Genomic DNA, 72,089 nt, shown 5'->3' with positions numbered 1-72,089 from the left:
GCAGAGCACCTCACTGGCCCTCTTCAAGAGAAATCTTGATGAGTGAATGGAAAATGAAAATTCACCACAGGGATCACTCCAGTGGCTTTACTCGACAGAGCCAATCTCATGGGCTTGGCTTGTTAAGGCTCCAGGGCCATTAGCCTAGTACACACCTATGAACCTATATATTTCCATAGGACAGGTTATGTTCCCTATTGAACTGAGCAGGCTATAGAACATGTCACAGGTGGGGATTGTGTTGACATGTGCTTTTGTTGGGTAATGTTCCAATTGCACAAGTACAATGCATTGTAACAGGGGTGGGTACACTTCATATCCACTGTAGCTATATGGAATTAGCAGTACCTTACCTCTACAACCATCCTCCACCAACAATAGAGTAATCCCTCTTGGTGGGCACCACCAAGACACAAAGCACCTAATAGGCTGCTATAGTGACTGTACAGGGACACATAGGTGCAGACCACAACTTGGGAGCAAGTGCACCTCTATATGAGAAAGCATGTAGGTTCACAGGTGACCTCCTCTGAGGCTGACTAAGACTAGAAATCAGACATATGCAAACCACCAAGGCCAATTGCAACCATCTCTACACATATGTATGCAGTCTCAGAGCCAGTAGCACAAGTCAACCTGTACTGGGGGTAAAGCACTCCTCATACACACATGCCATGGATACAGGCAACCTGCATCAGACAGGATAGGTGGGAACAGTGGCACCCTGTCCACAACAGTATTACAGGGGGATATACACATCATCCACACTCCTGCCCACATCAATGGTGAGCATGGCTTAATGCTGACTGATGGCAACAACAGCAAGTCTTCATGGGGCATGAGAACATCACAGTTTGCCTCCTACATGAACACAGGCATGTACTCACAGTCTCATCACACACTACAGTCAAATACACTCATGCCACCATCCACAAGCCATCCACATGGAAGATAGCCACTGTCATCCCTCTATACAGAAATTAATGGTGTATAGTGGATTATGCCATTAAGTTTCCAACATTGGGGGAACTGGACAGGTCAAAGCCAGGAGTGTAATGCAAGATGCACAAGCCATGATAGCTTACAGTGTTATGGTATAGTCTGGATTATTTGCAAGTAATATCCACTGTTGATGTGCACTTGGACAACTGTATAAGGTTCTCTGTCCTTTTTTTCCTGTTTATGTCTTCTAGGTACAATGTCCCAAGAACCCCTGCCCGCATACACACCCCTGAAAATGATGCTATAATCTAGTTCCTCATTGTCCATCATGTCATCCTCTTTGGGCGCAGGGCCCAGAATCTGCAGGAGAGGACCACCCTGTGGAACGAGCTTGTCCACAGGGTAAACAATGTCAGCCTGCACAACCGTAATTATGAATAGGTGTGACATCGCTGCACAGATCTGATCCGCCATGCCTGTCAGTGTGCCACTGCAGTTAGGTGGGACCAGCTAGCCACAGGTGGGGATCATGCCATCCAGCCCCCACTGACACATGCTGAGGAGCTCCTTGCCAACCTTGCGGCACCCACCTGCCAGCCAAGACAGCAAGCTGAAGACAGCATTGTGGAGGTGGGTGTCTTCCACACAATGGATGAGGAGCATGCAGGTAAGGCCCCAGGGCACATTAGTAGACCACTGTTGCTTATCCATTTTCATCTTTAAAATATCTATATGCATATGTCAGATAAGATAGTCTGTTGCTCTAGTGTAGTAATGAACAGATGTGCATAATCTCTAGTATTGTGGGTTTGTATTGTTGATGTGCTGAAATGCTGCTCCCACCCTGTACTAATGCCACAGGTGTGGCTACTGACATTACATCTCTCACACAACTATTTAGGTCCCCCTGGTATACAACTGGGGCAGCAGCCTGTAGCTGGTGAGTATGGAGTTGGTTTGTTTAGGTTTGCCATTACACCGGCCATGTTATAGACATGCTATTTGCCATGCACACATTTAACACACCTACCCATAATGCATGCTGTACATGTTCACTTATTATTGCTGTTAACTGCACTGCATCAAAGTGGTCACCATGGTGGCATATCTGAAGGGTATGTAAGAGTCCTGCAGTGTACCTAACAATCTGTCACTGCAAGATGTGTGGACAGAGATGAACATAATGGTGCGACAAATGGCCTACAGTAGGGACATGTCTGAAACATTACCCTTATAAAGTGGCTACGACAGTGTATACACCACTATTACAATGGCAACTGTTCCTGATCTAAACAACAGCAAATCATAATACCACATTCCACACCTTTTACAACCTGTAATGTGATCCTAACATGAGCAATGAATGTGTAATATGGAATCCTATGTTAGGACAACAAATATGGGGAATACATACATTAACAAACACTGGAAGCATATGTATGCACACACTCCAAATAACATATTGTGGAAGCAGCTTATGAGGTACTGATAGCATTCACTCTTCTTGAGTGCACACTTTCCATTGAGTACAGGGCCTCAATTTCACTCCAAGTAATGGTCTGCTGTCCAAGAAGTATGTCCATGTCATTTGCCCACTCACCTGCAACAGAGGTAGCCATGGCTTGCACACATCTTACAAACCATGAAATGGATCTCATATCTGAAAGGTAGCACTCAGGAGTGGGAAAAGTAGCCTTACCTCACCATTGCATATACCATGGCAAACAGTGCAGATAGTCATGTATGCATGTATGAAGTATGGGACAGCATTAATGTAGAAAATAAACAGATGCCCATCCAAAACAGATGACAACACATGTTGCAAACTGGTCATGAAGGCTGCCTAGAAACATGCAGTAATACTGAGGGATTTGCAGGAATGTCTAGCAAGTACTGCCTGTGCAGTACCTGTGTTGACAATCGCCTGGAATCTGCATAAGTGTGGCCTATGGGTTAGTGTAATCAGATGGAAGAGTTGATCCACAGGAAACATCATCCAGGGCTCTCTACAGGTAGAATATGCATAACATCAAGTCTCCCAAAGGCATGTGCTGCAATGTGTAATGGTGCCATGAGACCAAGGCTGAAACCGACAGACAGTATTCATAAAGATACATGTGGTGCACAAGCAACACCTCCCTCCATCTCAGGGCCACCATCCCCATTTTTACCTTGCTGGTGCCAGTGTACACCTTTAGATTTGCTGTTCATTAGCAGGAACTAAGCTAGTAGAAATGGCGTTCAGAATTTGGAAGACTGAAAAATGACACTCATGTGTGGGCCATAGTTGTCAAACATCTGCAAAAAGGCTGAGGATGGGGAGGGGTGTCATCCTGAAACATAACAGTGAACTGAAGCATACATCCAAATCTCACTAAGAATGGCTGTATCTGAACACAGTCAGGGTCATGAATTGTGCCAGACATAACCCTGACTCCACAGCGATAGCGAAAGGCACTGTGTGACCTCCAAGGGCTGTGCACATGAGCTGACCTTGCAATCTGGCAGGGATGGGGGACATTTGTAGGGCAGAGTGACCAAATAATGGCAAGTGAAGATGGGCCATGCTAGTATACCCTCTTCCAGGAATAGTGACTGCTGTAGTTCACTTGGGTGCTGCAACAAACCATTGTGTTAAGGGTGTGCACACTTATGCAACCCACATATTGCATGCATCTCATTCAGCATCTGCATGACTAACACATTTGTTTGATACTGCATTGGATTGCACAGGTCATATGTCACATATCAGGTGTGTGTAATGTTAACATATGTAGTATTGTGGCCCCATTGCATATCATGGAAGAGGCTGGCATATCAACAAGGGTGTGTACACTCCTCATACCCACATTAAGTTTTGAAGGCTGTTAGTGTAATCAGATTTTATTGTTCATACATGCACTGGCAATGATGAGATCTGAAAATCACAGATCAGGCATTAACTATTGACATCAGTCCTCATATCATCCCAGGTATGTGCCAGACAAACACATAGAGGCTGTGAGCAACAGAGCAAACATAATTGCCACACATATACACATTCAGAAATGGTGTGTACACTCATGAGGTATGCTGCAGAGTACATGCCAGTGTGCTGGACAGGTACACAGCAATACTGTGTACATGGGTGCAGTGTCTTCCAGGGGAAGGGGCATCACCTACTAATACAACTCATGCATCACAGAGATGTATAATGTTGGTAACAAGGGCTGAATATGGCTGCAGTGCATGCTGTTGAGTGCCATATGTCATGCATATTGACTGTTAGATAATGAGAGGTGTGTAATATCTTTGTGCCACCTCACCTGTGTGTGTGTGTGTGTGTGTGTGTGTGTGTGTGTGTGTGTGTGTGTGTGTGTGTGTGTGTGTGTGTGTGTGTGTGTGTGTGTGTGTGTGTGTGTGAATGTGTTTAGAGGTAAACCATAACATACAGGTCTTAAATTGCATTTTTTGTTTGCCCCTCAAGGGTCAAGGTCCCTCCTGCAGGCAAACTGACATTAGTGTCCATACAGTCTCTGACAATGATGATAGGCATGGTGAGGCACAGGCAGGGTTGTCAGAGACTGAAGCTGTGCCATCGGTTGACATCCCACTTTTATCCACCCCATTCCTGCGCACAGTCTCAATGCCCATATATACCCCATCACCAGTGGCCATAGATGAGGGACAGTTGGCAGGTGGTGGCATGGGACAGGACAGTGTGGGGACTATGGCAAGTGTGTCTGCACACAGCAGCCATAGCTGGATGACTGGCGAGGTATCACACAGGCAGATGTACAGGGGTGCTCGTAGGAGGGCTGGTGGCCATCATGCCCCTGGCAGAAGTGCCACAGCAGGTGTCACCAGACACATGTTTTGGGCAGTCATGGAGGCACAGGTACATATGGAACATTACATCAGACATAGTCTGAGGCTCCAGAGGACTACTCATTCTGCTGAACTTGACAACATCCATGGTCTTGCAGGTGCCCACCGTTATTTTGCAGATGTCCTGGATAGACAGTTGGTTGAAATGGTGGGAATCCTCAACCGTGTGGTGTCTGTGGTAGAGCATGTGGTGGGAGTAGGGTGGTGCCCACATGGACATAGGTCAGCAACACCAACAGGTGGAGGTCTACATGGATGTGCAACAATTCACGGCCACGCCTGCAGTGGCAGTACCAGCACCAGCACTGCAGGGGGGGTGATGTCCACACCTCAGTGCAACAGGCCTTGTGCACATGGTCCTGGCTGGTCCCAACAGGGACACGGATCCAGTGGACAATTGTCATCATCAGGGGAGAGTACCGTATCTGAGCTTCTGCCTGGTAGTGCCCGTGAAACCCCTGGCAGGCACAATTTCTGTGTCCATGGCCAGAGACAGTGATTTGTACACCCTGCCATGTATGATCTGCAGATGTCCAACAAACCCTTGTATAGGGCAACCACATGGCAGACATGTGGCATACATACCCACACACTTCACCAACACAGCTAGGGCACCTCCATACCTACACACATCACATCTGCACAACCCATTTAATAAAGACCCCCCTAACCCACACACATGATGTCAACCAAACGGCTCAGCCTAGGCCTCTGGCAAACCTGCAACACACACTGTGCATATGATGATACCTGTGCCGCATCCCTGTCATCCATACCATCGATGCAGGGACATGCTGATATGGTTCTAATGCACAGGGTGAATGTCCTAAGGTTTAGCAATGTAATGCTGTTTAATGTGTTTTCAGCTGGAATGATTAATGCTTACATATCAGGGTGTGTAGCTGTCCAGCCATGATGCATTATAGCTGTTATAAACACTGACTGATTGTGGTCTCCATAATATATTCTGTTTGTGTTCTAGGTGTCTATGTGTCAGCAGGATGTTGGTCTTCTCTCCTGTCCTACAAGGGGTGTAACTCTGTGGTGACACATTGACTGTGTCATATCCTGGGTCCAGCTGAACACAGATAACAGGTCTGTATAACAGTTACTGCATGTGCCACATGGCTGATAGGTCTGAGGAGTGTATACAGGTGAGTGCATGGTGGCTGATGTCAGCAGCTCTTCTACAGTGGACAATTGTAAGTGTACTGGGTGGCACACACCAAATGTCCGTGAATAACACACACACAGAGAGGCTTTGGTGTTGATGCAATACACTGTTCAGATGGATGTACTTCATTTTGCAGTGAACTCATTTTGGCCTATGTAATTCCACCCAGACCAAATTGCCAAAACATCACATCAGGAAATAATCAGTTTGCCAGTTTAATGTCATTGACGATGCTACTGGCAGGGTATATGTCCTCTTCCCTAATGTAGTGCAATCCTGGAGTTTGTAAACATAGGTGTACTGGTGTGGGTGGCACAGTGCCCCACTTTGGAGGGTGTGGGATGGTGTAGAACCACACATAGTGTGATTAACAACTACTTAACCTGTTAACATAAACTGTACAGTATAACAGCACACTAAGTGGGGGGATACCCACAACAATAAGCCCAATGTGGGTGGATGCGGCCACAACAACCACATCCATGTATATTTATCAACTTCTGTATTGCTGTACAGCTGTACAGTGGTGAAGAGGGCATTTACACATCCAGACTAGTTTTGCTTGAATGTATTTCCACAAGATGATTGCTTTGAAATTTTACCTTTAGCCATTTAGTTCCCAGACAAATGATCTCATGGGACATATATTTTCTGCAAACTGAAGTAGATCCCTTCACATACACATACAATTACTTGGCAACACTGAGAGAAGAACCCCTACCTAGATACTTATTGCTACTAATGTGTTTGGCTTTAATTGCACACACCACAGAGCTTTTAGGGTGAGGTGTGTCCCGAGATTCCTGTTAAATGAAGAACATCATCAGACCTTGTACAGTATGGTAATGGGGGGATGTACTGGGTGTTAATGAACAATACATAGTATGACATATTGTCATATACACTTTGACAAACACATACAGTCACAGACACATTTGATAGACCTGTGTTTAGTAGTGCTAACTACCTTGTCAGTGAGTCCATTCTGTTACTGAGATTTTGCACACAGCACATGCATCATTGGGCTGGATAGTATAATCAGTTACCTGTATGGTTAATGGTGACAGTGGTCCTCATACAGTGGATCTTGGGACATGTACTGGGGGTACCATGGTGTAAAGACAGTATACCCAGCACCCACACCCCACACTGGATATTGTACTCACTGAAAACCATAATAATGCTCTGACATACCCACAATCACACATTGACCAGGACTGCAGTACAACCCCTTGTCTATCTAATCTGTGCTACTACAGGAATATGCATTTATTGCACACTCCACAGGGATAGTAGGGTGAGGGTTTGTCATGGCTCTCCTAATGTCAGCAACATCACTATCCCTTATAATGTATGACAAGATTTACTGTATTTGGAGAATGTGGCCTCAGAATGCTGTCTCCTACAAATAAGCACACTCACACACATATACACACTTGCCAGAACTCAGACTGTAATCCACGTCTATCTACCCATTTGTAGAACAGTGTTATGCTGGTACTGCAAGCTCCAGGTAGCCCATAGGGTGAAGAGTGTAACAAGGTACATTTAACCTCAATTACAACAGCAGACATTTCTAAGTATGGCAATGGGGGGTGTAGAGGGTGAGAAGGCCCTCAGAGTATTGTCAACTGCAAGTTTACCAACACACAGACACTGTTATTCTCAGTAATGCACACTGACACATTTGTCAGTACTGGGGTCCATAGGTGCAGGTATTCCCAGGTGTGTACCAGGCTAATGTCCATGGAGAGATGAGAAGAGTAGGGCATGTGGGTACACTGGCATCATGCCACCTGACATTTGTCAACAGGCCTTCTATCAACCAATGCCACTTGAGAGATTCCCCAGGGTGACAGTTACATTCAACATCCAATTATCTGGGTTTATCTTGCAGAGGGCCAGTGAGGTGCTCCAGTTGAAATGTATGCAACATATATTACATAACATGGCCAGTGTCTGGGTTGGAGACCTGTACACAAGCATGTTCTGTTGACTGTGGTAGTCTGGTTGAGGTATCCATGGCATGTGGTGCATACAGGGTGGGGTTTCCTAGCTGTGGCATTCATAACACAGCTGGTCAGACATGTCAGTTTCAGTCAATCATAGATTGCCTGTAAGCAGCCAAGATGGATACCTGACATCTGCACATCTGTACAGAGGACAGACAGATTTACAGAGACAGAGCTAGCTAACAGGTTATGCATTAGAATGAATGTTTTGACAGATAGATGTTTGACACTGATATGTATGCCATTACTACATGACAGCAGCCCTCAATGACATGTCCTAAACACATAGTAGTCTACAGTTAATATCCGCATTTCAGATCAATATCCAATAGGAGATACTTAATAACATACAGCTCACACACCAAAAAAAATGATAGTCAGCACTCAGAGTCCAGCTTTTCATGCAGGGGTGTATGGTTCCAGTACTACAATCTGCAATATACTCTTACTTGGAAAAGCACTGTTAAAAGTAGTAACATAATGATACAATATATATGCAAGTGTGACTGCATATAACCTGGGATACTACCAATGTATGAAACATATACAAAGAGAAAAGATTGTGGTACTAGCCATGTATACTCAGGTGTCCCATACAGTATACTCACACCCCTTGCTACTATAATGACAGCACATAGAAGCATGTTATGTACATGGAATTAAATACACTTATTAAAGATGTCATTACCCTGCTATTTTATCAGACTGGAATGTGATTACTGATTACCAGGGCTGAGCTATGCTATGCTGGTGCAAGCATTGCTTAAATGTAAATACTAAGCACATTTGCACACTGGCAAGTGAAGCCTGCACGGTGTAAGCGCCTGTTTGTTTACTGTCACGCAAACCCAAGCAAACCTGTTTAAAGCTGCTCAAAACTGCCTTAACCACTCTGTATCCAACAGTCCTTGTTCTGCCTAGCAACAAAATAAACAGCATTGCATGTCTTGAATTCAGGACCCTCTAGACTACAATCACAGCACTTAACCACTAAGCCATCTGAGATGTACAAATGTCTGTTGCTTGTTCAGATATATCATTCAGTACACTTACTAAATATTAGTGAACAACAGCTTTGACTACTACAATTATTTACTACTTGTTAATGAAAATAGTGTTGAATCAGTCATGTTTTATATCTAAATATACACATATCAGATAAATATGGTGGGATACATCTGAAAAGGTATATACAACACTCATGTTTACACAAAACAAGGATATGGATGTGTGTGTGTGTAAATATATATATATATATATATATATATATATATATATATATATATAAAAAACATATCCCCATAACATGTCATACCTCAGCACCATAAGTCACAACCTCTTTGTGCAAGGGAATGCAATGTAAGTATTGCAGTTATAAATGTAGAATGTTGCTACAGTAACAGGGGTTGTGAGAACAGACATGTTGTGTTGGAAGTCACTTCTGATACTGACATCTACACCATCAGTTACTGGCAGACATCATAAAATCATCATAGTGAAGTACCACACAAATCACAGTAATGATCCTGTGGAATACAGCATAAATATTACAAATAAACCTGGACAGTCTGAAACAATCTGGTCAGTTCAGAGGTATACACAGAACTCCTTAGTGCAAGACGTGTGGACCAAGCCTGACAAATGGGATGTTTATGACCATTAAAATGGGGATATCACAGAAATACTGGAATAGAAAAGCCCACATAGTTGATGCATTCACACCCTCCTGTCTGTCCTAACATATATTAACCAGAGGAGCAGAGGTCCCAAGCCCACATACTTCCCATTAGTTAGTGACATACATCTTCACAGCATCCAACTGCTTTTTCAGACATACACAACATGTATGGATGCCAGGCAACAGTACAGCTGACAAATATCTGGACATAACATCACACTAGGTAAATACACTGAGCTGCTTGGCATGTCACAAAGTACTGTGTAAAGTACAGGCAGACTGCCACAACAGTGACCCACGTTTCTTATGGGGGAATACGCATGTACTTGCAAATATAGCAGGCAGTACAGGCATGTAACAGCACAGAGTAACAGACATCAGAGTGAAAGTGCATACTCACAACCAGTCTCAACACAGTCACAGTCATGTTATGGTAAGCCTAATTAATAGTACAGTATATGGATTGTGTGAACAAAACCATTGTCATATTTGACACTCACACACTAACCCTACATATACTGGTCCAATTCACAGTGTAGTCTGATGCCTGACTGTGGTACAGGACATGTCTCAGTCTGGCCCTACAAACATATGCTGATAGGGTACCAGAAACTAGAGCATCATGCAACATCAGATACAACAGGACTAAGAACACTGACCTCTACCACAGACTGTACAAAGGCCAAGTAACATACTCACAATACACTGCTACACAATACTGATACTGTCAACAATCACCATAAGTACACAAACCTCACTACTGTATAGACTACAACAGGATATCCAGGTTTTGTCTTCAAATATAAGGCCTACTATACATAACGTGTCTAGCAGTCTAATATATCACTAGCTTGTTATCAGGAATTATGTCAGTACATAATGATATACTGTACATATGCACCTCTTACTGCATGATATATGGACAAAGGGTGACAGACTTGGGGACAAACGCACAGACACAGGGCCAATATTGACATATTGCTGTGATAAACTGAGAGAATTCCTGGTATAACAGGGTTTGTTGTGACATATCTCTTCTGAGGAATTTGACGTCAGTAACACACATGGATGTCACAATGTACTGACTGCAATCATCAGAGTACACTACTGCATTTCTAAAGATAGGAAATGGTGAGTAACACACCACATCTAAGACTCAAAACTCTGGCCAGTCTGCATATAGCCCTACAGGTGAGAGTTTCCTCAACCACATAACACTGTCATGCCAGACAATAAATCATGTAAACAGCCATATCCACACAAACTATGTTAAACCAACATTACTTCAAATGTATAACAGCAATACTTACATTCTGTCCCCATGTCTGGAACATCCCCCTTCTGTTTGTTGGCCTGTCTCGACACTGTATGTTGTAAGAGGTATTTCCAACTACCCTCTGTGATGCTGTTTGTCTGACACCCACATGAAGTCCTGCTCACAGTGAAGGAAAAGGGCCAACACCCACATGAAGTGCTTATTTATAGGAGTCTGTTTCCATGCAATTGGCTATAGGAATGATAACACAGCTGTGCCACATGCAATTATCAAGTGGGGACTCCAATTCATGCACAGGCCATCAGCTGATCATGAGTATTACCTACAAAAGTCAAGCTGCTGCCTATGCAAAACAGATGTATTTTTCCACATTCATCAGAGAGGGAGAGGGCGAAAGAGACAGAGAGAAAGTAAGACAGGAAGGGAGTAAGAGCCAAGCATGTTTCTGCATGATCTGTGGGTGGAGAGTGGTATCTGATTATTATAATGGTTACCTATATTGTTTACTAATCCATACTGTCACATAGTAATTGCACATGGCAGTACACATTTATGGCTGTGGACTGTATACAACAACCTCTACAGTGTTTGAAAAGTGTTGGCCTTGTAATGTGGACATTGAGACATATAGGTCCTCAATATAATGATGTAGCAAAACCCACACTGCAATGGATTCTGTTATTACACAATCACCCTAACACCCACACTGGATACTGATGACACACACAAACATACACTTACCAGTACTTAGTTTCAAACCCCTACCTGACTGTGTATTGCTATTACAGTGTTACTCAGTTATTGCATGCACCACAGAGCTTACATGTTGGAAAACTGTCCAACGGTATCTTTGAAGGTGAGTGACATCAGCAGCAGTGCTAAAGGAGGGGTAAGGGAAGTGTAGTAAGTGTGAATGTCCACAAAATCAGGTGTCAATAAAGACACATACACACTCTCTCACTGAAACACATACATTATCACAGTTGGCAAGATCAGGATTAGAACTCCCACCTAACTAGTTTGTTACACTACAGTATTACGCAGTTATTGCAAGAGTCACAGAGCTTATAGGGCTGAAACATGGCCAAAGGGTTATTTCAAGGTGACTGACAGCAGGCCTGCTAAAGTAGGGCAATGGGAGGTGTAGTGAGTGTGAATGGCCTCAAAATCATTCATCTCCACACACACACACACACACACACACACACACACACACACACACACACACTTGCCAGTACTCAGATCAATAGGTTCTTTGCTTCACAGGTGTGTAGTAGGTGAAGGGACCTGAAGGCTCTACAATGCTAGGCCAAGGTAATAACTTGGCATTGGGCCACATGACAATAGTTTCCAGTGTGGCTTAGGGGTGTTGTCCCTGGAGTGGTCCCCAGGGGTGGGTATTGTATTCACCATCCACTCATCTGGATTGCTATTGTAGGTGGCCAGTGATGTGCTCTGCTTCCCATGTATGTGATCTGTATTCCATAACATGGACAGTGTTTGGTTTGTGCACATGTCCAACATGCATATTCATTGATGTGTGGAAGTCAGGTCAATGGGGTATGTTGTGTGGACAGATTGTTATCTTCTGATGTAACATTCCTGACTTCATTTGGTGAGACCTGGCTATGTAACTGAGGCTGTGCTTGCAACTACATTGACAGCATGATACGGGTATGCAGTGGAGTTAGTGGCATCTGTCCATACAGGACATGTGTAGAAGGCATGGCATTCCCTTTGTGGGTTACATTTGCAGACTCTACAGTTGTTGCAGGCATCAAGTGGGGAACATAGCAAAAGGGCCAATGTACACATTTATTTCCCTACTGAGGGGATGGAACAGGGTGTCATGTCCTTTTACTTGCTGGATAACACACACTCAGTCAGGAGATGTAACACATCAAAGTACTTTCTGATGTCAGTGGCACTGTTCTGGTCAACAGGCATGTAGTCCACTACAATCACACCATGGTTACTACCTGTGAGTCAATATACAGGGAACTACCAATATAGTGGTTGTTGCCTAGCCAAGTGTGTTTGTGTATGAGACGTGGTTGGAGAGTGTTCTCTGGGTAACAGAAGGGTTGCCTATATTGTTCACCAGTCCATAATGTCATATGTAGGGCTACAGATTGTGTACATCAACCTCTCCTGTTGTCCTTGTAAGGTGGACATTGTGACATATACTAGGTCCTCAACATAATTTATCAAAACCTGCTCCACAATGGATCCTGTTATTACACAATCACAGCAACCTCCACACAGGATACTGACGACACACACACACACACACACACACACACACACACACACACACACACACACACACACACACACACACACACACACACACACACACATGCACACACACACTTACCAGTACTGAGATTCAAGCCCCTACCTAGCTATGTATTTCTACTATAGTGTACCGCATTTATTGCACATGCCATGGAGCTGATAGGATGGATGTTGTCCCAAGGTACTTCTAAGCCCTTGTAAATACTGGCATTGGGTGATGTAGTGGGTGAGAGATCCAAAAATAATTTTACCCTACACACATATTTACATTTTCCAGGGGTGAGGCTCAAACCTCTTTCTAATAATCTTTATGGACCATTATGGTTACACATTTACCACATGCACCACTGACCTTACATGGTTTAGGGTTGGCAACAAGTATTTCTAAGGTGGATGATATCTACTGGACTGCTAAGTCAGGCTCTGTGATGTGTACTGGGTGTAAATGGGGCCAAAATCTTTGAGGTACAGGCATACATATGTAGACATACGTACACACACAAACACTTGCCATGGATGAGATTCAAACCCATACCTATGTAGCTGTTGCTATTACATTGTTCAGCATTTATGGCACACGCCGTGGAGCTTACATGTTGGAGAGCTGTGCCAAAGTATCTTTGAAGGTAACTTAACATCAGCAGCAGTGCTATATGAGGTGTAAGGGGAGAGTAGTAAGTGTCAATGTCCATAAAATCAGGTATCCTCAATGACACACACACACACGCACACCAACACACACAGTTTCATAGTTTTCATGTCTGGAATTAAAACTCCTACCTAACTAATATGCTCCACTATTGTATTACACAGTTATAGCAAGCACCATGGAGCTTATATGTTGGAGTGCTCTCTACAGGTATCTTTGAAGGTGACTAACATCAGCAGCAGTGCTAAAGGAGGGGTAAGGGGAGAGTAGTAAGTGTCAATGTCCATAAAATCAGGTATCATCAAAGACACACACTCTCTCACACAAACACACACAGATTCCAAGTCTGAGATTAGAACTGCTACCTAACTAGTATGTTACACTGTAATATCACGCAGTTATGGCAAGCACCATGGAGCTTATATGCTGGAGAGCTCTACACAGGTAACTTTGAAGTTGGCTGACATCAGCAGCAGTGCTAAAGGAGGGGTAAAGGGAGAGTAGTAAATGTCAATGTCCATAAAATCAGGTATCATCAAAGACACACACACACACACACACACACACACACAAACACACACAGTTGCACAGTTGCCATGTCTGGGATTAGAACTCTTACCTAACTAATATGCTACACTATAGCATTACACAATTATAGCAAGAATCACAGAGCTTATGGGGCTAGCTTTACTCCAAAAGGTTATTTCAATGTGACTGACATCAGCAGGCATGCTAAAGTAGCGTAATGGGAGGTGTAGTGACTGTGATTGGCCTCAAAATCATACATCTCCACACACAAACACACACACAGTTTCACAGTTGCTGTGTCTGGGATTAGAACTCCTACCTAACTAGTTTTTGACACTACAGTGTTACACATGTATTGCAAGTGCCACACAGCTTATAGGGCTGAGCCTTGGCCAGAAGTCATTTCAAGGAGACTGACATCAGCAGGAGTGCTAACATGGGCAAGGAGAAGAGCAGTGTGTGTGAATGGGCCATAAACCATTCCTCTGGAAACACACACACATGCACACACACACACACACACACACACACACACACACACACACACACACACACACACACACACTGAGTCACACACAACTTTACATTTGACAGGACTGGATATACAAATGCTAGATGAATACTGATTTGTACAATCATGTTACATAGTTATCACAAGCACCACAGACACTATAGGGCTGAGGGCTACCAAAAGCAATGTCTACAGTGATTGATGTCAGCACATCATGTGATATCGGCCAATTGGATGTGTGGTGGGTGGGACAGGCCTCATGATGGAAATCTCTTTGTCACTGTTTCTCTCTCTTCCCCACATCTGTGTGTGTGTATGTTTGACATATTATGGTGTGCTGGCCTTGGATATGTGTGAGTATTCCTATCCAATGTGTGTGCAAAACATGAATGGTGTACAATGTGGTGTGTGTTCACAGACATCTGCGACTGACAGATATGTATAGTCCACTGTGTTGTCAGACACGGGCTTCATTTCTCTAAGTGTAGGAGCATGCCCAGTATGACTTTCTGTATTGACTGTGTGAATCCATTCCAGGTAGTTTATACTCCAGTCCTGAGTTTGGTGTTCTACATCTACAGCTAGCAAACTATTTCTGCAGGACATCTGTATTTAGGTTGACAATATGCAGTCACAATGGGTGACAGATAGTGGGATACTGTAACTATTGGGTATGTGCTGCTTGTGTTACATGGTTGGTGTTAGCAGAGATATTCAGAGCTATGCACTGTTTTACACTGTGATGTATTATGTCATCAACTACTGACAGATATACCTATTTGCTCACAGTTATTTCCTGGGAAATACAAGATGAATGAAGCTGTGTCCAGCATTGTGGTCTACAGCTTACATATTCTTGCACACTCATGCCATTCTGGAGGGGTAGCTGCAGACACTTGCTGATGGGTCTGCATAAATGGTCCAGCACATTGGTACTATGGTGGCTGAGGATCCCCTTCTTGTACATATATTGACGTAAAAGAATGGCCATATCCTGCGGTGGCCATACCTCTCAGCTGTACAGATTCACCCAGATTACCCAGAGGCAGGGTTCATATATCTGGTCAGTTCCCCTTCACATTGTGGTTTATGAGCAGGTTTGTAGCCACCCATTACTGGGTTTGCAGGCAGGGGTAGTAAGGGCACACATCAAAGTTTCAGACTTCACACACTCCATGACATCCATGCTTCTACACCCCCCCCACTCTGTTATTCTATTCTCTTCCTAACATTATACGAGTGATATCTGAGAAGTATCTCTATAGTTGCCCCTTCATCCCAGCAGTGTTTAGGAGTTGGTCCACAGTTCATGCAGTAGAACATTGTGGGCATGCTACTGGGATTTGTCAACATGATCTTTCATTTGTATTCTGTTGACTGTGTTATGTTGTTAGTTGGGACCCCATGAGATAATATACCTTGGCACTATGGGTGAGGTACAGGCCTTTGACAGGGGACTGTAGGCCATTTGAGAGTAATGTAAGCCATCTGTAGCAGGCCAGTGCATTCTGTCACTCCTACATCCCCAGGCTGCAAGGCACTGGATTCCCCTGGGGTGACAGGGTAAGTGTGAGAGGTGTTAATGGGAATAGTTCCTGTCCTTATTAATCCATTGGTCTGGATGCTGGCAGGGTGCTGCTTACAGCTAGGGACACACCTGCATGGGACACCTCTTCAGCATTCTGCATTCTGTGGGTATTCACATATAGAAGTGGGGTTCATACTGTACATATTCCCAACAGCAAGGATATGACCTGTTATAAACCTGTAGTTGATGGTGGGGTGAGCTGAGTGCATGTGTGATATGGAGGCTTCTTGCAGCTGACTCACAGATATACCTGGGACATTCCCCTTATGCTGCCTTGTGCGGGGACATATGCATTCTCTCATTACTTCATAACTGTGCCTTTAGTCGTCTGCCACTGACTGGCCAGACTACATCAGTATTCCATACTACACAGACAACTTATGTGCTGCTAACCTGTATGTACAATTCCAAAGGTGTGTTCAGTTGGCAGTTACATTTTATGTACTCTGTCTAGGGTACTTCCACCTGTGTACTGTATGTATGTCTGTGACCACATTCATGGCATGTCCATCTTTCAGATGGGGACAGATATTAACATCTGGACAGTGAGTATGGACAGCTGCTGACATGGGTATTGCTGAGAAGCATTGCGGTTGGCACTGCAGTTGTTGGAACATGGCCCTGTCATCAACAATACTGGCCATAGGCCACCACGACACATCCCTCCATGCCTACATGCTGACCACTTCCAGACAATATTGACCACACAACAACCTAACACATGGACCCCTGCATATGGTACACATGCAACAATCTATCCTGTAGATTGGGCCAGCTTAGGTAATCTGTGCTCTACTGTTATTAAACCCACACGTACATGTTACTGCATTTCTACATAGGATTGTGGAGGAGGGGGCACAAATGATGACTTTAAACATTTGCTATGACTGTACTAGTATTTCAGGTACTCTGTTGGCTTCCATTTCATTTTGCATTCTGACCTATAATGCAGACTGGTGGCATATCAGTGGAGTACAAATCTTAGGTTTTATTGACCTACATTTCAGTTTCAGACTTCTTACCCTTCAGAACTAACATACAACTGCCAGACCTGTTCTAGTCTGTCTGTGTAGGTCTGGAGGGGGACTGTTCACCATTGCCATCAATTGGAGGCCTTAGCCCATCCTTTCTTTATGGTCAGCTACACCTGTCCTGCTGGCTGAGGCTGGTGTTGGGTATGTGAGCCTCAATGACATGCATGTGTGTGTCCTATAGACACACATTTTGGCCACCGCACATACTGCAGTGGGATTTGTCACCTTGTCTAGTACAGTTTAGTATGTTGACACAAGTATTTGTTATGGATTTCATGCTGCCCATATAGGTGCCCACTATCTGCTGCCATCCCATTCAGCCACCCGATTCCCTTGCTTGCTCACGTCCATACTATAGATACAACTATCAGAACATACTACTCCATTCAGCAGTTGATAGGAAGAGTGACTTACCTTGTGGCTGTGCCAGTATTGAGGACGGTGCTGGAGGGCTGACTATGTCGGATGCACATAGTGCTCTCCCTATACATGGTAAAGCACAGGTAGTGTCATATTTGACATCGCTTTTACTGTATGTGTGAGTCAGAGAGAGGTGCCATTCCCTGGGTTCCTACCATATCAGTGTATGTGTTATGTATTGCCTCTTTGCCAAAGCCTGGGAATACTGGGCATGCCTCCTTCTGCCTACATGGACAGGCTCAGGCTGTTCCTCCTCTGAGTCCCTCTGTGCCTGTGATGGCCTTGGCAATGGTGGGGGGGCTGTGTGGCCTTGCCCCATGATGTTTCTGCTGCAGCTGTTTCCACAGGATCATATTGTGTAGCATGGCACATACTATGAACATTTGTGTATATGTAACTGGAGAGTACTGCAAGGTCCACCGAATATGTCCAAGCAGTGGAATCGTGACTTGAGCATTCCAAACACATGCTCTGTTATGATTCTGGTTTGTGTGTGTGCCTCATTATGGAGTTCTTGTTCAGGTGTGTGTGCATTTCTGATGGGTGTCATCAGCCATGGCTCCAGTGCGTAACCAGAATCCCACACTAGGTGGCTATATGGGATGTCCCCACTAGCAAATAAGTGGTACAGCTGTGTCATATGCCAGATGTGGGAGTCGTGATAGCTTCCAGGGCTGCCAGCACACACATTCAAGATAATGCCCTGGGCATCGCACATGACCTGGTAGTTGATTTGAGGGCAAGCCCTTGCAGTTTATGTAAACCCGACCCCGCTCACCGGGTGGCGCTTTGATGTGTATGTGTGTGCAGTCTATAGCACCCACTACCTCAGGGTATTCTGCTATTTGGTGGAAGAGATGCATATTGCTGGTCAACCCCTCATGGGTGCTGAGGAAATATATGTGCTCACCGGCATGTGCTGACATGGTATCCAGGAACTGGTGGAGTAGCCTGGATGCTGATGCCTGTGAGAACCCCATGATATCCCCAGTTGCCCTTTGGAAAGTACCTGTGGCTAGTATTCTTAAGCCTACACATATCTTGGTATCCACTGGGATGGGTTCCCCCTCTGTTGGTTCTGTGTGGGAGGAATGACCGGCACAGCTCAACAATTTGCTGTAGAATGTCACTGTCCACCCTATAGTGCTCCACTATCTCCAGCTCATTTAGCCCCTGGTTGGTTACCCTGGATCTGTACACTCTTCTCCTTCTCCTCACTGTGGGTTGGTCATCAGCATTCACATCCTGACCACCTTCAGCCTCTTGTACATATTGATGTATGAGAGCAAAAGCTGCCTCTAACATTTTGTTAGTTTTGTCAGGTAATATTTCCCCATCTGTGTACACCAGTGGTGTAGCATCTGTGGGAAAAAAAACAGACTGGAAAGTGTTTGCATAGTTTATAGTAGTGTGCTAGACTGTTCCATGTGTAATTGGCAGATTCTGATACATTTCACCTGCCAGCTATGCTAGTTCTCCTTGATTGCCTTCCTACTGCTGTTTTCCCTTCCCATTGCCTTCCCATTTAAGCCCCGAGGCATGGCGTGCATACCCAGTGCTCAGATGTGAACAGAGCTGCTATTTCCTGTTTTTTTGTTTTTGTTTGTTTGTTTAAAACCCAGTGCACGGTGCACACACCTGTTTAGGCAATGTAAACACTGCTAGGCAGCCTCAGACACACACCCTTCCTTAGCTGTGCTTAGCTAAGGGCAAACATGGGCCACAGAGCTCCAATAAGCTTAACAGCATGCATGACACTCCCCCTTATGAGGTTATCTACCTCTTATACTTATACCATGGTGTTGCTGCACCTACATGGTTGGGTGCAAACTAACACTGAGAGAAAATCTGTGATTCAGTATCAGTCCCCTCATTTGCATAAAACAGAATGCTAATTCATAGTTACCACACTCACACTGAGCCTTCCCCCTTAGCAACCACTATTCCTTGGTATTGTTGTCTTATGCATGCCATTGACTAGCATAGCAAAATGCTGATTTAGGTTTTAAAGCTTATTTCCAACTTTTTTTCTTATTTTCAGGCCGTCGCCGTTTGCACACCGCTGCCCTATGCTTAAACGGCTGAAATTGGCCAAACAAAAATAAAAGTTATTTTTTATAATTTTGCAACTATTTCTCATGCCAATGGCCATATATTTGAATACATGCTTTCTTTTGAGCTGTCATGCCTCCGTTTTGTGATTTTCAGAAATGTATTTGGTTAGTAACCGAATACATTTCTGCAGGTTACACTATTCCTGCACAGACACTTGCCTGCTTCCTGGATCACTAATTCACCTCTTTTACATGGTTTTCACCAGCAAATGGGTTAATTAGCATATAGCAGTGGTGTCCATGCAGGAATAGTGTAGGAGCGCTCATGCACATCCTGGGAGCACGTTCCTGGATCACTTGTTGGCCATATTGTATGCAGCAGCTCTTGCACTATTCCTGCACTCCTTGCATAACTTGATGAATCCAGGGGAGAGTGTCTGCCAAATGAATAGCTTGCTAGTCCCAGCAGGAAGACAGGACTGATTTTTATAGTTTTGTGACAGGGCAGGGTAAGTATGCACCTACATTGAGGATTAATGTTTAATTTGTTTCTTTTAGTGTACTTTGTTGTGATCATATTTAGTGCACCTTCCTGGTTAGCAGCAGCAAGCAGTCAGGATTAGTGACACACATTTATCTAAAACAGCTGTTGATGTGCTTCCCTCTTAGCAAAGGGCCTGAATGTGTTTAAGACCATAAGGGCAGAATTAATGGTGTGTGTGTGTGTGTGTGTGTGTGTGTATGTGTGTGTGTGTGTGTGTGTGTGTGTGTGTGTGTGTGTGTGTGTGTGTGTGTGTGTGTGTGTGTGTGTGTGTGTGTGTGTGTGTGTGTGTGTGTGTGTGTGGTGCATGTGTATGTATTTAAAAGAAATAAACTTATATTGATAGTAATAAAACAGTGTTTATATTTTTCTCATTTGTTGTACTCAACATTTTTCCCAGAACAAGAGGTCTGATTGAGTGTAATAACAGTATTTCAGGGGATGTCATTAGCATGAGCACTGCAGTTCCATTTTTTTGACCGTATTGACTGTGAGCAACTATAATTAAAAGAAAATGAAAACATAAGATTAACATTTTTAGTTAGGGTAGAATGCTTGGGCTTACATTAGAATAATCTAAAAATAAATAAGCAGGCAACATACACATACACTGTGTTGTTAAATCAGTTTCTGTGGTACTTCAGAATCAATACATATAAAATGGAATGCCTGGGATATCATTTCTGTTATGTTTATTGGTCCAGGACTGGTACTCTAAGTGAGATTTGCTTAAGCTTTTTGGTTCTGCTCCATATGCATCCTCCTTTTCTGGAAAATTACATAATTGCTTAGAATATATTGTGCATAGAAATAAGGAACTTACTGCACTTGAGAATGTTTGGCTATGACGATGGTTACAGTATGATGCTATTTTGGCCATTTAGGAGTCTTTCTGGAGGTTAGGATATCTGTGGGGCATTTTGTATCATTTGTGTGTCAGAAATAGATCTCTGAAATAGCCTGTAGTTTAGATCCACAGAAATCAATAGCATTAAACACTACACATCTGCACTCTCCCGCCCCCACACACACTGCCACCACCAAATGAAGTAAGATCATGCGCAAGTTCTTGGCTATTGTGAAAGAAATGCAATAATGTAACCATGGAGATTTATTTTACTTCAACATTGTTGGCTGAAAGCAGTTTCTCTGAGTAGGCAGTTGGACTGTAGGCAATGCCTATGTGTGAATAGCTGCATTTCTGTCTTGCTTTGCAATAGTAATGTACATTGCACTGAAGTAAGATCAACCAGAAGCTCTGAAATCTGAGTATGATTTATGTTGGGGGGAAAGTATACTTACCTTCATGCCAGTGTCTTTTTTTTTTGCCTTTAACCTGACAAGATCAAGTTGTATACTGTGGTTGGGGTTGTCAGTGGAGAGTGGGGCTGAGTGTGACTGGAACAAATGGCCCTGATGCTTACTGTTAAGTCTAAGTTTGCAAAACTATAATACTTAAAAGTCTGTACTTTAAGATGAATGTACAATAATTAGCAAGGTTACAAGTAGTTGTTCATATATGTTTCATATCTGTTCTTTGTGTATACTGAATGTTTATTTAAAAATGTTTCTAATATGTTGAGCTTTTCTTCCCATTGTTGACAAGAGATTTTTGTTTTATAAAACCATGTTGCATTGTAGAAACTCAGGTAAATAAAAGTAAAATACATAAAATGAAATGTGTACTTGGCTGGCACACACAAGCTGTGTTAGTGCTTCTGTCAACAAAATGAAAGTATGCAACACAGCTGTTACTATTATTTTTACTTTAATCCTGACAGGTAAAAAGCAGCTTCTTTACTTAGGTAATGGGAAGGGAGGGTGTTTGTGAATTCATTGAGGTGACTGGCCTTGTTTACTGTCTAAATTATGGCTTTGCAAGATAACTGTTTATTTGGGTGAAGTCGGCTGTTGTGCAACCCTGTAACTACCGTTTCTGTGCAACAGACTAAATGAATGCAGCCATTAATATTTTCATTTTAATCCAGGCAGAGTCAGCAGATATTTTAGGTTGGCAATTGATATGATGGCTGTTTGTGGATGAAATGTTTGGTACTGTAGCTTTGGTGTAATTCTGGCTTTGCAGAACTAAGTGGGGGTGCTCTTTGGAAATTAAATGAAATGAGTGGCCCTACTACTTGTTATAAGACTGATGTTCTGTTCATGTGCATGGTGTGAGATGGATTGGGTACAAGTGCTGACCTCTGGATAATCTTTATGTGAAAGATGTAGTTACATTACTGTTTTGCTTTCTGATTTCAGAGTTTCGAGCCAGGTACTTTCGGTAGCCTATTGGGATGGGGGATTATCATGTCAGTGTGAGAATGAAATAACTGGCCATTTACTGCTGTAATTCTGGCTTTTCAAAACTAATATATCTGAGGGAGTAAGCAATATGCATACAGGCTGTGACTGTTGCCTCTGTGCAGCAGATGAATTTTAATGCTGGAAGATCAAAGCAGAAACTGTAGTGGTGGGCAATGAAATGACTGTCCCTGTTCTATTTTTAGTCCTGCAAAGCCAGAATTAAGAGATAATAGCAGTGACAGTGTTTGTACCACAAATGCATTAATATAGTCTTTTTTTTTTTAAGTCTTGGCAGGGCCAAGCCAGATAGTTGGTAGGTCATGGATGTAGGAGACTGTCAATGAAATGAGTTTTGTTCCTGAAGCTGTACTTTAAAATGTACACAACAGTGGCACTTACTCATTTCTGTAATATCTTCATTTCAGAGTTAGAACTATGATAACCAGAATGAGTGAGCAGAGTGTTACAGTGGCCTATCTGAAATCTATTAAATTTAGAGACTTGACTTTGAATGAAAAGTTAAGAATCAAGAGGATTGGAAGATCCACACCTGATCTGAAGATGGAGTCTCAAGGTACAAGTAGGTGAAGAACATACACACGCAGCTTCAGCAGCTTAGTGTATGACAAACACACCTGGATCTGTGGTTGTGAGGAAACAAACAGCTTGTACTACTCCCCAATTTAAATGAATTTTATTGTTCGGTGGAGAGGATGCCTGGACATCAAAAGGTATGAATGATCTGAAGAGAATTGAAGAAAAGTCCAGAAAGCATGAACAGTCTGCTAAACATTTTGACAACCGAATGAGTCTAGCAATGTTGGGAACTGTGGCTATCAGGTCTCAGTTAAATAGTGGATACCGGTTATCAGTGGAAAGACACAACAAGAAAGTGGAAGAAAACCATCATGTTCTATCACTTATAATAGACTGCATCAAGCTGTGTGCTGAAGAAGAAGTTGTTTTAAGAGGCCATGATGAGTCTGAAGAGTCACTGAGTGCAAAAATGTTCCAGAGACTGATAGACTTCACCTGCAGGATTGATCAGAAGTTGTCTGAATACATGAGAACTTCAACTATTTTTAAAGGAACATCAAAAACTGTTCAAAAATGAACTCCTGAACTGCATGCTAACAATATGTAAAGAAGAAATAAAAAAGGAGATTCATACTGCAAAATTTGTAGCAGTAATTGCAGATGAAACCACTGATGTTGCTGGGCTGTGGCAAATTGCCACTATGTTCCGTTATGTTGTCAATGGACAGGTGTTGGAACATTTTTGGGGATACTTTATACCACCTGGAGAGACAGCAGAGCATATTGCTGGTGTGATAAGACAACAGTTGAAGGAAGTAGTGGGAGACCCGGATGAAAAAGTGATTACTCAGAGTTATGATGGTGCATCTGTTATGAGTGGTGTTCAGCATGGGGTCCAGGCCATCGTAAGAGAGGAGTTTAAATATGCCTATTATGTACACTGCTATGCCCACCAACTTAATCTGGTAATGCAAAGAGCCACACTACAGAATACTGAAGCAAGGACATTTTTTTAACACTTGGCGGAATTCCAGCCATTTTCTCTTGTTCAGTTCAAAGACAAGCTGCTCTGGATAGTATAGTATCATAACGCATGCCAAGAGACATTCGTACTGTAAATGCAGTGTACAAAAACTTGGAGTCACTGTCAGAGTGTTTTCATTATCTGTACAAATGTCCTACATCTGCCGCAGCAACTGTACAGGAAGCAAATGGGTGACTGCGAACAGTTGAAGGTGATGAATTTAAATTTTGGCTTGCCATTTTCTATTGTATAATGCCCAATGTTGGCATTCTTTACAGGCAACTACAGTGACGTAGCACAGATGCAATCACTGTTGAAAAGGATGCGCATACATTTATGAATGAAATTGACGGTGTCTGATCAGGTATCAATGGCATTGCAGAACAGTATCTACAGACAGAGAACATCCTGTCAATTACATAGACGAGGACCATCAGCTTCCTGACCACTGCATGAGAAATTGTTAATTGCTGCAAAGGAAGTGTGTAATTTATTTTATTTTTTTATTTTACATTTGTTGACCGGGAGAGTCCGACTGGATACAGATCCATTTTCAGTGGAGGCCTGGGGAGAAAAGCTCCAAAAGCAAATCAAACAACAATTCAAACAAATCAAACAAATCAAATAAAACAAATCAAACAAATCCAACAAGTCAAATCAAACAAAAATTCTTACATTTTGGGCAAGGATTTCAAGTTAATGGTTATAATCAATACATAAACTTACATAAAGGTTACAAAAACACAAACAAATTATAAGCAAGACTTATTAAGTTTCTAAGAGTAACACTTATAATCGTCTCATAGTTATGTAGTATTGTGTTAAATAAGGAGTTGTAGCTATTAAATAAGAATGACATAACTGTCTTTGTGCATGGAATGGACAGCTTTATTTTGATATTTATATTCTATTGTATATTTGTGTTGGGATGTAGATTAATACTATGCAGGGATATGCTATGGAACCTACTGTATAGTATTGTGCTTTGTTGGTAATAGAAACTACCCTGGGGAGAAGCATGGGCATAGCCAGTTATCTATGATGTCATAAAGTTCCAGGTAACATCACAATTTCAACAGACTGGCCATCTTCAAGCTTCTCAACTACTAATGCGTGAAAAATTTTCAACATATATAAGAGAGTTTCCAGAAAATCTATTCACAGCAACAATAGTCAACTATCCATTCCTGCTGAGGGGACAACTTAGAACGGAACTTGGAGTGGTGTATCACAGTGAATACTTTGCAGCAAGTGGCAGTGCAGTCCAGATGCTAAAATTCTTGGTGGACAACTCATTAAGCAGTGTGTTTTCAGAGATTTACAATGTGTTGTTGATTATAGCCACCACACCAATGTCAACTGCTGAGGCAGAAAGATGTTTCTCAACATTGAAAAGAATTAAAACATTTCTTTGTAGTACAATGGGCAAAAGGAATGAATGCATTGGATATGATTTCCATAAGAAAGGAGTTAATGTGGAGTATAACTAACTTCAACCAGAGTTATTGATTTGTTTGCACAAAATAAAGACAGATGAATGGACTTTATCTATAAGTAACAAACCTGAGAAATACCCAGAGGAACACGATAGAGACTCTTATTTGGTACTATATACTACAAGCACTTATTTGGAATCAGGCAGGGTCACGTGAATACTGTTTGTTTGGGAAACTTTAAACTGTCCCTTTTGAGTTTCCATGAAAAAGGGGGGGGGGATCCAGTATGACCTGATGTGTTCCAGACCAGACCGCAGCTTCTCTTCGGGTGCAGAAACCCAGTGTGGCCAGATGTGTTCCAGACCAGACCACAGCTTCTCATCAGGTGCAGAAACAGAGTACGATGTACTGTTTGCAGCATACTGCAGAGGAAAGTTTTCAAACCAACCTGTATATACATGCAACAATGTGCACTGTGTAGAGTATTCAGCATGAGCCATAGTGATTGAGCATTTATTTCATGTAAATTGCTAAACATGGCCAGCATTGATCTCACTGTACCATAGCCCCACCCCTTTCTAGTTGGCCACACCCCTTTCCATTGGCCCACCCATTTCTGCAACCCTCTTTAATTTGAAGTCACCAGCCACCACTGGTCTTAACAGCTCAGTTAACCCAGGTCTCAATTACAGTATTTCCATTAGTAGTGTGATTAAGATGAGAGTTGACACGCTCTGATCATTTTTGAATGCTGAGTTTATGCACTTTTTATACATAAACTTTGATAATTTTAATGTGGTGTATTTATAGATTTTAGATATATGTATTTACTTGTATGCTCATGGTTACCTTGCACGTATACCTCAGTGCTTGATTTATTAGGGAGATGCTCAATTTCTTTACATGTTAGTAGCAAGAATTTTACATGATTTTTAAGATTTTCAAGATATTTATTTCAAATAAGATGTTAATTAACAAATCAAAAGGTGCAATAAAGAGCACACCAAAGAAAATTTAATAAAGAAACCAGTAAGCACTTTTGTCCATAAAAGACTTTTTCAAACTGGCATACATTTCTTTATCCTAGCTTTTTAAAAACACAAAAACACCATATGACCTAGTATGAAAAGCATCACATGACCTGAAAACAAGTCATATGACCAAAAACATTAATGTTTTAACCTTTTCTTTTTTTAGAAAGGCAACAAAATTATCCCTATTATTAAGTCCAGGTGGATGGCAGGCATTCAACTTTACTTGCCAAGAATATTCTCTCCATCCTAGTTTATCTTCAGCATTAAATAGCTTGTCATATTCCTTTATTTCATCTAATGCAAGAATTTTAAAATTAACTTTGCATCTCTCTCTTTTATAATGCTTAGCTAAAGCATTTTTTCATCACCAATAATCACAGCATGTTTATGGGTTATATAGATTTGGAAAATATGATTAATAATATTAATATTAGTAACAAGGGTTGCTATATATGTAAATCAAGATTTGTGGTATACTTAGTGAAGTGCATGTCATGTTCTGCATTTTATGTATGTCGTACATCTAGAAAATTATACAGACGTATGTATGAACATAAACATGCTGTGATTATTGGTGATGAAAAAATGCTTTAGCTAAGCATTATAAAAGAGAGAGATGCAAAGTTAATTTTAAATTTCTTGTATTAGATGAAATAAAGAGATATGACAAGCTAGTTAATGCTGAAGATGAACTAGGATGGAGAGAATATTATTGGCAAGTAAAGTTGAATGCCTGCCATCCACCTGGACTTAATAATAGGGAAGAATTTGTTGTCTTTCTGAAAAAGAAAAGGTTAAAACATCAATGTTTTTAGTCATATGACTTTTTTCAGGTCATGTGATGCTTTTCATACTAGGTCATGTGGTGGTTTTGTGTTTTTAAAAAGCTGGAATAAAGAAATGTATGTCAGTTTGAAAAAGTATTTTATGGACGAAAGCACTTACTGGTTTCTTTATTAAATTTTCTTTGGTGTGCTCTTTATTGCACCTTTTGATTTGTTTCTGTACTGTCTTACAGTGCGATTGTTTACCTTTTGGATTCACTTTTGTGATGTTAATAAATCAGATTATATGACTGGCTAGAGGTTTTGACAAATATTTGTTGATTCGTCATTTTCTCTCTGATGAAGTCTGCATTATACAGACGAAAGTGCTTAGTTGTTGGTTTTATTTTAATAAATCTGTGAAGCTGTTGCACCAAGTTATTCATTTTTTCCCACTAATTAATTTTTTTAGTTTATTTCTTGGTTCCTAGTTGGTTAACTTTATGTAGAATGCCCACAGGAAATGGAGAAGAAAGAATGTGCCCAAGGTTTAGAAGAAAAGGATCTAAAAGAAGAGTTGCTTGATTAAATAGAGCTGGACAGACATATTAAGATCAATAAAAGAAGTAGACTACAGAAATTCAATAAAACCCAAAAAGTTAGAAGTCTGATAAAACAAGTGAACACAGTAATTAGGGCTGTTCATAGAAATTCATGCAATATAATAGCAGTAAATAGTACATATTACTGTACAGCTAAATTAATAACAGATACAGTTTTACCACAAAAACACAGGACAGTAAGGGAAAGGAAGGGGATAAATCAAATGCTATAACCAATTCTATCAGGGTATAAATGTTTTTACTGCAACAGACATTCTAACAAATAAATCAGGTGGAGGTGTTACAATACGAATTAAAGATAGTTATGAAACCTGTGATTATTACATGTTCAATGATAAGACCAATACTACAGACTGTGCAACTGTGACAGTAAAGACAACCCTGTATCATATAACAATTGTTGGAGTGTATAGATAACAAAAGTCAAGTGCTGATGACCTAGAGGAATTCAGACATTTCTTGCATGAAACACAGGACAGAAGAATAATATTAACCAGGTTCTGAAATTTACCAGAAACAGACCAGAATAATATTGATTTAACAACATTAGTAAGGAAATTATTCACAACGTATGTTCAGGAACAAAAATTGCTTCAGATTGTAAACAAAACATACCAGGGAACAGAACATACTAGACATTGTTTGTGTTTCTAAAGAAATTACTGGTATTTCAAGTCAAGTTTTATCACCCTTGATGTGGAGTGCTCATGTGGTTATAAAGGTTGATTTGTTGCTAGATAATTCTGCCAAAATGAAATCTAAACTGATGCACAGAAGTTTAATTACAGATTTATGTAAGCAAAACAGTCACTATGTAAAACTAACTGGAGTGTTGTGTTCAGTGGAAAAACTGCATATGGAATGTGGAAGGATTTGAAAGAGAAATTGTTTGACTGAAAACAATCAAAAACATTTTTAACATCAGGATCTAGGCATACAATGTCAGGGAGATATATTTCCACAAGAACAAGATACCTGATTAAGGTAAGAGACAAAAATTATAAGAAATGGAAAAAGAGGTTGAACTACAACTTGAAAAATGAAATAAGCAAGCTGGACAAACAAATTAAGCATAGTGTGAGACAAGATAAAGAAACATTGAAGAAATGTATATAAAGATATTGAACATAATAGGAAGCCATTTTATAGATACATAAGATGTGGAAGGAGTAAAGATATGCAAACTGATAAACTGTGTATACATTCTAAAATGGATTCTGAGACACACCAGACTATAGGCATATTTATAAAATCTTCTGCAAAACAGTTTGGCTCCACAAAGGGGGTGATAAGTCATTCTAGTGACATATAGATAACCTCAGATACTGGAATCAAATTAGATTATATTTAAAAAGAACTGTGCAAACTGGATGCAAACAAAGCACAGGGAGGAGAGTGAATTAGTAATAATGACATGAAAACACCTTATACAGTACCATTACATCTATTACTAGGTCATATAAATATGGGGAGATTCTTCAAGATTGGAGACATGCACTTATTGAACCCGTCTTTAAGGGAAAGGAGAGTAGCAGAAACCCAGAGTCATATAGTCCCATAAGTCTACTTTCATGTTGTGGAAAAATAATGGAGAAGGTAATATTGGATAAGTTATTGTCAGAATTGGATATGTTGGGACTTGAAACCATATATCAGCATGCATATGTTGAAAATAGATCTATTAACACCTGTAGCATGAAATTCTATAATAATAGCTATGAATGAAAAATTGTGCTGTGATTCATAGGTTCATAGGTTCATAGGTTGGTACTAGGCTATCAGCCTTAGGGCCTATACAAGCATAGCCATAACAATTCCCTGGCTATTTCTAACCACACTATTTACTTCCCTGGACCCCTGTCTAGTAAGGTGACTGACGTGATCCCCGGGGTGAATTTCCTTTCTCCCATCCAATCGTCAAAGTTCCTTTTGAAGAGGGCCAAAGAGGCACTCTGCTTGACATGTATGGGCAATCTATTCCAGAGTCTGGGGAGTCTCTGGGTCAGGAACCAATCCCTCCAGCATAATTTGTTTATTGTGAGGACAAGGTTTGGATCCCTGGCATGTGGCTCTGAGGGATTGGGATTTCTTTAAGTATAGCACATCCAACAGCTTTGGGTTTGACATGGCCTTGTATGTTAAGCAGAGACCGCCTCTGAGTAGACGATATGCGACAGAGTATAGTTGGAGTTTTGTAAGGCGGTCAGCATAGGGCATCTGCTTTAGTCCTGTGACACTGAAGCCAGCTACTTTAAGGCTCTTACCAGGGTACCCAGTTACATTCATTAAAATTAATACTTATACAAATGGTAGTGTTTAACCAAGCAGTAAGACTTTCAGGAATATGGAGCCTCAGTACCACTAAATAAATGCAAGTACTCTCAAAGGTTAATATTTTCTAAAAGACCAGCCACAATGAAAGGTATAAATATATTTAATAATAAATAATAAAAAACATGAAAATACTAAATATCTATTTATAATAAGTACCAGAGTTTCAAACACAGGAAATATTAAAAACAACACAGATGGAAAGACTCAGACAGATACAGAATAAAACAACATTTAGCTAATCTCACTATTACTGTTCCCTATTTACTTATAAAACCAAGGCAAGATGAAAGTGAATGAGTGTCTTGTCAGGTCCAAGGACAGAGTGCACTCCTCACATATATCACTATTATTCATATACGATTTCAGTGATGGCTACAGAATGACATCACATCCAGTCACCTGACTCTATGGTTCCCACACTACCCTCTTGCTAGAAACTGAGCCAGTATTTGCCACTGATGTGTCATAATACATATAGAACTTTAGCTAAGGTTTGTTATAGCATCTGGGAACTGTAAAAAATTCCAATAGTTCCATCCTTCCTGCAGAAAATAACAAGCCATTCTATAGTACCCCAGGGTAGCAATTAGTTCACCACTATGGACATCAGAGCTGGATTCCAGCCCAGTCTATTCACAGACATTACATATTTGGCTGCATTCAGACCTGTGAGATAAAATCATTATGGCCTAAAGTAGGTCATTTAATTTCAGGCTATTTTTCTTATGGTTAGTTCAGGTAGGCTTAACTCCTTCCTTTCCAGCATCCTCTGTTAAAATGCATAGATTTCATCAATTACAACAATACAGTCTGATATGCATGTATACTTCTTCTCTGTCCAGAAGAACCCACTGTTGATACATTGTTAACACAAGCAACTTTACAAATACATTTTTAACGTAAGCATCTGTACAAATTAGTCTGATAGTCAAATGACATATAATTCTTTACAAAACTCCAGCTAGCTATACTGGCATATGTTACACATGCACTACCCTACTCTCTCTGGCACAGCTGGCTCTACCTCATATCATCACAACATCAAAAACTAAGCATATGAGATCTGGGAGACATAAATTAAAAGGTGAATGTTTAATACAGATTGCAGTGTTTGAAACTTTAGACTCTTTTAAGGACCTGGGCATATGGGTAGATCCAGCTTTGAGTTTTTCTACTCATATCAACCATTTGGTTAATGATAGTTATAGAACTGTAGGTTGTATAGAAATATTTATAAAGTATAGAAAATCAGAAATGATGAAGTCATTGTTTGTTAGTTGCATTAGACCCAAACTTGAGTATGGAATAACACTATGGGAACCTTATAAGAAAACAAGCACGAGTAAGCTGGAAAGAGTACAGCAGAACTATACCAAGGGCATCCATGGATGTGAAAATTTAAGTTATTATGAAAGACTAAAATATATGAACTTGTACAGTGTCTCTTACAGATAGCTAAGAGGAGATCTTATTCAGGTATATAGAGCATTTAGCGACAACTATTTGCATGTATGTATGTATGTATCATGGAAGTATTGACTAGAGAAAACTATAATGCAACTAAGACAAGAAGTGTCACTGTTAGAAGACTACAGAAGAGGGAACAAATCAACACAAATACTCAGAAAGATAGATGTGATAAAAGCAATGCATAGTATCAGAACAGATCGGGATCTATTGTGCACTATCACAAATAATAAACTAAAAATATCATCACATGCAGAAAAACTTAAAAGATATACAGATAAATATAAAGGAAAAGTACAAAATAAGCAATTTATTGATGACCCAAAAAAGTTTTATAGAGAACTGGGAAACAAAATAAAAGGAATTGAAACAAACAAAAAAAAGAATTAGAAACATTTTTGAGAAATATCTGTGAAGATCCAAAGATCCTGTGGAACATAACAAAATGCTGAATGGATGGAAGAAGTAAAAGAAATAATAAGAAGTTCAAATGTACAGGATATGAAATGGGATGAAGTAATTTCCAGAGAAATGGAAACAAAGTTAATAAAAAGCTCCTAATTGGAAAAGCCCCAGGCCCAGATGCAGTACCTAACTTTTGGCTAAAAGTATTAGCATCTTTACATGAAGATTTAGCCATGAGCAACAACTATTTATATGCACACCCCAAACAGACACCAACCTGCCAAGAAAAAAACAATACTTCTACTTAAGACTGAAGCTGCAAGCTATCCTAAAAGCTATAGATGAATAATGTGTGTTCGGACAACGTATAAACTTTACACTAGAATTGATACTGACAGAGTTTATAGTCATTTAGAAGAAAACTCAATCATGGCAATAGAACAAAAGGGTAACAAAAGAAAATTGTATGGAACAAAGGATCATTTGTTGTTAAACAAAGCTATAATGGAGAACTGCAAAAATGAGAAGAATCTAAGTGTGGCATAAATAGACTACAAAAAAGCATTTAACAGTATCCCACATTCATAGATAAAAGACTGCTTAAAAATGTATAAGATATACCCTACACTGATTGATTACATTATGGTGACCATGAAACTGTGGCAAACCACTTTGCAGTTAAGCCATGATAAAGGACAAATTATTATTTCAGAGATAAATATTCAAAAGGGCTATTCTGGGGTGACTCTTTGTCACCGCTGCTCTTTTGTCTTGTCCTTAACCCATTAAACTGTCTACTTAACAGATTTGGCCATGGCTAGAATTTGGCTCCCAGAAAACAACAAAGTGTAAAGACTTCTCATCTTCTTTTTGTAGATGATTTAAAACTGTATAGTTCATCAGATGAGGAACTGAAAGCAGAACTGCAAGTGGTGAAAAATGTTTTAAGATGGTATGAGAATGTCATTTGGTCTTAAAAAAAAGTACAAAAGCAACATTTAAAGCAGGAAAGGTGCAGCACCAAGAAAACATCAGCCTGGGACTGGAATGTGATATAAACGAACTAGAGAAAGAGGAAGTGTATAAATATTTGGGAAATGATGAAGGGTCAGCAATAAAACATGAACAAATGTGAATAAAACTTGGTAAGGAATATTTTAGAAGACTAAAATTAATACTGAAAATAGTGCTGTCATCTAAGAACAAACTCCAAGCTATAAACCGATTTGGTCTTCCTGTCCCAACTTACAGTTTTGGAGTGACTGACTTGCCCCAAAAGGTGTTGCATTGTTTGGACAGGAAAACAAGAAGTATCCTTCATGCTTATTAAATGATCAATGTATACCAAGACTACATATTCCCCATTCTGAAGGAGATATGGGCCTCCTCGAAACTGATTACACATATAGCTCTGCAGTACTAGGACTGCATACATGTCTGCTAACCTCACAGGACCCAAACATAGTGAACATTTTAAAACACGAGGAGGAAAAGTATAAGATGACTTCCCTGCTTAGATTAGTAAGAAGCATATCAATGTCAAGCATGAATGGAAATCAAACCAGATGTAAACAAAAATCAGTCAGCAACTGAATGTGCCAAAAAATCAAAAGAAGAAATATAAGGTGTATGATCAGATGAAAAGGTAAAAAATGTGGAAAATGCATAAATATAGTTGCAACTACAGAAAAATCTTAGAACAACCTCATGTCGATCAGGATCAAATGAAGAAATGTTTAAGGAGTGGTACATTTAAGCCAAAAAATGAAAGGTTAATAATGATCTCCCAAGATAGTGGACTGTGTACACATTGGGTTACAAAGTCCATTGAAAATGTGGGAGGAATATTCAAATGTAGGTTTTGTAAAACAGAATTGGAAACAGTCGTACATCTTGTTGCTGTTTGTGATATACTGATGGCAGAGGGACTGTATACTGAAAGATGTAATAATGTGGCAAGACTGTTGCATTGGGGATTGCGCAAACATTATAATATTAATGTAGCTGAAAAACATTGGAAACATGAGATGCAAAGCATTATAGAAAATGATGAAGTTCATATCACGTGAGATCACCCTTTACCAACAGTTCAAAAAATAGATGCGAGAAAAACAGATATACTAGTGCATGAAAAGAAGGCAAAAGTAGCATTGATCATTAAAATTACTACACCCAGTGCCTAAAGTGTCTTATGTATAGAGAGACACAAAGTCATAAAATACCAGGATTTGCAGGCAGAAATGAGGGCAGTGTGGAAGAAAGATACTCAGACAGTTCCAATAGTTGTAGGAGCAACTGGTCTTACAAAAAAGAATGTACAGTCATACTTATCTGTGCAATACATGTAACTTCATTTGAATTGCAGAAGGAGTTAATACTGAGCATATTTATGGTTCTGCGAAGAGCACTTCTGGCTGCCATCAAAGACTGAAACAATACTAATTTCATGAACTTTAATCATACTTTGACTTAGGAATGGGATCCATTCCCTTCATGGTATGAGAAACCCAAAAGACTTGGAGAAATTAAAATGAGTGAAAGAACATTAACCACAGGACTGACCGTGAGATGGGGGTTATATTACCCACAGGGCTGACAGTGAGATGGTATAGCCATACCTCTCAAATGTCCAGAATTTGTTAGGACATCCTTTTCTTTACCTCATATCTTTGGCTGTCCTTCATATTTTATTTTCAGTAAAGATTGCAATACGTGAATGATGCCAAATATTAAAGTTTCATGTTTCTTACTGTTCAGAAAATGCATACTGATGCAAAATGTATTGTTTTATTAACATTGTAAGTGAATTATAGTAATACATACAAACAATCCTTGATTTGGGGTTTTTGTTCCCCCATTACTTTTGTCATTTTCCAGATTTCTTCAGCATAGAAGTTGAGAGATATGGACGAATTTAATGACAGGTCTTATTTGGAAAGCCTTTGTGTTTGTTATTGTGCAGCCATGCATGGACATTGTTTGTTAATAGGTTAGTACCAAGCTTATAGTATGGTAGCCTTTTAGAAGCTCAGGCACAGCCATTCCTTGCTGGAATGTTTTTACTCCCATGTCACATAATTCCATTCTAAAGGAAGAGAGGAAATGACACTATTTTAATAGGAATTTATTCTTAAGGAGAGTGACTGGAAAGTGACAAACCCATCACACTTGCTACTGTTAATGGAGATTTTGAGTTTTTTTGTAATTTGAATGCATGCTAGCCCTGTTATCTATTTCAAACAGTCTCAAATGGAAAGGAATCTTTTTTTGCCTGGAATGTAAGGCATAAGTTAGCTCTCATAAGAAGATGAGATTAAGAGAAAAAAAACAATAATTTTAGTTTTTCTGAAGACTCAAGCCTTAACACCCATTGACCATCTGGTAATGAATCTGTTTCCCCTTCTACAAGGGATTGTTTAGGTTTTCCTTTATTCTGTACAGGAATAATACCAAATATACTTTCTGGTATCTTGGAATTAGAATTTTTATTGTATTTGTGTTCATATAGATGTCTTCCTGTGGTGTCTATAGCACCCTGACATTTGTCTGCATGTTGTGAAGCCTGCACACAAAATGTCTGCAAGTATATTTGATGTATTCTTCAGTTAGGTGATTTCTTCATTGTTAAATTCACACATTTTCCTTTCTAGTTTCCTGCTATAATAAAATAACACTTAATTATAGTTTCCAGGCTTAGAGATTGAGCTGATTTCATAATTAGAGCTGAAGGGTGTCAAAAGATAAGTAAGTACTGTTTGCATTTAATGGAGACTTATCTGTATGTCTATGGAAAAATTGGAAAAGCTTAATAATGAAACATTTCCCATTACATATTTTATTTATTTTGTGATGCCATCAATGTTTTTCTTCCATACTTTATCGGTATATTTACATTTTATCCATGCATAATCATGAATGTAGAAGTTAATAATATTACAGGATTAGGTCAGTTTCCTGAGCAGATTTATTTGAGTTATTAAGGGCAGTATTTACTTTGTTTTCAGAAGTATAATAGCATATTTACATCACAGTTTCCACTGGTAACATCTAGAAAGGTTGAGTTTTTGAGTTATTGTAATGTTATTCTGAAGGTAGACATGCTTTTATCTGAGAGATGCAGAAGGTATAACCACAGGTGTGGAACAGAAATTTCCCATTTAATAAGTAAGAAATCTATGATTTAGCCATTTCTAGTCAGATCCCGTACTGCATTGTCCAAATTGTTTTGATTAACATAGCTAGTTACTATTTGGACATATTTATTTGACTATAAATAATTTATCTAGTCTTTGTCTGCATACCTGAATTCTCCTAGAAGGATTGTATGTTTATTGATGTGTACTGTCAACATACATTTCAATGAGTGTAATTACAGCAAGTACTTTTGCACTGGGTTTCTTGGATTGAGGTTCATAAAGCAACATGTGCTTTAATTGTACAAGACAATGGTGCACTAAAATATATTTTTTACTCCCCCACAATCTGTAACTGTGGGGCTGACATATACAAGTAAAAAGAGTGTGGAACGAAGTGTCTTCCACATAGGTCTGCAGGAGTTATTGCCCCTACAGAAAAAAACGTTTTGTTTTGTATTTTTTCTTGACTTCAGAAAACTAATGAAATGTTATGCTACTTATACTTCAGTCGTACAGTCTATTAAAGATAAACCGATTTGTACATCCTTGAGTTTAGGCAGGATGTCCTCACGGTATGCTAGGGACCCAGATGCTGCATATTAGTTTCTTATAATATATTTATTAATGAGTCAAGAAATTGTCATCTTGAGTCTCTATCTCTCTGTCACACACACACGCACTCTCTCTTTTTTTTTGCTTCTGATTTTTATTTTATTTATTTATTTTTTAACAAATATTGAGGTATCAATGTCTAATTCATTGATCTAGGGTAATATAATGACATATGCCTTCAAATTTTTGATATGCATTTTGGGTATTTAAACCAGTTTTGAGTGGAGGAATATACATTAGTAAAGGTGTTGAAATTATCCATTTTTGGTTGAAATAGTCAGAATTTAGCAAAGGCTGTTCACCTCTGACATTTTGTCTTGTGTATTTTTAATTTTATTTCTTGGAAGTCTTAAAATTTTCAGTGGGACAGAAGTGTTCTTGTGCAGAACCTGTAATCCTTGGGCAGAGAAATTAATCCATTTGTCTGAAAAGCATCTGGTTACATATCTCACTCCAGACTGGCAGGCATTGAGTTTCTTTACTTTGATACCACATCACCATGTCATGTCACTCATTAAATGTCTTTTGAGTGATATGGAAATCCCATGCAAGATGGCGGCATAATTTTGCTAAGTATATGCATTTTTTCATCCTTGGCAGAGTGTTCAATAATCCTGCCTTGTTCTGCTGGACATCCATAAGATAGAACATCTTTAGATTGTTCACTCCAACATTAACAATGAGCATGTCAAAATTAGATTAATCTTTCTTAACATAGTTGATTAATCTGTGATTGTGGCCCCTGATAGGCATACCACTGTTATGAGCGCTACAAAAAATCCAGTGAGGTATGTCTGCTTTATGTACAGTAGACTCACCAAATGTAGGAATTTTTGGGGTTGCCAAGTCACAATGTTTGCCTTACAGACTTTTGAATTTGGCTTGTTACAGTTTTAATGCCAGGTGTTTTGCTATTATGGACTTTGCAAGCTGTAATTCTAAGGTACTGCTGTATTCTTCATGTGTTGTGGTCAGTAGCAGGCCTTTCATAAGCACTGAGCATTGTTTATGATCAGCTCAGATTTCTGCCAGTTATTTCACATGTACTTAAGCCAGAAACTGCCTCCTTGGTTTTCTTTACAGGAATGAAAAATGGAGGGAAAAAGACCTCCTGAACTGAGAAATGCACCATCAACTTATATTTGAGCTAAGTGTGTGCATGGAACAGTTCTTTTTCTATTTAGCTTTAGAGATGGAGGACTGGTAATTGCTAAGCAAATGTTTCCTAATTAGATTACCAGCAGCATTGCTTTTTGCCACTAGGTATCTCATCAGTTATTGGAAAATGCTAATAGCTGCTTCCAGTGCCTGCTACAAAAATGTTTTTATTATGGACATCTTCATTGAAACAACTTGTCATCAAATTAGCATCATTGCCTGGTCTAGAACAGGAGAAGTCAAGCCTTTGGTGCAGTTTGGAGAGTAATCTATTTGACAACATAGACAATGCAGTTCTTCCTTCTTCTGTTCAGCACACAGGGCAGAGACATGTTTGGATTGTGTATTTTCCCTACCCAGTGTTGAGGGAGAGACTCCAATATGACTGCCCTCCTTTTCCATTGATCCCCTCTCCTTATTGCAAACTTCAATGAGGAAAATACAAAACTAATCTTCACCTCTCCATGGTGGCCATGCAGAGTGCAGTGCTCAGTTACTTGGTGGTATAAGGAAAGGAAACTGTCCCTGTTTGAGCCAACTGAGTTTCTTCATAAACAGGACATGGGACCTGCTTTAAATCCATAATTCTGTAAGGCCTTTTGGCCAGGGGTTCATTGCAGTACAATGTGTGACAGGGAATCAGCTCTTAACAATCTCTAACACTTAAAATTAGCTTTTTGAGTTGTGGAACTCACAGTCATAAGGGAAGTTTGGACAAGTGCCCTACAGGACCCTTCCCTGTGGTTTTCTTCTGGCCACAGTAACAGCAACAGTGCGTTGTGTATCCTATCTTCTACCCTGCACCTCTAACCATTGGTCTAGGAGCCAACAAAAGCTTAAAAAAAAAAGTACCTCAGAACCCTACAGGACCCTCCCCTGCAGTTTTCTTGTGGTCACAGTAACAGCAACAGTGCATTGTGTATCCTAACTTCTACCCTGCACCTCTAACCATCGGTCTAGGAGCCAACAAAAGCTTAAAAAAAAAAGTAACTCGGAACCCTACAGGACCCTCCCCTGCAATTTTCCTGTGGCCACAGTAACAGCAACAGTGTGTTGTGTATCCTAACTTCTACCCTGCACCTCTAACCATCGGTCTAGGAGCCAACAAAAGCTTAAAAAAAAGTACCTCTGAACCCTACAGGACCCTCCCGTGTGGTTTTCTTGCGGCCACAGTAACAGTAACAGTGTGTTGTGTATCTTAACTTTTACCCTGCACCTCTAATCATCGGTCTAGGAGCCAACAAAAGCTTAAAAAAAGTACCTCGGAAGTATGTGCCCCTGTAGTATGTGCTATATGATGAACTAGTGTCTTGGTTAATGTTAGAGTGAATAATATAATAGCCATTACAGTGTTCTCCTGCTAGTTGCCACATAAAGCAGATGCCAGCAGCCCCTGTTCTATCTCTATAGCTACCCTCAGCCTGTATACTGTTTCTGTGCTATTCTACCATCCTAACTCTTCTCCTCCCCAGACCTTATGTCCAAACCCTCTCTCAACTGCATTTCTGCCTTTTCTTACTGACTGAAGTCTCCCACTTACTGCCTTGTATTTACTACTATCTCAACTTTGATTTTCTCCTGCTCCTCGCTGCTAGTATCACTTCTCTCTCTCTCTCCTTTCTCTCACTGTCTAGTCCATCTCAGCCTTTCCTCTCTGACTTTCTATAAGTATAGCTGTCTATGTAATTTATGCCCTGTGTGGTCCTCCAAAGCTCTCTGCTCTTATTTGTATGTTAACTATTCTCTCAGCAATACTATATATTCACCTTCTAACTTGCCCTCTACTCTACTGATTGTTTCCAGGCAGACCTGCCTTCTACCTTCCTTTGGCTCTTCCCGCTCCATTTGCCCTATGGGCTCACTCCGCTCCCCTACCCTACCCCCAATTCCCACCCACCCCAGGGATCCTAAACTTATACTTCCTTAACCACATCCTCTCTCCCAACCATCCAATCTAATACTTAAACCAATTTATTTAATTTAACCACACTCCACCTATTTTTACATTTCCCTTACCTCCAACATCCAGTACCTCCTCCTAAACCTCTTAAGGCTATTCACTACCTATCACTGCTCCCACACAAAGAACTTTACAAAACCCTTACTTTCCTTTGTATTTCTTACCCAGTTTCCTGCTATAGCTATATAAGAAACTCTTTAAAATATGTCTTCAACAACTAAACCTATCCTAACCAAAATTTTAATACTATTTACTCTCATATCTATTCTCACCTCTGCCTATCTCTTCACCTCCATTAATAAAGTTAATCATGACTACTTCAACTACTCTCCTAAACAAACAGCTAGTCACAACTACACCTTTACCCATTTTCAAATAAACACCACATCCACACCCTTATTCCTGCTAGCCAAGTATCTTCGACTTACTCATATTAAATTCAATAACACAACTGTAAAGAAACTAAAAAATACCTAACCAGCTTCCTCAACTACCCATTTTCTGCCCTAAAAACTCCCACCTTAAAAGATGGTGACATCCACCCTAACCCAGGCCCAACAAACATCCCAACTTTTACAACTCCTTCTACCAGTCACCCCACCCTAACTACCCAAACCTGTCTCTCAAATTCTTTACTTTTAGGTCATCTTAATATCCGCAGTATGTTGTTGTGTCTTTCGGCTTTTTCCAGTTAGGGGTCGCCACAGCAGAACTCCAGTCCGCTAATGATTGTTAGTTGATTTTTACGTGTCAAGTTACCAGCCCTGACGCACAACATTCAACGAAGGTACGCCCATTCACACAAATCTCCATGCAGAAGACGCTCTAGCTGAGAATCAAACCGGACAGCGTTGTACTGTGAGGCGACAACACTACTGCAGCACCACACCGCGGGTATCTTAATATCCGCAGTATAAGTAATAAAATTGCCCATCTACATGCCCTCCGTGATACTCATTCCTTTCATATCCTCTGCCTCACAGAAACCTGGTTAAAACTTATAACTAAAGATAATGAAATAATCCCCTCAGGTTACAACATACTGAGACTCGATTGCATAAAATGTAGGGGTGGGGGAGTAGCACTACTGTATAAATCCACCCTACAGATCTCCTCCATATCTTATAACCCACCTCAGGATAGTAAGGCTGAAGTTCTTATCTCCCAACTTCAACTAAATGCTTCCAAAGCCCTATATATTATCTGCATCTATCTACCCCCTGGTAATAATATCTCTACAATAGAAGACATTCTAAGCTGGGTATCAACTTCTTACCCACAAGAAACCATTATACTTGGTGATTTTAATACTTACTGGAAATGTGTAAACACAGATAATCCTTCATCACATATTAATCTTCATGGCTTTAGTCAAACTATTACCACCACCACTAGACTTAACAAACCCAACAACAAAGAGAGTATCTTAGATTGGATACTCATTAATAAACAACAACAAAGTTACAAGGTAGGTACTCTACTAGATGACTTAAGTGATCATATGTTAACTTACATTATAAGACAAAAGAATGACATCCCTAACACCCCTACTTACAAGATCTCTTGAACCAACAAACATTTTAACCCTGTATTATTCTAAAATGAACTTAATGCCTGTAACTGGTACCCACTAAAAACTCTCCCTCTTGAGCAGGCAGTTAAATATTTCAACTCTAAATTCTTAACTATCATTGATAAGCATGCTCCTAAATGTTCTATAAGAATGAAGTCCAAACCTGCCCCCTGGGTTTCAAAAGAAACTAGACAACTTATATTGCTTAGGAATAAATCTTGGACCAAGTGGAGAGCATCCAAAAATATCTCAGAGCAACAAACATTTAAACAGCTAAGGAATACTACTAAAAAAGCTATACTGACTGACAAAAAAAACTACTATTGTAAACTTCAGCAATCTCACCATAACAATCCACAAAAATTCTGGTCTAGCGTCAATAGACTCCTTCACCCAGGGCACTCCAGTACACCACCCCCTCTAGGGGCAGATCACAATACCTCCCTTCAAACTGCCAATGCCTTCAATACCTTTTTCACCGACACCATAAAATCTCTAGCCTGTCAACTGTCCACAAACAACTCTAATCTCAAAACATCTTTACCTAATACTCTCCCAACATTCCAAATACAACCCATTGCTACCTCGTACATCCAAAAACTTATACATAAACTTAAGCCATGTACCCCTTCTGCATTCCAAATACCATCTGAATACCTGCAAAAAGTAGCCAAAGCAGTTGCTTATCCTGTATCCATCCTTATAAACAGAACCATAAATGAAGGAACCATCCCAGATATCTGGAAAATCTCCCACATTATCCCTCTACATAAAGGTGGAAACTCCAATGAGTATTCCAACTACAGGCCTATAGCTGTCTTATCACCCTTAGCAAAAGTTATGGAAAAATGTATTCACCATCAACTAATTAACCACCTAACCCAACATAATATACTAGCTAAGTGTCAGCATGGCTTCAGGCCATTTCATAGTACCACCACAGCCCTCCTATCTTTCACCGACTCTATCAATAAAAACTGTAACAACGACATCCACTCATCTGCACTCTTTATTGATCTGTCAAAAGCCTTTGACATGGTCAACCACCCCATACTCCTAAAAACTCTTGCATCCCTTGCTCTTGACACCAAGACTGTTCTCTGGTTTAAGTCCTACCTTAACAATAGGCAACAAGCAGTCCTTTGGGAGAATAAACTATCTTCCCACCTGCCAGTCTCCCTTGGAGTCCCTCAGGGCTCCATTCTTGGCCCACTTCTATTCTCAGTATTCATCAACAACCTTTACTTAGCAATCCCTCAAGTTACCTGCATACAATATGCAGATGATTCCATGCACATATGTTCTGCCAACTCCACATCTGAACTACAATCCCTAACTCAGACAGTATTCAACTCAGTTGATGCATGGTTCCTAAAACGTTGCCTCCTTTTGAATGCCAAAAAAACAAGCTCTTACTCTTCACACCTAACAGTAAGTCCCCCTCAATCAATTTCTCAATCAAATCAAATAATGGCACCATCATAACCCCAGACTCTACCACCAAACTATTAGGAGTCTTAATTGACAATAATCTTTCATTTGACAATCATATAAATAACACTATAAAAACCATAAATAGAAAATTGGGCTCTCTATATGGAATAAAACCCTTCTTAACACCAACAGCCAGAACTACAATTGCCCACTCCCATCTAATCTCCACTCTTCTTTTACTTCCCCCGCATATACTAACCTAAAGAAAAACAATCTCACTAAACTAACTAATTCCTATAATATTATTGTCAGGTTTGCCACTGGGAACCCATTTAGAATGCACCACTGTCTGAACCTAAAGTAGCTTGACTGGCTTGAACTAAAAACATTCTGATACTTCCCCAACTTACCATTGTTCATAGGATATTCTACCAACCCAACAACACACCGATACTCTCTAACCTTATTACCCTCTATGCAAACCATAATTCCTTACGCTCTTCCACTAAACTACTGGCTAGCACTACCAAGTCTAATAACTTGGCAGGTGACTCCTTGTTTTCTAATACCACTGGAAAATATTGGAACATGTTGCCATCAGATCTAATGGTACTTCCCTCCTTCCCACTCTTTAAGCAAAGGCTGAAGCAACATCTTAAAACACACTGGTTATGCCCTTACTGTTACCCTGGTTAATTGTCTGCATTCTCTTTTGCCATTTTGTCTATCCTGCCTCCCCTCACCTTTTTAACACTACCTACCCCTGGGTATCGGAAACTGTTTTAGATTATTGTTGCAAATAGGATATGAAATAACTGTGAACATATTGTAAACAACCACACATATTTTACTGTAAGAGTATCTTATTTCTTTCAAAATGTTTGTATTTTTTAATTAGCATACTTCTCTTTAGCTAAGGATCTCTAATTATTTTTAACTAATGTATTTCTTTATATTTGTGTAAATAATTATTTTTGAATATGGCATTTGTTTATATAGTATGACTTTGTAACTACTGTTCTCTCATTTATTTTTGTCTTACATTTTTTAAATTTTTTCTCTTATAATTGTGCATTATAAACTTTTAAATGTTATTGTGGAGCTTTTCTCCTCGGGCCTCTGCTGAAAATGGAAATATATCCAGTTGGACTAGCCCAGTTAACAAATGTAAAATAAATAAATAAATAAATAAAATTTGGGGGCTGCTAGAAAACCATCAAGCAAATGTAGTTTAGCTGTTTACCAGATGGGGAACTGCTGAGTACCATTGTGTCACAGAGACAGAATGTTTTCTATTTTGACAGAATGATACTCAGTTGTGCCCCATTTAGTCAACATCTGGGGCATACTAATGCATCCCCATTTGATCCTGGCTTGTTGATGGCATTTAAATTATTTCTGTATTATTATTATTTTCTGTAGGCCATCATCTCTGCTTGCAGGATCTTAGACCTGTAGGCAGACTGTCAATGTGGAAATATATCTGTTTTTTCAGAAGGATTTGGTTCCCTAGGACCAACTCATATTTCTTCCTGAAAATGTTTTCTGAGCTATCCCTGAACCACTCTAATCATTTCACAGTTTTCTTGCTGGGACAGAAACAAGGGAAGAAAAAGCCTCCTGGGTGTGCAGCAACAGGTTAGGTTTTACAAGAAGTGGGTACATCAGGTTTGTAAAGCCAATAAAAATTCTGTTTCTTTACTCCTGGGGGAAAAGGGCTCACAACTGTCAAACAAATCCTTTCCCAGTGAAATTACAACTGCATTATCTTTAACCATGAGGCATTGACTCATGTCTTGGAACCATGTATATTCGTAGAGCACTACAGTTTAGAGAATACGACTTACGTTGCTTGATTCAAAAATGTTTATATTACAGACATCTACGCTGTTACCATTTGACGTACATTTACCAAGCATTATTACTTTGCTTGCCACTCTCATGTGCAGGATTCCTTTGCTGTAGCAAATATATAGTAAGTGTCTCTGAGCCTTCATCCTTGATGTGTTTTCTGGATCCTTCCATCATGCTGCATACTGCTTAGTATTCAACCCACTTAAAGAACTATAAAAGAACCCTCTCGTGTTCAGTATAACAGATACATTCTTATTATATCAGTTGATCTGCAAGGGGCTCTGCAGTGAAATATCTCACATACTGTTTTGCCATACTCGCTTTACTCATATGATCCATCAATCTAGCTTTCACTGTTGGAATTTCTTATAAGCTGGGAAGTATAAACCTGTATATTATTTGTTTGTAATGTAGATATTAGGCTTTAATTGCTATGTCTGGATTTATGGGGAGTGTAATAACTTGTGGTTGAGTTTGAATCTGGTGGACTTATCAGCTTGGCACATATATAGCCAGTATATAATGCTACAGTATGTGTCCAATATACCACTGCAGATTCCAAGAAGAAACCATCAAAATATGATTAGTGGCGAGAATGAGCCCAATCGATGACTCATCAATGAGAATCCTCTCATAGGGTGATTGATATGGTTAGAACATATTTGTTATTTATGGTGTGTAACACAAGCAATTTTATTTCTATGAGTCCTTTGCTATGCATGCACAGCATATCTGTCAATCTCTTAGCACAAGAAATATGCAGCAAGCCAAAAATAATGTGGGGACAAAGGCACAAAAATAGGGACAGATTTTAAATATTGCTCTTATAAACTTAAAAGGTTACTAGAATGACACATTTTGTATTGACATTCATTTTTTGAAGGCTATGAAGCTTGAAACAAACTGAAATGTTTGTCATTATTTAGTGATATCATTCCTCAGTGATTTGCCTGAAAACCACAATTCTTTTTGAGAAATGGACTAAAATGAGGAAAAAAATCTAAACATTCTGTGAAATTTTGGGCAGTTGAGAAGTATATATAGTCGTCAAATATGCTGTTTCCATTTTAGCTTCATCTAAAATTTTTATTTTATGCTTTCTTTTTGTTTTTTTGATAGAATTTACCAAATGAGAGTGAAGACAGCAACCTTTCCAGTCCTGCTCGAGTGACTCTGCATTCTTCCTTGAATGAGAGGGAGGCAGGTCAGGAGAGAGCAGGAACATCAGATGGCATAAACAGGTGAGTTAAACCTTAATCAGAACATGATTAGTAATGGGCTGGCTAATTTCAAGTGTACTGTGAAAACACTTATCGGACAGCAATTAACAGACCAATTATGTTTTGTACTTTTAAGTTTAATTTTTAATAATGTTTTGTATTTTTATGTTCATTATCAGTATCAATACTAATATTTTTCTCTTCACTGTATTGACTATTGTGGTTTACAGCATGTTATTCTGTATATTATTTATTTAGGGGAAGTATGCCTTTAAGTTCAGTCAGGGTAATTTCACTGATGCAAGCAAAATCATGAATAATTGCCTAAGTAATTAGAGTATATAAAGGAAGTTACATCATAATTGAATAACTCTGATGAAGCCAATTCATGTTTCTTGGCGAAAACACTTAGTATGTTTTACTTTAACAGTACATGATGTTAAGTAAACTTGTTTTTCATGCAAATACTGCCTTGGTGGCTCACTTTTTTATTTTAATTGCTGTTTACACATTTTTGAGCCATTTGGCTTGCTTTTTTGTGTATTTTGGTAATGGACTAGTTTGGATGTACTAATCATATATACATAAGCTATTAAAAAGCAAGCACAGAATACAATACAAAAATGTATTTGTGTTGATTTATAATATCCATTAATCTTTGAGTCAGTCTTCTAGTCTGCATGTTTAGAAGCAGACCAATATGTGTTAATAGTATGATTTTAATAGGGTACAGCCTAAAAGGAAAAGCAGAATGTGAGAAAGGACAAATGTATTAGTGAATCTTTCCAGGAGGGAAGACTAACTTTATTATTTATTTATTTTGGGGGGGGGGCTGTGCACACACCATCCTTGTTACTATAACGTTCTACCTTTGAAATCATGTAGACTTGAAGAAAAACACACAGATCTGAAGTGAAATCAAGTATATGTCATCTCTTTCTCTCTCTCTCTCTTTTGGTTGTTTGAGCTCAGAGTATATTTTGAGAAAAACAAATTGGGAGCACAGACTGCTTCTTCTATATAATAATAAATAGCAAAGTTAATGTATTATCTGTTTTTCTTTTATTCCACTTGTAGATTTGAAAAGTGAACATTTGGACTCAGATTTAAAAAAAAAAAAGTATTTTGCTCAGTGCTCAGTGATTAAATGTTTGGTATTTTTGTCGATAAAGTTATATACATCTTTCTACCAATGTAATTCCACTTCAGAAGACTGTTTCACTCTCTGTTCTTAAAAAAAAATTAAGATAATTTCTTTGTGAAGTAAAACGAAGACTGAAGAATAAATGAGAACAGATCTGACTAAAATACTGGTCAAAAACAATTGAAGAAAATGTGTGACTTGTTTGAGTAGATGCAAGTTAGACTTCACAAGCTTTACCTGAGCTTTAAAGACTAGTGCATTGCAGTAATGACTTGCCTACATTTGATTGCTAAAACTAAGGGGGGGATTCAGTAATCCTCCGTGTAAGACTAAATTAGTCTTACATGGAAACGGCAGTGTAACAGGAAGACGTCAGCGCGTCATGCATATTCATGAGGGCACGCTGACTGAACTGGAAGGCTAACACAGAGCGTGTAAGAGTGCAGGGGGGTTGTGTCAGACTGCCGAGCAGTCCAAATATCCACGCCCCTGCAACCATAGAAATGTGAAAATGACAAGTGCAATGAGCGAGTCCACTGAAATGTACACATAGCAAACACTACACATCCCCACATACCAAACCCCTTTGTAAATGTAAAATGTAAACCTTCAATTTTTTTTTTTAATTCCCGATATAGCTGCCCGTATTTGCGCGTGTTTGCGCGGGTGTGCCCATTGCTTAGCTACAGTCAGCAATTTCAACATCGAAGAGCGTAATAAGAAAGGTTCATGCAAATTAAGCCAAATAGCAATAGCGTAGTGGTAGAGCCTTCGCACAAAGAAGAGGCATTCCTGGTTCTGATCCCACCACACCCTTTTCAATTTTATGTCTTAAATAAGTATATAAAACAATTCCTGACATATATGAATGGCATTTTAGTAAAAAGCATCGAGATGGCCTATGTATTAGTGAACAAAATGTATATATATAAATATAAGAAGGTGAGCAGCATTAAGGATATTAACATATAATTGCCCATAGCTAAGCAGCGTTGTACCAATGCAATATATTTGCCCATAGATAAGCAGTGCTTTACTTAGCGCAATATAGTTGCCCATAGCTAAGCAGCGCCTCACCTAGTGCAATATAGTTGCCCATAGCTAAGCAGCGCTTTACCTAGTGCAATAGGTTTGCATGGAGCTGAGCACCGCGCTAACCAGTGCACCATAGGGCAACGTCGTGCAACGTGGAGCAACATAGAGCAAAGTTGAGCAAAGTCGCCTAAACACAGCCACACCCCCTAGCCTGTCTGGACAGTAGTAAAATAAAAAGCAATGACAAGGCTCAAACCCGGGAAACTGTGTACCATAAACAAAGTACTGAACCACCAAGCCATGACAGCATAGCATAAACATGCACAGTCAACATACATATATTTATAAATGGAAGTTCAACCACTGCAAAGCAGGTGTGCTGTTAGGTGAGATTTTTCAAAAACGGCCAATCACAAATAAGTGCGGGAAATGAGGCATATTTAAGCTCAATAGGTGGGAATACACTCCATAACTGGTTGTAGCTCCCATCTGCAGTCAGAATGGCTGGTGCTGAAGAGGGTTATCACTTTCGAGCACAACGGTGGGGCATCGAGGAGTCAAAATACATGGTTTGGCCCCTTGTCCACCATCAGGAGTCAGGACTCCTGCAGGGCCAGTTCTAAGGGACAGAGTACAAAGCAGAGGCTTGGAACCGGTTAGGTCATGATCTCACCAGTGCCACAGGTGTCCCCCGGACTGGTGAGCAGGTCCATCACCACCATGCAGACCTGAAGAGACTGAAGCAGGACCAACTGAACCAATGGCTACAGGAGGCCCGTGACATGCAAGATGCCCCACTATTGAGTAGGTAGCCATGGAATGAAGTACGTAAGAAATGCTATTGTAGTCTATATAATTGATAGGTATGTCTCAATATCCCTTCATTTACTTCACAGCTGCAGGTGTCCGTGATGCGAATCAGCAAGCCTATGCAGATAGGTTGCTAAGGCTGCGCCACCAGGCAGATTAGTAATTATTCTGCATGTATTATCATATAAAATAACTGAGAGAGTCTGAAAAAGAGTGTTGTAACCCATTAATAAAGGTGTAATAAGTCTGTAATAAAGTCTATGCATGTATTGTAATAGAAAATAAGTGAGAGAGAGCATGAAAAAATGTTGTAACCCATTAATAAAGGTATAAAAAGTCTGGAATAAAAGTGTTCTGCATGCACCAAAATATGAAATGAATGAGAGAGCCACTACAAAAGTGTGTAATGTTATTAATAAAGGAATAATACCTGGACTGTGTCCATGTCACTTTCTTTGATATGTTGTTGTACCCTTGCAGTATGTAAATAGTACAGTTGTATTAAGTGCTGTCAATCCACACTTGTGTAGGTCCATATAAAGTGGATGAAGGGAGAGCATTTGAGAAGGCCAATCAGCTTAGTTTCTGCTACTCCTTTCTCTCTTTCCTTTCTCTCTTTCCAAAAAAAAAAAAAAAAAATGTATCTGCTTTTACTGTATTTGTGTTTTTTCCTACTTTATTTTGCTTTTGCGTCATCTTAAAAGTACTCAATTGTATTTATTACTGCTTGGTGTAACTCATTGTAAGCCTTTTAGTTTAAGCACCTGGGCTTCAGACCAGTTTTACATTAGGAAGGTTTGTGGTCTGCACTGTAGTGGCAGAACAGGTAGCTTACATCCTTCTAAGTTGGGAACTGCTGATTGAGGGCTCAGTGTCTGTTATTCTAAAAGTGTATTAATTCTGGTTTAAGCACTTGGGCTTGAGGCCAGTTATTTTACATTAAGAGGGTTCGTGTTCTGCACTCTTGTGGGAGGAGAGGCTGGACTCTGTCCTTCTGAGCTGGGAATTTCTGATTAAAGCTTATAGTGCCTGCATATTTGAACTGCTTCTTACTGAAATTGGTACACCTCGTTTGCTGTAGCATAGACTAGATCCAGGCCTGCTGAATCTAGCTTTGTTTGTATAACTTGAGCACTAATCCAGGCATTCTTTAAAGTATTCAGTTGTATTTATTACTGCTGGTAGTAACTTGATTAAAGTGTAGCTATCATTTCTAAGTCTTTTGGATTAAGCACTTGGGCTTCAGACCAGTTGTTTTACATTAGGAAGGTTTGTGGCCTGCACTGTGGTGGCAGGACAGGTAGCTTACATCCTTCTAAGTTGGGAACTGCTGATTGAGAGCTCAGTGTCTGTTATTCTAAAAGTATATTAGTTCTGGTTTAAGCACTTGGGCTTCAGGCCAGTTATTTTACGTTAAGAAGGATTGCAGTCTGCACTCTTGTGGGAGGAGAGGCTGGACTCTGCCCTTCTGAGCAGGGAATTTCTGGTTAGAGGCTTATAGTGCCTGCATATTCTAACTGTTTCTTACTGAAATTGGTACACCTTGTTTGCTGTACCATAGACTAGATCCAGGCCTGCTGAATCTAGCTTTATTTGTATGCTTGTTGTTTGTTTATTTCTCTGAAATGCTAATTCCACCTAAAACACGGCCTTTTAGCACTTCTGTGGATCCCTAGTGATATCTGCATTGCTTACTGTACTTATTTCCTTGTTTCACTTGAAAGAAAGTTACTGTTTGTCGTTTTTGCATTTAAGTTACCTGTAACACATTGCATTTAAGTTACCTGGCACTTGCTCACTAAAGCAATTATATAAGTCAGCTCTAAAAAATTAAAAGCACTACACCCTCACAAACTCCCCTTGAGTACCTTGTTCCCCATTGGCCCTTTTTTCAATTATAAAGGAATTCCCAATACTGTTCTAGCATGTCCAAAGGTCAGTTGTCAATCTCCTCTCCGGTCCAGCTGGTGAATCTGGGAATCTTGAGGCAATATTACAACTGCCTCATGTACACAGACAACCCTCTCCTCCTCCCAACAAATTCCAACACATGTGAGAGATGCAACCATATAGCCAAACTGGAGGCTAAGCTCTCTCAACTCAGTACTGGCGTAACCAGTCAGGAGGAGAAGGAAACCACACTCACTACAATTCCAGTCTCACATAGACCTACCACGACAACAAACCAAACACATAAACACACAAAAACATACTCGGAGGCTCTAAATAAAATCTGCCTAAGCAGCAGAGACCTCCAAAGCAGACACCCAAGCAACCGCTACCCCAAAACAAAACACGCACAACACATAGCTCACAAAGCCAGTGTGCCGAACAGTCACAGCCCTTAAGGCTAAACAACACACCTGATACACTTGTAATAGGTGACTCTATCGTCAGGCACACTGATGTCCCGCTCACCAGGCTGAACAAGGAGAAGGTCATGGTGAGCTGCCTGTCGGGCGCTAGGATCCGCCACATAACACAAGCACTCAGGTCACTCCAAGGCAAGTACAAATATGACTCAGTCATTGTCCATGCTGGTGTGAATGACCTGATACGTACCTCCCTGGACTACATGAAAAGAGACATAGAGGAGCTCTCTGAGCATGTAGCCCAGGCCGGTATGACCCTGACCTTGAGTAGCATCTTACCCTCACCAAGAATGATGCCACAATATGAAGACAAGATGATCAATTTCAACAATTGGCTTAAGTGTTGGTGTCATTCAAAGGGGATCCAATGCCTGTCAGCCTGGGATGACATGCTCGACAAGCCACGATGCTTTGCTAGGGATGGCTTGCACCCATCACCCCTGGGCTTTTGGATATTGGCAAAGGCTCTTGCTTCCCCCATAGTGCCTTTTTAGGCAAGGCTCAAAAGACAAACCCACCTCCATAGGTATAACAAGGGATAAGAAACCAAGAGTAATGCTACTCAACGCCAGAAGTCTAAACCTCTCACTCTCCTTAGCATGGAGAACATAGATATCTGTGCAGTAACAGAAACCTGGTTCAAGGCTCCCGAGAGCACCCCAGCACTACCAGGTTATACCTCATACCATGCTTTTGGCCCCAAAACTTGGACCGAACCACCAAAGGAGGGGAGTATCAATATTCATCAAAGATACCCACACCTCCAGTTTGGTGGCACAGCACGAAGCATCAGAGACTATCCATGTGCAACTAACAGTGGGTAAAACTGCCTTCCAGTTTATACCCTGCTACAGACCACCCTCACAAACCCCGGAACCCCACTTGGCCTTCCTGAGAATACTGGAAAATATGAAGGTCTCTCCAAACACCATTATATTGGGTGACTTCAACTACCCAAACATAGACTCGAGCATTACTCTAGAATCTCAGATTTAACTAAAGCGATGGCACAGAACATCTGAACTGGAAGGCTACCACAGAAATGATGTAGAGAGGTGCAGGGGTTGTCGGACTTCGCCGTAGCAGCAGTCCAAATATCCACCATGCAACCATAGAAATGTGAAAATGACAAGTGCAATGAAGCGAAGTCCACTGAAATGTACACATAGCAAACACTCCACATCCCCACATACCAAAACCCTTTGTAAATGTAAAATGTAAACCTTCAATTTTTTTTTTTAAATTCCCGATATAACTGCCGAGTATTTCAGATTTATGCCATGTTTGGCGCTGGTGGCCCATCATTGCTTAGCTACAGTCCAGCAATTTCAACATCTAAGAGCGTAATAAGAAAGGTTCATGCAAATTAAGCCAAATAGCAATAGCGTGAGTGGTAGAGCCTTACCAAGCTTCAAAGAAGAGGCATTCCTTCGGAGTTCTGATCCCACCACACCCGCTTTTTCAATTTTATGTCTTAAATAAGTATATAAAACAATTCTGACATATATGAATGGCATTTTTAGTAAAAAGCATCGAGATGGCTAAGTGTATTAGTGAACAAAATGTATATATATATAAATATAAGAAGGTGAAGCAGCATTAAGGATATTAACATATAATTGCTCCATAGCTACAGCGAAATGTACCAATGCAATATATTTGCCCATAGATAAGCAGTGCTACTTAGTTCATATGAGTTCATAGGGTTCATACTAGGCTATCTGCCTCAAGGGCATTTATAAGCCTAGCCCATAGTTATTTGGCTTCGCCACCCCTTTAGTTTGAATAAAACTATGCCTATTATTTTGTTGTGCCTCTGTCAAGCAGGTTGACACTGAAGTAATCCCTGGGTATATCTGCGATCCCCATCCATTGGTCAAGATTCCTCTTAGAACAAGGCCAGCGAGGTGCCTCTGCCCTCACATGTACCGTGGGATTTTGTTCCACAGCATAGGAGTCTCTGAATTTGATGAATCTGTCCCTCCAGCACGCCCTCTATTAATAACCGTGGTCAAGGTTTAAGTCTCCCGACCTTGTGGTTCTGAGGTGTGTGGATCTAAGATTTTTGAGGTGAAGCTTATATTCATCAAATCAGGGTTTGACATGGCCTTATATGTCAGGCACAGGTCACCTCTGGGAGCAAAAGCGGGTATGAGACTGAATAGAGAGCTGGAGTTCTTTCAGTCGGGCAGCATAAGACATATATTTTGAGACCCCTTTATCCTTTTGGTGAGGAACTTTGGGGCCTTTCCAGCTGCTGCAGATTAATGCGGGGTCACCATACATTCCTAATGTGGGGGCATTGTACTCAATCATAGGTCTAATGAGTGCATGAGTACATGGGGACTGATGACCTCCCTTGATCTAGATGTGAATCCCTTCATGATCAGGTGGGCAATGGAAGGTTTTCCAACCACTTTAGCAACATGAGGTGTCAAACTAAAGGCTACTGTCAATCTGGGTCCCCAGATCCCTGATGACTTCTTTTGTGTTTCAGTGGATTGCCACCTATATGGTAGCTAAGGGGGTAACCTTGTTTTTCCCGGCGGGTATGACTATGCATTTCTTGGCATTTAACTTTGGAAAGGCCATGGCTCTGGCACCTATCCGCTTTCTGTAGGGAGGCCTTCTGAAGGGATATCTGTGTCAGATGTGTGTTTCGACTATATGTATTTCAGTTTGCAGTCATCTACCAAACTTTGTCAGCCATAACCCTCCTGTGTTTGCTTGTACTTCAGGAAAAGTAGATGCCTAACGGTAAAGAGTGGACCTAGGACTGATCTCCTGTACAGGGACACCACTTAGTGACAGGCTTTGAGTCTGGACATGGCTCAGCAACTCTGACCCTGTGGGTTCTGTCACTTTAGCCAGTTTGCAAACCCATCTTGGATGTAGCTGGGTTTACATTCAAGCTGATGGGCTCTTTTCGATGATACCTGAGTGGGGAATTATTGTTATTCAAGGCCTTTGCCAGGTCAAGGTAGGCTGTATGGACTGCCTTTCCCTCATCAATGGCCTTGGTGACTGTCTCGAAAAAGTCAACCAAGTTTAAAGGCATGATCTGCCTTTGACAAAGCTTTCTAAACTGGGTTGGATCCAAAGTCTGGTAAAAAGTTCCCTATGTCTTTTATTTATGAGTTCCATTATGATCCTACTCCATGGCTTTGCAGATAAGGCTTGTCAAGCTAATGGGACGGTAATTTCCAGGGGTCCGTGGAGGCACTGGCCTCTTTGTGAAGATGGGACCAGCTCGCGGCAAACGTCGCGCCACTCCCTAAAAGTGTATTCTGAGAGTGAAGATTAAACAGCTGTCCTAACTGTGGGTTTAATTCTCATTGAGTTCGTGGAGCACACAGCCGGGGACACCATCCGGTCCCATGGATGCTGTGTTTTTTGCTTTGGAGAGAGCAGTTCTCTCTAGTGCAGTATAGTTGCCCATAGCTAAGCAGCGCCTCACCTAGTGCAATATAGTTGCCCATAGCTAAGCAGCGCTTTACCTAGTACAATAGGTTTGCATGGAGCTGAGCAATGCATGGGCTTAACCAGTGCACCATAGGGCAAACGCGTCGCAAACGCGGAGCAACATAGAGCAAAAGTTGAGCAAAAGTCAGCCAAACACAGCCACACCCCCTAGCCTGTCTGGACAGTAGTAAAATAAAAAGCAATGACAAGGCTCGAACCCGGGAACTGTGCAACCATAAACAAAGTACTGAACCACTCAAGCCATGACAGCATAGCATAAACATGCACAGTCAACATACATATATTTATAAATGGAAGTTCAACCACTGCAAAGCAGGTGGTGCATGCTGTTAGGTGAGATTTTTCAAAAAGCGGCCAATCCTTCTAAATAGAAGTGCGAATGAGGCATATTTAAGCTCAATAGGTGGGAATACACCTCCATAACTGGTTGTAGCTCCCATATGCAGTCAAGAATGTGGTACTGTGGTGCTGAAGAGGGTTAGCACTCTTTCGGAGGCACAACGGGTTGGGGCATCGAGGAGTCAAAATACATGGTTTGGCCCCTTGTCCACCATCAGGAGTCAAGACTCCTGCAGGGCCAGTTCTAAGGGACAGAGTACAAAGCAGAGGCTTGGAACCAGTTAGCTCATGATCTCACCAGTGCCACAGGCATCCCCCGGACTGGTGAGCAGGTCCGTCACCACCATGCAGACCTGAAGAGACTGAAGCAGGACCAACTGAACCGATGGCTACAGGAGGCCCGTGACATGCAAGATGCCCCACTATTGAGTAGGTAGCCATGGAATGAAGTACGTAAGAAATGCTATTGTAGTCTATATAATGGATAGGTATGTCTCAATATCCCTTCATTTACTTCACAGCTGCAGGTGTCCGTGCTGCAAATCAGCAAGCCTATGCAGATTGGTTGCTAAGGCTGTGCCACCAGGCAGATTAGTAATTATTCTGCATGTATTATCATATAAAATAACTGAGAGAGTCTGAAAAAGAGTGTTGTAACCCATTAATAAAAGTGTAATAAGTCTGTAATAAAGTCTCTGCATGTATTGTAATAGAAAATAAGTGAGAGAGCATGAAATAATGTTGTAACCCATTAATAAAGGTATAAAAAGTCTGGAATAAAAGTGTTCTGCATGCACCAAAATATGAAATGAATGAGAGAGCCACTACAAAAGTGTGTAATGTTATTAATAAAGGTATAATACCTGTACTGTGTCCATGTCACTTTCTTTGATATGTTGTTGTACCCTTGCAGTATGTAAATAGTACAGTTGTATTAAGTGCTGTCAATCCACACTTGTGTAGGTCCATATAAAGTGGATGAAGGGAATGCCAGTAGCTCTTAAGCATATATGCAGTCCTCAACTATTGTTTCATGGCTAGCATGTACAAGTTAATCTGGCACATGAGTAGCTTGTGATTGTGTACCCAACAAATGTCAGTGTTCTGCTAGAAGTGTAGGGGTCTGTAGAAATGTAGCAGATAATGTCACCTGAAGACAGCCAGATATGTAGATTTATGAATATAAATGAAATATAGAAATACGTAGCAGTAACATCTGCATCTTGAACAGTTTGTATGTCAGATACAGGTCAGGTATATTAACAACTATCAAAACCCATTTCACAATTTAATGGACACTGCCTAGTGTAATAATACATGTAGGGGATATATACCTGCAGTCAGTAGGAATGTAGAGTAAAGTTCAAAGTATATATAAGTTGTTAATGGAGTGATCTTTTTACACCCTACTTTATGGTCATAAATATTGCCATTCCACACCTAAATGGGTATGTGTAATCTGAAAAACTTTGTTGGGGCATATGTCCTATTGGTTTATAAATATCTGCATGTACTTTCATGCATGTGCCTTGTTCACATACCTCAAACTTGGTGGCCTGTTGCCACCAATCAACCCTGCATGCCGTTGGAATGTCCACTGCTGTTCTAAATATGAATGTGTTATGCTTGCTGTTCAACTGTTGGAATTCTTGTGTGATGGGTTAATGGGAATACTACTGCAAGTTGTTACAACTAATTTGGAATGCTGTTGTCTGTTACTAACCCATATTGTCATTAATTCCTGCTAAACATGGAACGTATGGGAAGGCCGGTCCCAGTGGACCCTCCTCTCCCACCTCAGCTGGCGATGGCACCTGGCACCAGCATGTCCGGTGCCCAGCCCGGGACCTCATCCTCCGGTGGCCCTGTGCTACCTTCAGGTGGAAGCGCTGCAGGGGATGGGGCTCATCCCCCCCTGCAAGTGTGGCCAGATGAGGGCCACCCATCACCCTCCGAATGGTCCGGGCTGTGGTGCGTAGGGAGATCGAGCGTACAGTCACTGATCCTCTATGCCAGCTCGAGGCAAGAGTGGCATGACTCACGGGTGAGTCTGCCTCTCCTACGCAGCCCCCAGCACAGCCACCCTCAGGTCTGTGAAGGTGCAGTGGTGACTGCCCATGGGTGGGGATCTCAGTTCCACTGTTACCATCTGTGGGCTCATGGGCTTGTGATTTCCAAACATCCTTCCCCATCAATTGTGTTCACCCAACCCATGTGTCATATTCTGCCCCTGTATGCGTCTTGTTTGTCTTGTCTGTTTACTTCCCCAACCTACCTCTCACAACATACCTACTTCCCCTACCTCACATTCCACTCTCACCTGAAAAAAAAAAGGGCAATCTGATCCCGCAATAAAATTACGCCCCATACATAGCTGCCCATTTTACACAAATGCCCACCGGACACAGACACTGAAATTCAATTGGCAGTACAACATACTTCGTTGTCCTCACCCCTCTCTCAGGGGTGTAAGGTTTCAAAATTCCCTCCAAATTACAGATATATGCACAGCTGTTGCTGTTAAAGAAATGGGCAGCTATGGACCTTCCCTACACCTGTCCTGCACATCCCGAGCTGTTTTCCCTACTGTCTTTCCCTCTTAGTGCCCCTTTTTCACCACTCTCCCATCTCCCCATTTTCTTTTCTTTCAAAGAAATTAGTGCGGGGGTTAGTGGGTGTAAGCACTTTTAAACAGTAATAAGCGGGTTTGAGCAAGTGTGCACATGTGTGCGCTTAGCTTAGTATTGCTAAGTGCTGCGCAAACCCGTGCAAACCCACTTACAACTGCTTAAAAGTGCCTTAGTCACCCTGCATATGAGGGGCCTTGTTCTGCTCAGCAGCAATATAAAAGACCACTGCCAGTCTCGAACCCCGGAAACACTAGACTGCATGACGTACCACTAGGCCACAGTAGATATAGAGTAAGATGTTGCTGAAATATATATATCATGCACCAGAATGTGTGAATATAAAGGAAAGGTAGGAATGCCATAACACAAAACCTGTTCTGTGGAACTATACCAGCAGTTGTTGTGGAATTGCGTTACATGACTGTGATAACAGAACCAGACATTCTAGCAGTAAATACTGTTACAGCAGCACTTCACAACCCCCACACAGTTGAGTGTATGAATAAATATTCACAGTATAGCAGTTCACAAACAGTTCATGTGCCAAATGAATACATCTCAATAACTACTTTTGTATGGCAGTAAATTGTAGAAGTAGAAAAGAAACAACATACTCCCATGTATCTTGTGTTAGCATATGTAGGGGTGAGTACAATTCTACACTGACAACTGTGTAGTGGAACTGGCAACATTCAGGTCTGAGTACAACAATAATATCACTGGCTACACCCCTAACTTCAGATATAAGAACCATACCAACCTTCTGACTTACACAACGGTCTCTGCAGCAAACAAGCATGGGCCCCACTCTGGAAATCTGAAAGGGCTACGCCTACCTGACATAGCAATTTATAGCATTGGGTTGCTATGACAGTGAGGACTGCAATTACCATACAGCAGGCTGCATGCAATTACCAAATAATAGCCACCAATTGGTGCAGAGGCCATCACATGCACATGTGCAGATACCTATAAAAGCATGCTGTACCTGCTGGCCACACATGCAATCATCCCATTGCAGACGGTGAGAGAGAGAGGGAGAGAGAGAGACATAGAGACAGAGAGAGATTGACTCACACCCCCACCCACACCAGTGGAAAAAAAAATACACTAATAAAAAAAAAAAGAAAACATAAAAAAAATATTCTACATTCAGCCAAAGAGACAGCTGAGTAAAAAATATGAACGCATACAAAGGAAAGGTATGTAACAGATATGTATTTACTGGCACATAGTAGATGTATTTGAAGACCACTCTACATACTTTGAAACATCAGTATGTGGCAGCAGTAAGTATCTATGCATAGATGCCCTGCATAACTACTGCCATGGACATATCAGTGTGTAGCTGTATGCAGTGGGACATAACTGTGATATATGTAGCGCAGCATTAAATTTCAAACATTTGAACCATGTTATCTGTGTTCTGTACATTAGTGTGGACAAGGTCTGTTTGGGGGAGTGGTATATACAGCTATATAACCATGGATGTGACAGAGTAACACATGCATGATAGTCATATCAATGTGTAGCTTAGCATTGGCAACAGCTGTACCAGGCTAGTATGGTAATTAAGCATTTGCAGCTATATATACACCCTCTAATATTACTGTGTGCTCACATGTGACACCTGTTCATGTTGCAACAAGGCTCAGCAGGTCAGCTGTGAGGTCCATGGACTCACAACAGTGTGGACCTTGTGTGTGTATGACACACACATATGGAGAGATCTGTCTGTGTCAGATATATTAGCATCAGTACATGTGCATAGAGCAAGGGACATACTGCAACTGTTTGTGAAAGGTGGACATACATATGTTGTTGAAGGTTGTTATGTGCATACTCCAATGTAGGTTGTAGTGTGTGGCAAACAAGACAGCATACAGTGCTGGTATATGACATGTGGTTAAACGCTGTGGGTATGAATTGTCAGGTTTGAAGTGTTGCAGCCAGTGAGGCCTGCTAAAGCTACATATGCTAAGAACACCTTCAATGCATTCCGTACAACACTGTGCAATATAAGTACATAACAGTATACCTCGCAACCTTCGCATAATTGATATTCCCACCATGAAAGGTGGACCGTATATGTGCCTATATGGATATCAATATGTGCACCAATGTATGTTTATATTTACGTGTATAGATATATATCTACACATATATCTATATATATATATATATATATAATAATATATATATATATATATATATATATATATATATATATATATATATATATATATATATATATATATATATATAGAGAGAGAGAGAGAGAGAGAAACAGGCTCATATTTACTGCGACTGATGGCTGGTGACAAATCCATGGACCCAAGTTCAATGATGAATCTGCATTGGCATCCCTTCTGTAAAAAACTCCGTACCCGTGAACTACCACATAGGTGGTAGGCTACCTAACACCGAAAGTGTGATAAAAGACCATGGGACACAGGTGGACTGTAGTCTCCCATTCGATAATCACAATGACACACTAGTCATGTAATCTGTCTACCTGCTACACCTCATCACAAAAGGTGTGTCATCCAGGGGAAACATAGGTCAGTGTTCCCCTCTGCTCATCACACATAACGCCCATTATAGAGTATAATGCCCCATGTGGTATGTACCTCACAAGACATCCAGAGCATCTGGAAATGACAAAGACATACCTCACAAAGAGTAATACCAGCCTCAAACAGATGCCCTATGCAGACCATCCCACAAACCCACAACTACACTGTGTCGCATACCGCCTACCCAGAGGTGACGTCGGCCTAACATACTAAGCTATGTAAAAACCAGAGCTGTTGGACATGCTGCACGTAAACAGATCACAATATCTACATGCTACACACTTTAGGGACCCAAACCTTCTGACCACAATAAACAGCACATGCTGGAGGGATAGATTCACATCTCAGAGACATCCCATACCCTGGAAAAAAACAACTATCCATAGCAAACAAAGCTCCTAATTAGTGTCGTCATAAATAATCATGAAGATTGTATGGGAGATAGTGAATACACCCAGGCATTCACCTCTTTGTCTCTGCTTGACAGGGCCACGTGACATGTAATGACCTGTGTGTCAAAGGCCAGAGTAGCGTATGGCTAGGCTTCTATGGGCCCTAGGGCCAATAGCCTCATACCTACCTATGAAGTGGTACACACCCACATGTACTTGTTTCAAGAATTGCTATGTGAGTTTGACTGAGTGTGATGGTGAATGTGTTGGTGAATGTGTCAGAGTTTGGTTTATGTGTGCTAGCTTACTGGGAAACTGTTTCTGTCATGGTATTATGTGTCCTAGCTGTGATCCCAGCAAAAGCTGTGTATACAATTGCTAGGCTGAAAAAGCAGTATGCCATACGTTCTGACATAGTCCCTTGTTGTTGACTGGGGTGCCCATTGTAGGCCAAAGCAGTACATGCATGCTTATTGAGTGTTACTGCTGGCGAATCCAACCCCTGTATGAACTGTAGTACAACCTGAGGCTGAATGCCTAAACAGCACAGTATGGACTACGTCCACATTGATTGGAACCACTGTTCCATGTGTTCCCTGTAGTCCTCATAGATTACATACCTCAGGCATATGGTCTCGGAACTACTGACACACAGTACTGTAAGGTACACAGGTAAAGGTCACCTGTGTTGCCATACCTATGTGTCTGGTATGTATGTCTGATGTGTGTGTGTGTGTATGCCTGTACCATGGCCTTGGTCATATGTATGCTACAGGATATAGGTGTGTATCTAGCAATATGTAGAGTGTAGTACAGCAGTATGCCACCTATATTCATGAATGTGCACATATGTTAGGCAGGGGTCTGCCATCAACAACTAGTGTGGTATACCTGTGATACTGTAACTGGACTTCACAATCATTGTAATGGATTACACTTTTCATGATGCATTAGCATGATATATACCTCCTGTGTCTAGGTTGTGCATTTTGTCGCATACAGTGTGTCATGTACTGTTGTATAGTATTACATGCTGTTGTAAGTTTGTTGCTGTGCAAAACGTGATTAGATATATAGAGTGTGCCAGGCACTGTCAGCCAGTTGTGTGTTGAGTACTGACATGTGGTATTGAAAGTGTGTATCCTCTGACAGCCAATAGGTTGCTATATATGGCAGTTAATTGATATCTGTACATTAGAAATATACATGTGCCTCATGACTTGCTCACACATATTGTTTCATTGTCTTCCAGGGCTATGTCCCACCATCGTAATCCTGCCTATAGCACGGCGGAGGAAGAGGCCATTACATCCAGCCTGGTGCAGTAGTATGCCCTGCTGTTCTCTAGAACCAGCCAGGACCAGCATGAGTGGACTGCGCTGTGGCAAGAGCTTGTCCATAGGGGAAATGACATAGGCATGCATAACCAGACATATGAGCAGGTACGCCGTCACTGCAGTGATTTAATTAGACATGTCCGGCAGTGTGCGTCTGATATCTGCAGACAGCAGCTTACCACAGGTGTGGGGGGTAGCCGTCCATCCCCCCCCTCACCAGAGCGGAGGAGCTGCTCCTGAGCCAGGTGGCTCCTGGCCAACAACAATCCCAACAACTAACATGTGTCATCATGGAGGCTGGAGTCACCCAGCAAACTGACATGGAGTGTGCAGGTAACATGGCATAGCTGTAGACTACTGTTACCTCAATTGTTAGAGCATGCTTATGTGAGATGTGTACTGTGTAGTTAGATGATGTGGTGCCTAGTGTTGTGCAATGGTAATAAGTAGGAATACAATCTGTAGGCCTGTGACTGTCAACAGTTGTACTACTCTATGATTGCAAACACACAGTAGCAATGTCACAGTTGTTGCCACTGACAAAGTGTCTCATATCCTTGTAGGTCCCTCTGGTGTGACAGCAAGACAGCCGACCCATGCTGGTGAGTGTGTTCTACCTTTAATACTGCTAATTAAATGTGCATGTCATAGGTGAGGTGTAGGCCATGTACACGTAACACACATATGCATAATGCATGCTGTGCATGTTTGCTGTGAGACTATACACATCCCAGTAATGTGGGTAGCTGCCTAAAACACATACAATACTGAGAGCATTCCACAGAATTGTGTCAACACTGATGTGGACATTGGATAGGCAGAGTCGATACACATGCACATAACATACACAACACTGTCATACGCAGTACACGTTAACATGCCACACATTGCGTATTCAGATGTCCGCTGTAAGGTCACCTACAGTATCCCACACTTCATCCACACAGCACACATAATATACCTGAGGGGTAGATGCCTCACATGTGGCTGTGCGACACTCTTCGACACATTACACATTCATGGTAGGCAATGCCCCCTATTGTGTACCTTACAAACCCATGTAACAACTGGCTGTGAAATGGTGAATGTAGCCATGGTACTGCAGTTCCGGTACAGCATGTTATGTGCAGGTCTGGCACACATTAGTAGCCCTGAGTGACCACATGATGCTGCATGATGATGGCTCGTGGTAGTACACCCCATCCAGTCACAGTGACCACAGTACTACACATAGCATTACCTGCTATGCACCTCAGTGTTGTGTGTGTGCAAACATAGGCACCTATACACGATATGCATAGCTATCACCATTTGTACAAAGTGACACATATATGTCTTGTAATGCTATTGAGTGTATAGGTCACATGACACACACTGTGTCTGTGTGATGTTTAATGTTGCAGTTGAGTTGTAGTATGCCATGTCATGTCTGGCACTGGCATGTCCACAAAATGTCCTACACTCACCATAACCACTATACAATGGGCATGTTGAGCAATGGTATTCCATCAGGTAAACATGCACCACTCATCCTGTGTGTATATATAGCATGCATGTGCTAATCCTGTGTCCACAATTATCTGCTGAACACACAGATGCTCTAATCAGAAATGGCTATCCATGTGACACACAGATACACATCCAGCCATGGTATGTATACCTGTGAGAGATGGTGCACAGAACATTGCAGAGCTTATAATACTTGCACAGCACTGTCATGTCCATGTACACAGTGCATTCCAGGGTGAGGCCAATCAATGAACAACAACACACATACATCAAAAACATGTATAGTGTTATTGGCAAGGGCTGTCAACACCCGCACTGCATGCTGTTGGGAAACACACGTCCTGCATGCTGACACGTGTGATGTAACTGTTTGCCTTGTGATACTGTACCCCACCATCACCCGCTATTGAGTATGTTCTGGATTGCTGGTGGTGTGTGTGTGTGTGTGTGTGTGTGTGTGTGTGTGTGTGTGTGTGTTTTAGTGATGAGTGCATTTGTGTGCATGTGTGCATGTGTTCATGTGTGCATGTGTTCATGTGTGCATGTGTGCATGTGTTCATGTGTGCATGTGTTCATGTGTTCATGTGTGCATGTGTTCATGTGTGCATGTGTGCATGTGTTCATGTGTTCATGTGTGCATGTGTTCATGTGTGCATGTGTGCATGTGTGCCGACATCATGTACAGGTCGTAAAGTGTGTTTCCTGTCTTCCTCCCACAGGTGCTGACCTAGAGCTGGTTCACTGCAGCAGGGAAACCGAGTAAAACAGTGATACTGATGATAGGTGTGTTGAGGCACAGGCATGTTTGCCAGGGTCTGTCATTGGCTCACCAATCGACATTACACAGCTGTCCTCCACCCCATCCATGCATACAGTCATACTGCCAATACATCCATCAACAATGCCCATAGCTGAGGGACAGCGTACAGTTGGCATTGGCCAGGACAGTGTGGTATCCATGGCACATGCATCCCAACACAGCAGCCATACCCAGATGTCTGGAAGGGTACCACATAGGCAGATGTCCAGGGGTTCTCATAGGAGCACTGCTGCTCATCATGCCACTGGCAGATGTGCCACAGGTCTGACAACGTCATGCATGTTCCAGGCTGTCATGGATGCACAGGCACGTATGGAACGGTACAACAGACAGGGACTAAGGGCACAGAGGTCACATAACACCACCGTCATTGACAGTATCCATGACCTAGCAGGTGCCATCCATCATTACACGAGGTCACTGATAGACGTTGGGGAGAGACATTAGATATCCTCCGCAATGTCATGTCCATGTGTCAGGACAGTGCGGGACGGCTGAGTTGTCGATGTAGACGTATGCCAGCAACATCAGCAGCTGGCAGTCATTGCTGATGTCCCTCAAGCCGCAGCTGCTCCCATAGTGCCAGTACCAGCCCCAGCATTGTTGGGGGTGGGCTGTCTATAGAACATCCTAGAAGACCACGTGCATGTGGCTCTAGACAGTCCCAGCAGGGACCTGTGTCCAGTGTACATCCATCCACCTCTGGGGATAGTACCCAGTCTGGCTTAGTACCTGGTAGTGTCAGTAGCACCCCTGCCAGGCACAGGTACCGTATCCGTGGCCAGAGACGGTGATCTGTGAAGCCTCGCAGGTACAGTCTGTGGCTGTCCCACAAATACACGTACATGGCAGCCACATGGTGGAACTGTGTGCATGCAGACACACACACATACTCCAGAGCTCCTAGGGCTAACACATACCCACACACATTACATCAACATTGGCCCATTCCAGTATTCTTGCCCCTCACACACACACATACACATACACATACATGTCGATTGGATGGCTCACTGTAGGCCTCTGGCAAACCAACAACACACCCTGTGCATATGATGAAACCTGTGCCGCCTCCTGTCATCTGTAACATTGATGCAGGAACAGGCTACCATGGTGCTGATGCACAGGGTGTCTTTATAGCAGTATAGCAATGTTAGCATGTTGTCAGCAGTACAGTGTAATGATATGCTTGAAGGTGTAGCTGAGCACGCATGATGCATTAATGCTATGATTGTCATTGTAGTGTTGTTTACACCAGTGTTGGTTCCAATTGTGTATTGTCCAGCCACATGCCACTTGGCTGATGTGTGCAGTATTGGCAGCATGTGTTAGAGAGTGGACAGTATGTGTGGGATGTGTGTAGCACAGATTTGCAGGTGTACAGTTGTGAACATGGTGGAGGTGAACTGTCTGCATGTACGTGCATAGTGGACACATGGCCAGGGTGACATGCTCTGTATTACACATTAACACTCCATAGTTTCTATTGGTGGCAAGTATGCATTGTACTACACACATTTTGGAACCTGACTACACATGTGTGTATGACATGGTTTGACACTGTGCTGTGGGTGATACTGTTACTATCTGTCATTGTTTTGCATTCTGGTAGTATACATCACTTCCACAGCCTGACCATGACCAATCGTTAGATGATGTCTTGACAACCAACACACAGATGTAGGTAACACAGCAACAGTTGGATCCTTCAGGTACTATACTATGCCAGTAACCACTGGTATTCACCTGCACCCATTACTGAGGCCACTCCTGTTTGGCATATAGCTCTCTTAGGTCCAAGCAATCACAGTAAGGATATGTCCGTCCACATCTGGTAATGCATACTGTGGCCTATAATGCATTCTCCAGATGACACACACATCCTGCACAAGGGTATCATACAGATAGATGCCTGTTGTCAAACTCATGCTGGAAAGCTATATGCCTAACTAATCATAGTCATCCACCTTTACGGAACATATTATCCCCACAGTACCACATAGGTAGTAGCCAACAACATGATGAACAGGTACCGATGTGTACATGCAACCAAGTGTTACATCATCTGCCCTTTGTTAATCACATTTCCACAGGTATTTTGAGATCCCTCAGTGGATCACATAAGCAATAAGCGGTCTGCATGCATATTCACAAAGGTTGTTCAACACCTGTTATAAATAGTCATCATTGACAGACTTTGCTACATTTGAACAGGTCTGACATATACCTTGGCCATAGACCCTCACACACACATTCCAATAGGAACCATAATGACTTTGTGTGACACAGATGACCTAGGCCGGGGATCACTGCAGTGACTGGGCTTGTCACAATTATACAGATGTGACCTATGGTCTGGGAAGCAGCAGCACAGTCTGGCAAGGATGACAGCTGTGTTCTTGGAGAAAGCAGGGTTCCCACACATGCAATCATTGAGGTAACATGTACGTATATGTATTTGCCACACAGCTAGCTCACATGTGCACTGCATACTGATATGTCATACAGTGGTAAAAGAAAAACCCATGACACATTGACCAACAGTGTCACACACATACAGCACACACACTCACCAAGTGCAGGATTCAAACCCCTACTTAACAATACTAGATGAGTACGCATTAACACGATGTGCTATACACATTACTGGGAGTTCTTTTTTCCACAGGTATATTTGTAGGATGGTGACATCATCAGACTTAACAAAGGTTAGTTTACCACTTTTGAGTTATTTCACTACTCTCCTAAAAGGCTGGTCTTTCCCAAGGGGAACACATACACAGTTGTCCAGTGTAGGATTCAAACCCCTATCTAACTACTTCATGATACTAAACAAGTACTCATTAACACGACGCGCTACAGACATTACTGGGAGCTCTCTTTTCCACAGGTATATTTGTAGGATGGTGACATCATCAGACTTGACAAAGGTTAGTTTACCACTTTTGAGGTATTTCACTACTCTCCTAAAAGGTTGCTCCTTCCCAAGGGGAACACACACACACAGTTGTGCAGTGCGGGATTCAAACCCCTACTTAATTACTTCATGATACTACAGGAGTATGCATTAACAAGATGCACTATACCCATTACTGGGAGTTATCCTTTCCACAGGTATATTTCTAGGATGGTGACATCATCAGACTTGACAAAGGTTAGTTTACCACTTTTGAGGTGTTTCACTACTCTCCTAAAAGGCTGCTCCTTCCCAAGGAGTCCACACACAAACACCCACACAGTTGTCCAGTGCAAGATTCAAACCCCTATTGAACTACTTCATGATACTACAGGAGTATGCATTAACATGATGCGCTATACACATTACTGGGAATTATTCTTTCCACAGGTATATTTGTAGGATGGTGACATCATCAGACTATACAAAGTGGGTTACATTAGGTGACATTAGATGGGCTACATTGAAGGAATGTCTAAACACTTTGGGCATGTGATCATCAAAGGTGAGTTTGCTATCTACCTGTGTCCCCAGGGCCATAATGACTTTCTCCGTACATGCTAGATTACCACCTATGTGGTAATTTGTGTGCACTTTGTTTTACCCAAAGGGGATGACTATGCATTCTTTGGCATTCAGCTTGAGGGCATTATTTTGACACCAGGTATCTGTCTCTGTATGACACTTCTGGAGGATGTCTGTGTCAGCTGTACAGTCGCTTATGGACCACAGTTACCATTCATCTGCAAACCTGTTCAGTCATACACCTGCCATGCTTCCCTGTACCTCTGAGCAGTATCTACTGAACAGGTGGGGTCCCAGGACCAAGACCTGTGTGATGCCATTTGTGACTGGCTTAGAGTTGGATATGGCACCCACAACTATGAACATGTGTGTTTGATCTGTGAGCCACTTGTCCACCCATCCTGTGACATAGCGGTTGATGTACAAGCTGGTACACTTGTCCATGATGACAGAGTGGGGTATGGTATAGTAAGCCCTTAGTGAGGTCCAGGTGGGCTGTGTGGACTACTTTCACCTCCATCTATGTTCATGGTAAGTGTTTTAAATAACTTAACTAGGTTTGGGAGCCAGGCTGTGCCTTTAACAAGGCAAAGTTATGCAGAGTCCAGTGTCTGGAGATCTCCATTGTCTCAGTGTCTGGGTTCCATGACAATTGGCTCAATAGCTCTGTAGACCCGGCTGAGTAGACATTTTGGGCAATGGTTTCCAGGTTCTGTTTTGCCACACCCTTTGTGGAGCTGGATGACTGTTAGTGTATGCCATTCTTTGGGTACATAGCCCGTGGTACGGTTGAGTCTGGACAGTGAATGTAGGTGAGTGTGTAGTTCCTTAGGGGCCTAGTGTAAGACGCAGCCTGGGACAACATACAGTCACATTGATGCTATGTTCTTAGCTTTGGTGAAGGCTGTCTACCTGCATGTCCATGACGTCTGGGTCTCTGCATCCTTCTGTGATGGACACAGGCCCTTTTGGGGGTGATGGGGGGGTGTTTACACTGAACTTGTCCCCCTGGATGTGGGCAATGACAGTTGGTTTGGTGTATTTCATTCCTTTATTCAGTAGCTGACAGCATATTTGAAAGTTGACACCTACATGTCTGGTATAGCGACCGAAGCCTTTGTGGTTGTTAGTCTTACATTCCTTGGCTATTTGTCTTTAGAAACCGTCCTTGGATTATTTTATGAGCGGTCATTGTTTCTTCCTAATAATGGTCAGTGATGCCTTTCCTTTAGTGAAGTTGGATCTATCATGTGTTTGTTTCCTCCTTCTCTTGTCTAGCTTATTTATGGGCAACAACCACCTGATTGTTGTCCTATTTTTGGAGGAGTGCATCTTGGTTTTATTTATGATGTCTCATTCCATGCATCCCTGCAGATGCTCATAGGATGCGTTCTGCAGATTGCATGCCATAATCCTCTAGCAAGAGGTGTTCAGAACTTTCCACTTTGGTCTTGGGAAGTATGCAGTTTGCTTTTGCAAATATCTTCACAGTGGTTTCATTGACTGGGTGTGGGTGTGGGATGTGGATGTCCAGTGTGATTACTTCATGATCTGATATTCCCAGCGAGGGGTTTATCACTGTTGTGGAACACCGGTACCCCATGTTGGTGATGATCATGTCCAGTATGTTGTTACCTGTACTGAGCGTGCTGACCAGCTGTTCCAGGGTGTTAGAATTTTTTAACTGTAGGACACATTGGGCAAATAACGTTGTATACAAGTAATTCACACACTCAATGTTTGGGCAGTTGTAATCTTCCCATATAATGGTGTTTGATAGGACCTTTATATTTGCCATTGTTCTCTGGAATACTGAGTGAGGTTCCTGAGACAAGGTATGTGATCTGTAGCAGGCTACAATCTGATGGGCACCTTTGCCCAGTGTTAGTTGCACTTGCATGTTCTCCAAGGCCTCATGCTGTGCCAGTAACCTGAAGGTGTGGATATCCATAAGGTAAATGGCTACACCCCTTCCTTTTGTATTTCACTCATGGTTTTGGGTCCAAAGGTCAGAGTGATTGTGAGTGTTTTATGTGGATCATATCCAGCAGCTGTATGTTTGACATAGCTTTGTATGTTAGGCAGTGAACACCTCTGAGTAGGCGATATGCAAGGGAGTACGGATGGAGTATTTTGCAATGGTCTGTTTATGGCATGTATTTCAGGCCACTGATGCTCTTTGTGAGGTATTACTGCTGGCTTTCCAGTTGTTGTAGTTGTCTTATGAGGTACATAGCAACAGTGGCGTTGTACTCTTTTATAGTTCTAGTGAGTGGTGAGTAGAGGGGAACGCTGTCCTCTTTTATTCTACATGAGACACATTTTGTGATGAGATGTGCCACATAAGAGGGTTTCCTGACTACTGTGGGAATGTGCTTATCACTGTTGTATTCACTGTCCACCTGTGACCCAGGGTCTCTTGTCACACTTACAGTGTGAGGTATACTACCACCTATGTTGTGGTTCTTGGCTACAGAGATTTTAACAAAGGTGATGCTAATGCACATTTTGGCATTGGGCTACAGCCCATGGCTTGGACAACAGCCATCTGTCTCAGTGAGGCCCTTTTGTAGGATGTCCACATCTTTAGTGTTAACAATGATGGCTCCTAGTTTGCAGTCCTCTGGAAACTTCAGTAGCCACAGACCTTCCATGTTAATGTTTACTTCGGGGAAGTAGATACTACACAGCCTGGGAAGTTATCTAGTCCCATGGCTGCTGTGATACTGGCTTCAGAGAGTGTTTTTACCTGTGCAGCTGTGATGACAGCAACCTTGCAGTCTTCCATTATAGACATGTGCTCTTTCATGGGTGAGAGGGGGGTAAAGTTAACACTGATCCTATATGCCAGGATGTTGCCAATATCAGTTGGCTCTGTACATTTAGTGCCATTGAGCTGTAGCTCAGAACAGATCTGAGTGTAACCATGACTTGGACCTGTCTGTTGGGCAGACATCTCCTGCGTAGACAGTATGCAACAGAGTACAGCTTGGGTTACATTCATTCTTGTTGCATGGGGCAACTATTTGAGGCCAGTAATCCTCTTGTTAAGGTACTTTATTTGTCTTTCTAGCTGCTGCATGTGCCTAGTCAGATTCATCGCAAGTGTGTTGTGGTACTCTCTGACAGGTCTGATGACTGCTGAGTAGTGGCAACCTCCTTTGACCTACATGCACAAACCTTGGCAGTTTGTGTGTACACATAGCAGGATTTTCAGACCACTTTGTGAATGTGTTTCTGGCAGTGGTGATGACTATACACATTTGTCCATAGATCCCTTATTATCACATCCGTATTTAGCCTAAGTGTCTGAGCATGCCCAGTATGACCTTTCAGTGTGATGCTGTTTGTAATCCACTACATTTGTTGGAGTGTGTGAGCACGCACAGTATACATATTTATACTATATGTGTATGGTAAATCAAGGTGTATTTTTACAGCAGGGCTCACCTTTGTGTCATAGATCAACAGGGATCATGCTGTGCCTGCAGGGCTTCCATGAGACACTTTGCATAGACTTAGCAACAATTCTACATACAGGGGAGACAGCTATTCTTTGTACATTTCTACCCATGGCCACACCAGATTGTTACTGTGGGTGTACATAGGATGTGGGTTTCACCTGCCACTTATACACATTTGCTGTGCCTGCACTGCTATGTACAGGACACCATTACAGTCTGTACTGTTGCCTATCGTACTGGCTTGAGG

Source organism: Protopterus annectens, chromosome 4.part1 (assembly GCF_019279795.1).
Source record: "Protopterus annectens isolate FY-2018-M chromosome 4.part1, PAN1.0, whole genome shotgun sequence".
Classification (NCBI taxonomy): Eukaryota; Metazoa; Chordata; order Ceratodontiformes; family Protopteridae; genus Protopterus; species Protopterus annectens.
This window is presented reverse-complemented; position numbering follows the sequence as displayed.